A 72089-nucleotide genomic window follows, 5' to 3' on the forward strand; every position below is an offset into this window, starting at 1 on the left:
ACTAGCCAATCTGGGAGATCCAGTTCCCAAGTAAAACAGATGGTGTTGCATCAGCCAGGTGCAGATGGGAGAGGAGTTCCCAGAAATGAAAAGAAAAGAAAAATATGTGTAGGCTTGTACACCAGAAACTAAAGCCCACAATGATAAGGGTGGTCTGAAAGCTGCCCCCTTTCGCCATTTTCCAGGAATCGGAGTAGATAGATCCCCAGCAGCATTCTGCACCATAGAACACAGCAACCATGTAGATCAGTGGTCTACTTCCCAGATTCATGTCAAATGCCTTAAGATAATGTGTGGAGAGAGAAAATTTGAATAATAATAATAATTTTATTATTTATACCCCGCCCATCTGGCTGGGTTTCCCCAGCCACTCTGGGCGGCTCCCAACAGAGGACTAAAAACAGTATAAAACTTCAAACATTAGCAACCTCCCTAAACAGGGCTGCCTTCAGATGTCTTCTAAAAGTCAGATAGTTATTTATTTCCTTGATATCTGACGGGAGGGCGTTCCACAGGGCAGGTGCCACCACTGAGAAAGCCTTCTGCCTGGTCCCCTGTAATCTCACTTCTCAGTGCTGGATCTCAGTGTCCTGGCTGAACGATGGGGTTGGAGACGCTCCTTCAGGTATGCTGGGCTGAGGCTGTTTTAGGGCTTTAAAGGTCGGCACCAACAGTTTGAATTGTGCACTTTGAATTGATATGCCTTACTTTGCAAAACCGCATTGGGAGCTGCCTTATACCATGTTAGACTATTGGTCCATCTAGCTCAGTATTGTCCACCCTTATTGCCAAAGACTCCCCAGAGGCAGTGGTCTTTTTCACTACCTGCTATCCAATTCATTCTTCTCCTTTTAATGGCGATGTCAGGGATTGCATCTGGGGCATTCTGGGTGCAAAGCATGTGTCCTGAGCTACTGAGCTACCTGACTTTGCCATTTGGAGTTAAGTGAAAATACAAATAGATTGCTGTTAGTCTGTTCTACGCCACATTAGATCACATAGGATCTGGAACTGTTGCATATAGAGAGAGAGATGGTGAGGCAGCAGTGCATTTGAGATGTAAGGAAAGCCCGTCTGATGTAATGGACAGGGAACTCGACTAGAACCTGGGAGATCTGGAATCAAATTCCCAGTCAGCCATGAAGCTCAGTGAGTGACCTTGGGCCACTCCCTGTCCTTGCAAGCCTAACCAAACTCACAGGGATGTTTTGAGGATAGACTGGGAAGGGGGAGAACTGTCTGTGGCACTACGGACCCAGCTATACAGCTGCAAATAAAACATTTTAAGTGTGTTTTAAGTGCAATATACAATGTGACACTAGATGGCAATGGTGAAAATTCAATGTATTTTTTTAAAAAAATGCTTAAAAAAAAACATTTTGAGAACGGTTTTTATATGTGTGTAGATTCCACCCTTGGCCTCTTTGGGGGTAAAGTGGGATATAAAAGTAGAGAGAAAGAAAACAAAGTAAAGGCACTGTTATTTGGGTTTGTTATACCAGAAGGACAAAATGATGAAAACAGAATGTGATGCATGCAGAGACATTGAGAGTCCTTTTTGAAAAAATGTCAAAAGAGAAAAGCAGCAACAGCACTACTGGAAAAGGCGGAGCCCCTTTTGGGTTGGGCAATATTGCCAGAGGTCAGCTCAACAGCTGCAGATTCCCCAGAAACAAGATGACACCGTGTGCTTCTGAGCTATGCAGCGGTTCAGTGGGTCAATCCATTTCCTGGGTCACTCAAGGACAACATCCTGCTGAGAGTTCAGACTCTAAACAATTCATGGACATGCAGCCAGCTTCTTCTAGCACTTATGAAGCTACTGCAATATGCCTGTGCCTTTGGGAGAGGAGAGACCCTTTGGGTTGGAGTGGTCTTTTGTCCTGGATAGTCCCAAGCCTTACTACTGTTCTCATATGCTCAAGCCAATCCCACGCATTGCCTGTATCCATCCCGTTTACTAGTGACAGGAGGAACAACGTGGCACTGTGAGACAAGTGGTTTAAAGCAAAAGAAGAAGAAGGAAACCCTGCTGTGTGTCTGGGGTGACCGCATTACTCATGGACGTCTGAACCACAAGTGAGGCCTACAGATTTCCCCATATACGTGGCAATAAAGCCATGCTGTTGTATGCCACACTATCTGTTTATGCCACATCTTTGTTCTATTTTGTCATGGGGCTTCTGTGGGCTTTTCAGCTTCTCTCCTCTTTTGATGTAGAAAGAACATGGCAAGGCTGATGTCACCAAAGACATCAGCAGTTTTATAGCAACCGCAAGTGCATCACTGCATTCAAGCTGTCGTTTCTCTTTGGCTGTTCCAGTTATTTGCTTATACCTAGAAAGTGCTTAGTCTGAGACTGGGGCCGCTAACCTGTGGCCCTCCAGATGTTGATGGGCTCCAACTCCCATCAGCCCTAGCTGTCACGAGGTCAGAGATGATGGGAGTGGTAGTCTAGCAACATCTGGAGGGCCACATGTTCCCCATCCCTACTTTAGGCCAGTAAGGTTCATTAGATAAAGGGTTTGACTTAGATTGTGGAAACTTGAATTCAAATCCTAGGCAAGCATGAAGCTCACTGGATTGTCCTGGACAAGTCACTATCTACATCAATAGGTTTTGAGCAGATAAAATAAGGAGAATATTTATGGCTTTGTACCTTTTATTCCTCCTTACCCTCAGTTCCCCCTGCTTAACTTTTTTTTTTTTTTTTGGAGCCTACCTTGATTAATTTTAAATATTAAGCAAAGAACTGCTTGCTGTTCTCCTTGTACTGCACACATTGCATGGACTCATAATGTTTGTGTAGGGGATAGAATAACTCAATTGCATTTCTTGAGTTTCTAAGTCATTGCATAAGCTTTCCTGCATGATTACTATTTATGGTATACTACATTTTCAGTGATTGTGACAATGGCTGGCATGCCAAAATTGGGATGTCAAGTGAGAAGAAATTTCGAGTATGAACCTATCCCCTCCCCCTATAACATTGTGAGGCCCTTCGGTCTCCTTCTATAAGGCATTTTCTGAAGGTTGAACTTGTTCAGCTCTCCAGTAATTGCTAGGACAATGACATTTTGGAATTCTCCTTCTCCCTAGTAGCCTTTATCCCCAAGCTGTCTAGCTCTTTTCTGCTTATTTGTTTCATCTGCTTCAGTCCAACGCGCACTCTCTCTTTTGACAAAGACAACCAAAGATAAATCTGGTTTGTGGCCAAACTTAGATGATTACAGCAAGGTCTTGTTTACAGAAGATGGGGCTTGGCTGTAGCCTTTGGACTTTTGTTTAAACTTCTCTTTTTTAACCACTTGCTTTTGTGTTTAGCTTTGCTGCTCTTGTAAAATAACTAAGTGGTAAAAAAAAAAAAAAATCACTGATTGCTGCACATAGTGTAGCACAGAAATGACATGTTAATGTATACCTTAAATTAAATATAAGAGCCCAGTCCTATGAGCTGGGGTGCTCATCAAGGAGAGGTTTTTGCATCAAGTAACCCAACGCCAACACAAGGAAACACTGCATATAGACTTTAAGGCTAATCACAAGCTGGTAGCATTTCTGCACTGGGGCTCAAAGACCCTTCTGTTTGGGAAGCAGGCTACAAGAATAGTGATCTCTTTGGCAACATCCTTTATTGGCTGTGTTGCCAGCAACTGTGGCGCAAGTTGTTGGTAAGTGGGCACATAGGAGATCTCTGCAATAAACAATATGCTATTTGAGCAGTTGCGGCATAGAGCCATCTGTTGTTGCCCCCCCAGCAGTTACAGCTGATCCAGAGTTACTAAGCTGCCCTGAACTAACCAACATTTCCAAAAGAAATGGAGACAGCCAGGAGAATATATCTAGTCAGCACACACAAAGGGATGTCTGTTTCACGCATTATGTCAGAGGGAGCTGGAGCTAATCACAGCTTTCTAATGAGCAAGACAGAGATGTTGGCTAACAGGTGTTTATTATATTCACACCTGATGTGCACTTAAAATGTTTTAGCGTGCCCCTTAGAAATGTAATGTATGAAGTGGCCCAGTCATTGCCAAATGCTGAGAAATGATGCGTCGTTACTAAATAATATTTGACTTCTGAATTACTACATTTCTTAAAACACACGGCTAAACAAAGCTGTGTTGTGCTTATTTTAAAATAAAAATAAAAAGAGAGTTGGGGAGAGTGTTATGACAACTGTGTCTGCCATGGTTAATAACTGGAAGGTGGAGAGTTTCAGGTAAGTGTGGCAAAGCTGGCTAGAAATAGCTTAGGCTTGGACTAATTTCAGCTGCATCAATGTGATTGCAGGAGGAACTGTAGGATAGCATCATTAAGTACTGAACTTCTTCCTTTTCTATTGACCTTTTCTGTGTGATCAACTCATTCCTGGCCAGTGACAAAATAACCACAATGGAAGGAAGAAAGTTAAGAGGAAAGTGAAGAGGTGATGCAATATGGGGTGCAATGGATGGGAAACTGCCTCTAAAAGTATTAAACCCAAAAACAGTCAAACAGTTCACACTAAAGGGACAGAATAAAGAAGCAGAAAATGCAGTTTAATGAACATGGCTATGGATCAATATGCCATTGGCAGTAGCCAGGGGTTGTGGGATATTTCTAATACAGTGGTACCTCAGGTTACATACACTTCAGGTTACATACGCTTCAGGTTACAGACTCCGCTAACCCAGAAATAGTGCTTCAGGTTAAGAACTTTGCTTCAGGATGAGAACAGAAATTGTGTTCTGGTGGCACGGCGGCAGCAGGAGGCCCCATTAGCTAATGTGGCGCTTCAGGTTAAGAACAGTTTCAGGTTAAGTACGGACCTCCAGAACGAATTAAATACCTAACCTGAGGTATCACTGTATAGGCTTTTAGCGAACCTTGTTGGGTGGAGAAGCATTAGGAAGAGGATCCCCCCCCCCGACTGGGCTGGGGGAGGGGGGAGGCTGGGGGTGTTTCAGAAGAAATACTTTTTTTATTTTCGAAAGCTGCAGAAACCTGGGTAGTCTCTAATGAAGCTGAATGAAGCTGACAACCCTTTTGAGATTAAGTAAATTGTAGAATTAAGCATCTGGACCCAAAATTGGATAATATGGATTTTGCTTGTTAGGATCTTTGGGCTAAGCCCAAGATAAATGTCTTTCAGTGTAATTAAAGAATGATTACACCACATTCATTAACATAGCTTCATTTACCAAATACTTTTTCTCTGGCCCTTCAAATTTTACAGCAAGCTTAGTTATGTCTGTAAATAGCATAGGGTACGATCTACCTAAAATTAAATAGTTCTAAGTCCCATTAATTTCAGCAGATGAGATGCATTTAGGTGTTCTGTTTAAATAAATGGTGAAACTGCTTACTTTGGGCCTGTTTGTGCACACACACACACATGCTATGAGGCCTCTCGTGTGATAATTCCAAGGTCCATTTACTCTTGCAAATTCCTGACATTTGTTAACTGATAAGAAGATAAATGCTGGCAGGTGCATTGGGATTAGTGCATCAAAATATATCTCTCAGCAGCATTAACAATGCTATTGCAGTTGTATCTAAGTGCTGGATTTACAGCTGGTCAGAAAATTACTCCACTGGTTTGAAGACATATATAGCTTTGCCACTGCAGATGCTGATGACTGATTGACAGTTCATACCAGCTGAGGATGTAACCCTCATTGTTAAAGAAAATGATTTGAAAAATGATAAAGTTACACACTAAACGCATTTGGGGCAGTATACCAGTTTGGTTGATGGCAGATATGCATAAAATGACTGGAAGCAGAAGCAGACATCACAACCCATGATGGTCAATAGTAGCTTGCTTGGCTGAATGCTACCACTGGTGGAAAAGCTTGTGTCTATGAGACTAAATATTCTACTTTGAATACCAAGCTATTGAGTGAATGTGAGAGCTGATATGATACAGTAGACAGTATGCTATGAAATCACAGTTCTCCAGTCTAGAAATGTTCCTTTATGACTCTTCCATAGCCTGGTGGTGATCTCCAGGTCTTTTGAATTTCAACTCCCATCAGCCCCAGGCAGGATGGACTGGCATTGTAGTCCAACACCACCTGTAAGGCACCAACTTGAAGAAAACATTAACAGCCATATCACCAGGTTTTAGGAGTGACCACATCTCATCAAAAGGGGCTATGCTGGAAACAGAACAGTTCACCATCATGGGTTACTTGGCTGGGAGATGGCAATCACAGCTGAATCCCTTACCTGTGTGTTGTACATGAGTGGACAGATTATAAATGATCTTGCTTGGCACAGAGCAGTGTCCTTCTGAGGGGAGCCATAGCAGAGTGGCAGAGCAAGTGCCTTTTATGCTGTGGATTCAACCCTTGGCAGTTAAGGCAGCAGTGCTGGCTGGAGAGTTGTTGCTAGTCTGCCCTGGTCTATCTGTGCAGCAGAATGAGATTCTTGACTCTATGATGGTTAGAGTGGGCTGCGTGCTATTTTGAATATTTCCCAAATGTTCTGACTCAGCACAAGGCAGCCTCATATATCCTGGTAGGATTAAAGGGGCTCTCTGTTTAGTGTGAGTTTGTTACTTCAGCAACCTTGCAACCATTTCTTAACCAACAAAAATACTGGTAGCTTTTCCATCACTGAATGTTGGTGCCTCTGCAGATCTCAGATCAGAACCTCATCAGAAAATGATGTTCTGTTGTGTCCTTGGCCACTGACTGTGTTCCCAGCAGGGGTGCCAACTTGAATAAAATATGGGGGGGGGGCAGGTAAGCCCTGTCCTACATAATCACATGGCACCATTTGAATGGCAATGCCCATCAACTTTGAGAAGGCCTAGCCCCCTCAAATATTTTGTTAGATGGGCTGAGGGGACCTCAGCCCCTAGGAGTTGGTTCCTATGGTCCCCAGCTAATCACTCCCCATAGGTACCATCCCTATAGCCTATACTTGATTCCACCCCCAGCACTGTTCATCACAGCTGCCATCCCTCTACTGCCTCCAGTTTTTGCTTTTACATGCATTTATGTCCAAATGTGTATGTGGAATGGGAGGCCATGGCCTGTGGTAGCAGTGCTGATGATAGCAATGATGAGCCTCAACACTGGCAACAGAGTCAGAGCCGGGCAGCCCAAAGAGGGAGCAAAAAACAGAGGGCACAAAATATATTCCCCCACACATATGTATCAGACCCCAAATGGAACCCAAATAGCAGCCGGATCTGTACTGGGCTGGGCTCCCTAAACGGATGTGTGAACTCATCATAAAATTCTGGGAAGCAGGTTCATTTAAGAAGAATCAATACTTAGAGCATCAACACCAGCTGCTAATGGTTCCTGGGCCCCTCAATAATATACATTTCCTCTTAGGCGAAATGTTGCTTTTGCACTGAAGACTGTGAGTCCAATCCAGAAACCATTAAAATCAATGAGAGTTTTGCCATTAACTTCAAGGGGATGTTTTTATTTAAAAAGGGGACATGGTTATATTTGGGTTATTCTGTGTTTCCATATTTTTTTTATTACTGCTTCCAAAGGTTCAGAAGAAGTAAATGAGAGCAAAGAAAGAAACCTTTGTACCCAGCTGCTAAGACAACTCAGGATATTTTCCCCCCCCTTCCCCCTTTTTTTAAAAAAAAAAAATTAAAGGAGGAGAGACTGAGTGCAGAAGTTCACAGCTAACATATTCCAGCTCCACTTTTCCTCTACCAGACATTCCCAAACACACAAGGACTCCCTTTTCAAAGTCAGTCATCTGGCCCATAAATTTGCAACGTATGTTAATTTAAGAAAACAAATGACCAGCTCCCATCTTTCCTCCATGATATTTTGAAATGGGAAAGAATTAAGCGAGGCAATTAAAAAGAGGGAGGGGGGAATAATAATAACAATCCACCCCTCTCCTTTCTTTTGGCAGGGAAGGGGTGGGACCAATTCCAGACCAGCCCTAAAGCTTCAGCATTCTGGTATGTTAAGTCTCCACCGAAGTCAATTTTGTACCATTACAAAATTTGAAATCATCCCTTAGCAAACAATTCACAGCAGGAGTGGGGACTGGAAATTAAACACATCCTGGAGTTTCTTCATTTTTCACTTGTCCTTGCTAACCATTGCAACCTCTGTATATAGACAGGGAAATTATTGAAGGAAGGAGGTACAAACGTGGTTGTTTTTTTTAAGGTTAAATTGAGATTTATTACTCATCTTTGAACTATGTAGGCTCAGCAAACGCAACAGAAGGCTATTAATACCCTTGCATTAATGGTTATGTTAAGGGAGGGGTGGTGAACCTGTGGCCCTATAAATGTTGTTGGACTGCAGCTCCCATCATCCCTGACCATTGACCATGTTGGCTGTGGTTGATGGGAGCTGGAGTCCATCAACATCTGGAGGACCACAAGCCACCGCATTAAGGGCATGTCAGAAGGTAAAGGTTTTTCTCACCCTGTGGGAATACTGATGACATCTAATCACCCTAGAACAATTTCTTTCCTTGAAAAGCAGTAACTTCATCAAGGGAAGGGTTAGGGTTAATAATAATAATAATAATAATAATAAATTTTATTTATATCCCGCCCTCCCCAGCCGAAGCCGGGCTCAGGGCGGCTAACAACACTAAAATAGTGCAACATTATAAAACATTATAAAAATTAATTAAGATCAAATTGAAAATTGATAGCAACCATAACTAAAGTTTTGTAAAGATTGCCAAAGGAGGGAGTCAGGCTGCACCCTGACCAAAGGCCTGGTGGAACAGCTCTGTCTTGCAGGCCCTTGCAGGGTTAGGCTCTCCTTCAACCTCAGAAGAAAATAATATTATTGGCTGCAGCATTAGTTTTCTGCTATAACAGTATCAGAGGGGTGAATGGGAAAATTTGTCCCACTAGTTAGATTTTTGGAAGAAAAATAATGGCATATCTCCTATTGATGCCCTCATTCTAAATACACCTCTGAAGCTAATCCCAGTGGTTTTGATGGAGCTGGGTTTCTATCAATCCTTTTTAGGACTGCAGCCATTTTTAAAAAATAAATAAATTTCCAATTCATTTATCATTTGTATGTCAGAACAAAGTAACCTCAGTGGTCCAGCAGTAAGGGCATCATGGGTGAGCTACTGGGGGACACTTGCCCTTCCAACCCCACACTCACCTTCTGGCACCACCTGAAATTTTGAGCCCAGCAGCCAGATTCATATTGAGCTAATAGAACTAGAGCATTTGGCTCTTAGCTTTGCAAGCTGTGTTCTGGGGAACCCTGGGATTCCATTGAGCTTACCAAGGGTTTCCCAGTGAGTATATCTAGTATGGCAGATAACAGATCCTCCAAGAGAATTTGCCCATCAAAAACACTTGAGGAAGTTGTGGAGTAGGGCTGGCAAGGGATGTGGCCTGGGGAGAAGGGGGTGGATGAGGAGGGGGTGTGGCCTAGAGGATCACATTTGACCCATGGGCTTGACGTTCCCCACCTCTGAGTTCAGAAAAGGCCACCATCTTTAGAATTGAGTCACTCCCTTTAGACAAGGCTATTTCAGGAGATGGCAGCATTTATAATTTTTCCTCCCTTAACAAACTAATTAAGCACAAGCCCCCGCCTTTCCGATAAGGAAACCGAGAGACAAAACGTTTGTAATATTACATCAGCGAGCAGATGGCATGCAGTGACTGTGCTGGAAAGGAAGGGGGGGAAAGCTGGCCAGTTTGAATGGAAAATGTCCCAACAAAAAGGAATGCACTCGTTTTATTACAGGCCAGTGTTTATAGCATTCCTTTCTATGATCTTACTTTTCACATTATTAAAAATAGAAAAGAGTAGGTCTAAGGAAATGTGCACGTTACATGTGACATTTCCAATGCCTGACAGAAATGGCTCTGATCACCAGGAGGGACCATTGCCTTGCTGAACTTGTTTTTGTAGCATGTTGATTCTGCTGGTTGCTTTACACCTACGGAATATGTTTAGAAAGACCTCCCTCACGACACCTCAAGTAGGGCTGCTCCGTTGCTTCTCTCTAACAATTTGCCTGCATGGCTGTTTGCAGTAGGCTGGTCACCTCAGTTGCCCCACTCATCATGATAACGATGCTGGGGGTGTGAGAGACCTGTACTGGCATCATGGGGGGGGGGGAGTGCACAGATGGGAGAGTGCAACTTTCCCTTGCTTTCATGGGGCAGAGCTGCAGCTCAGAGGTGGAGCATGCACTTTCCCAGCAAAACATCCCAGGTTCAGCTCTGGCATCTCCAGAGAGGGGCCTGGGATCGTCCCCTGCCTAAAACTCCAGAAGGCTGCTGCCTGGTATTGTAGTAGACTATTAAACTTCAAACTCAGGACCCCAGGTGTCATTGGAGTACAGTGCTCATCACCCCCAGACCCCTTAGTCGATGCTTGAGGATGGTGGGTCTTGTAGTCCAACCATTTCTGGGAATCCAAGTTTGAAGAGCAGTGGTGTAAAGGATACAGAGACAGATGGGGAGTCAGTGATCTGACTTGATACAAGGCATGCTCCTATAACAGTTTTGGGTGGTGGAATCCCTACCCATGCTGATTTATATATTGAAAAGAGCTCTACCTCTACATGCCTCCTTGCTGCATGTGGAACAGCTGTCTCTACTAGGATAGTGGTTGTGCTCTTCATGTGCAGGTTAAAGCTTGTCCTCCATAACGCCACTAAGGGAGAGAGAAAGAGAGCGAGATATCAGGGTTGGGGAACCATTTCCAGCCCAGGGCCACATTCCCTTCTGGGGCCACATGCCAGTGATGGAGAAGGTCAGAGGCAAAGACAGGCAGAGCACTGACTGTGATTTTTACCTCTGTACAGGAAGGCAGTTTCTATGCAGGCTCACACAGCCCTCTCTATCCTCCATCCAAACAAGTGCCCATTCCAGCCAGGCAAAAAACACAAGGAGGCTGAAAAACAGGGCCAGTGGGCAACATTACCTGGGGATAGGATGTGGCCAGGGAAGACTCCTAAGGGCCAGACAGAGAGGTCTGTAGGGTGGCATATGGCCCCCAGGCTCGAGATACCCCGTCCTGTGGGACTGGTTTACAGTAACCACAGTGCCTTTGGTGACATGTGCCCAACACTATTGACTTTCTGTTTGTTGCAGAAGGACCACAGCCATTTTGAATGAGTGAAGTCTGCTTGTCTTTATAAGTATTTATGTGTTTTTATTATATACAGTGGTACCTCAGGTTAAGTACTTAATTCGTTCCGGAGGTCTGTTCTTAACCTGAAACTGTTCTTAACCTGAAGCACCACTTTAGCTGATGGGGCCTCCTGCTGCTGCCGCGCCACCGGAGCACGATTTCTGTTCTCATCCTGAAGCAAAGTTCGTAACCTGAGGTACTATTTCTGGGTTAGCGGCGTCTGTAACCTGAAGCGTATGTAACCTGAAGCGTATGTAACTCGAGGTACCACTGTATGTGTGTCTTCATTGCCCCAAGAGCTGCTACAGTAACCTCATGTAGCCTCTCTTCCCCAGAGCTGTCAGTGCTGAAGCCTTCTTAATTTGGCTGGGGAAAGATGCATTGGGAGAGCTGTTATCTTTTGGATAATACTGTACTTGGAAGAGCCTCAGAGCAATGGGAATAAACAGCAATGAATTTCAGCAAATTGCCTTAAGCTCTCCAACTCACTGTGGTTTGGTTCTGTGCCGGGCATACCATGGCTTGCCCTCAAATTAATCTACTGAAGATTTTAACGTGTGTGTTTTTTTTTCATTTTCCCTCTCTGACTTTGTCTGCCCAGGCTCCACTTTATGACCGAGACCTTTCTGCAGAGGTATAACAATAAATAATGAAGAGATAGCAAAATCTGGCAGCAGTGACAGATTCAGGCTCCGCATTGCCCACATCTCTCCTGGGATTGTAGAGATAGGTGAATGTTGTGTCTTACCTTTCAAAGGGCCTGACAGCCAGTATCTTGTCCAGGTATTTCCGGTTTCCTGCCAAGAAATTGTCCTTTTGCAATAACAGAAAGAAATAATGGTGATGATGGTGGGGAATTAGATTTAGATGAAAGAAGGCCGTCAAGATTCCCCCACCCACCCAAAAAACTTTATTACTTCTTTTTTAAAAGAAAAAGAAAAAGTTGCTCTTGAAAAGAATAGTATTGGGGTTCTACTGCTATCCAGTGAAGGAAAATTTAGAAAAAAAGCAATGATCTAATGAGTGAAGGGGTGTCATGATACTGATTGCAGAAACTTTTACAGAAATTGGAAGTTGGGTGAATATATATAAATACGAAAAAATTACCACTGGTTGGTAAACACCAAACTCTTGGATCCATTTGGTTAGGAACCTATGAAGCTGCCTTGTACCAGATCAAGCTATTTCTCCATCCAGCCCAATATTGTCTCCTCAAATGGTCAATGGCTCTTCAGGGCAGAGTCTTTGTTTCTAACCACCTGATCATTTGTATTGAAGATGCCAGGGCCTAAACTCCTATTGCCTCCTAATCTGCATTTCATATATTCAGACACACTCTGTAGCAATGAGATGGTCTTAAGACACTTGCTCTTTAATGTTTTCTTCACCCTCTACCGCGTGGCAAGGCTGGCTCTCCTTCTGCAAGAAACTTGAGCAACTTTCACCACTAAGGTCAAGCAAATTGAAGATATTTGCAAAGCAGCTGAAGGTGAAGGAGAGGACAGAGGGTGAAGAGAGAGCTGTGAGTGGAGGAGGACGTGTTTTCGCATCCTCTGGACCCCCTGGAAAACTCAAAAACCTGCTGCACCTGGAACTGCATGTGGAGAGTGCAGCTGAATGGGACACAGCTGCGGGCAGCCTGAGGAAGTACCATTCACCTTGCGCCTGCCTATAAAAGCAAGTTTAGTGTGAGAAGACTAGGGTGATGGCCACTGTTTCTCGGAGCTCTTCTTGCAGTGATACTTTTGTGGGCAAGCTGAGTTTGTTTGTACTCAGGGTGAGAACTCAGAGGCTGAGAGGGAGGGCGAGTCAGAAGGAAAATGAATTGATCTTGATTGATTTATATTACATTTTTATATGTAACTGTATTCTTGCAATATTGTGTTTAAGTTATCTGTTGTTGCTTTAGTTTTTTGTATACAGCTTGGATATTTGTAATATAGAAAATAAATAATCAAAATAATTAATCATAGCAATAGACTTAATTTTCATTGCACAATAGCAGAAAACTGGACTTCCCTATTTCTGGATCTATACCTGCAGCTGTATGCTCCAGTCTTTTACAAAGGTAAGATTACCTTTTCCCCTGTCCCTCTGCACCTACAATTTTAAACTGTCTCATGAAAAATGTTGCTGGCAGGACTGGTATGAGAACATATGTAAACAAATTTCACAGTTTCTCATATTCCCATATCAAAATAGAAGAAACACACATACACACAGATCCAACAAAGTAGTTTATTAGTGCAAAGATTTCTGGCTGTGCAATGTAGCTTCCCCTCTCCCCATGCAGCCTCTATATCTGGGTTTTCCCGAAATCCTGGAGAGCAGGTTTGGGAAGGCAGTTAAGGATGCTTGGGGAGAGAGGGAGGGGAAATTCCACGGTGTGAACAGAAACCCTCACACTGAGGTAAGACCTTCACTGCATACCACCCTTTATATGATAATATTAGAAAATTAATATTGTATGATATTAGTTTAGAGGAATCAGTTGCCTTGGCCCCTTCTTCTTCCAGTTCTCTCTTAGCCCACTGCTCCTCAATCCATCAATAGGAATTAAAAATTAGTTTTCTTCAGTGTCTCCTGAACCAACATTTATTGGAATAATTTTTTTAAAAAAAGAATGCTAGTCCCTGTCCACATACTGTTGGATAATTCCAACCAACCCACGGAATAATATTCAATGAAGTGGCTCTCCCAGATTTACTGCTTCAAAAACTTGGAGGGGCCATTTTTGCTCAGCCCTCAATATTACTGTTTATTTTGAACAACATACAAGCATTTATAATGCATGTTATAAACAGGAATAACTCCACATAAATTACAGGGGCAACCTAAAGTGCTGGGTCTGTGTTGCCATTTCCTGACAATAAGTTTGAAAGATGCAGCTTGGACACATTCGTGGTCGGTAGGATTATCTGCTCTTGCAGTTCTATTGATTTTAGACAGGTCTTTGGAGCAGTTACAGAGAGAAGATTTAGAATGCCTCCCCACCGATTTCTCTGTATTTACACTAGGAGAAGAATATCAGCTGTTGGAACTGTTTGTTGAGTCCAGAATTCACACTACCATCGCCCAGACGGACCTGCTGTACTTCCTGGTTGTGCTTCTTCAATTAGCACCCCATTAAGCAGCACACCTGCAAGACCCTTCCGTCTCAGCACTTCACACTGCTGGATTTTGCCCCATCTCTCATGGGAAGGCATTTCTAGACGGTTATGTCTGACTCCAGTAGTTACATTTCATTTCCCTCGTGCTTATGTTTCCATTGTGTTTTTGTTGTTGCTGCTGATAATGCTGTTTCTTTTGCTACTTTTGCTAGTTCATAAAATAACTTGGGGTGGGGGGTGGGGGGAGAGAAGCAGACAAAGTGCAGATTCTGGATGAGATCCAGATCTGAACAAGCCCCTTTCAAGAATGTGTGAGAGAGCTGGGCTGTGTCTGCCCTACAGACAGGCCCAGATTATGCAACAGATGGAGTTTTGTATCATATCAAGTATGAAATGCATACTGTGAAACAGGCACGGGCAGCCTACTCAGCACTGAAGGGGCCCGCCAGAAATACATTACAAGCTGGAAGGCCCACAGCTCATTTCTGTGTTGGCTGTATGTGACTAAGAAGTGGAAAGCCACAGCAGAGCCCCACCAATAAGTAGCACACAGCTAGGGACAACTAAAAGCTGGCAATTAATTTGGCAATGCAGTCATACCTTGGATCCCAAACGCCTTGGTACTCAGACATTTTGGCTCCCAAACTCCGCAAACCCAGAAATGAGTGTTCCAGTTTGCAAACGTTCTTTGGAACCCAAACATCCAACGGGGTTCTGTGGCTTCCGATTGGCTGCAGGAGCTTCCTGCACCCAATCAGAAGCCGCACTTTGATTTCTGAATGTTTTGGAAGTTGAACAGACTTATGGAATGGATTCTGCTCGACTTCCAAGGTACCACTGTATGTATTTATCATTTATTATCACTTTTCCTCCAAGTTGCTAGGGTCAGTATACCTTGGTCCTATCCCAGTTTTATCCTTACAATAACCCTGTGAGGTAAGAGGCTCTCACTGTGCAAGTGGAGATTCCTGGATCATTCATCCAGAGCTGATAGGACTTGCAGTTCATGCAAGCAAAGCTGATGCACATATCAGTGTAGACAAATCCCATGCCCATGTGTGCAATTTGAATGAGCATCAGGCCATGATGGCAACAGCAATGAAGCAGTGTTATACAGAAGCACACCCTGACTCCAACACTTAACAGATGATAGGAAAAGCATCTTGTGTGTACTACTATCTAACGCTGGTTCTCACACCAAAGAGCCCTGCCTGAGCATGCATGCTCTGACCTAATGCACATGCACCCCATTACACACCACTGAAGGTTCTTCTCCATTTGAGGGATGTTGCATTCATTTACCCTGCAATAGTCTGCCCTGCTTCTGTGATCAACTTCTAGGATTATTCTTTAAAAGTGAAATAAAACAAAGAGTGTTGAACAAATTGTTCCATTTCATAATGGAGCACATTTTCATTTTTTGGTCCCACTATCATCCCTGGTCAGACAAGTTTTTTCACCTTTTGGAAACACTACAAAAATATATAATTAGAATGTTTGAACAGGGATAATAGTGGGTAGAGACAATAAAAACAAAAATCATATGCATACCATAAACAATGGTGGCTCCATCACATTACTTTTATTTGGATTAAGAAGAACACACAGACACAGACACACACACACACAATCTATTGCAGCACTCACATCCAGCAAGGGAAGTTGTGGATTTGCAACAGGCTGAACATTCACATCTGCATGTCATTATGGGGTTTATCTAATCCATGGTGAACTGGCTAGATACATCTTTAGATACAGATGGAGATGTGTGCATTCCCATATGGAACTCACTAGTTGCTATGTGTGCCTACTTATATGCAATTAGAGATGAATCCAGAGACATTTCTTCTGTCCCTGGTCTAATATTCTCATTTCGGATGTTGTATCAGCATGCTAAACATTACTTTTACAAATATTTAAATATTGTAAATTGCACAAGGCACAGAATGCTATGATAAACATATTTATTCTGTCACAAGCTCCTGTGGACTGGAGCCCACAGATTGAGTTGCACAATGTGCTATTCTCAGTAGGCAGATTATATACAGTACATACACAGTTGGGGATAGAGAGGTGAAATTGTAAACAGCAAGGTGAACAGAGGTGCTGCCTGCAGTCATCTAATCAGAGATTATCAGAAAATGTTGGGTGATAATAACAGGGAAGGGGGAGAAGGAGAAGGCGATATCCAGGACCAAATTTAATAAGGAAGAGAATTTGAAGATGATCTGTGGGTCATTTGACTTTGGGGAAGGGAAGAGAGCAAATCAAGCAGTGAAGCAGATTTGGGAAGGGAAATGGGAGAGAGATGGGAAGGAGATAGGAAGGGAGATGGGAAGGAGATGGAGGGAGATAGGAAGGGAGATGGGAGTTGTAAAAGGCTGAGGAGTGGAGTTTTGCATATTGCCAAGAAAGAGGAAGCATGATCCCAGCTGCCTAACATAACTACCACTAGTTAATAAGGACTTGTCTCAGTTCTTCATGATGAAGTTGCCTACTGAGGTAACTTGTTTTGTCTTGTGTAACTTCATGTGTAGAGCAGACCATTATTTTTGACCTTTACTCCTTTCCCTTTTTGCATAGCCAAAGAAATTTAGAGAGGCTGAAGAGGGCTCAGTAGAACTCCAAATACTTTCCTCTACTGCTACTTTCCCCATAATTTTTATTTCGCATTGTTCCAATGATGAGATGACTTCATTAGACTTGCATCCTAGCCTTCACATGATATATCCAGGTGTTGCTCATATGTTTCCACTAGAGCCCCGGAAAGATCACGTTCTTGCATTCGGAACTGAACTCTCTGTTCTTTTCCATGGCTCTTTATTGGGGTGCCTTAGAACCGGAGACGACCTGCAAAATGTCACATCTTGAGTACTTGGAGTGAGTAGCCAAAATCATATCCAGTTGAAGATTTCCAAACCCTTTTGACAGTTCACAGCAGGAGGAATGAATGCAAAATATGTGTGCATCTGGCAGCAGTGGTCCACTGGGACATTAATCTTCCCTTGAACAACACAGCAGAGTTGTTGTGCCATCATTAGTCCCAGAGTAAAGGGGGAGTAGGGACCTACCAATAAATGGAAAGCTCCCAGAGTCTCAATCCACACCTTTATCTCAGAGTAAGGCTGGAGGGTCCTTGCTTCTTCATCCAGACGTCAGGACCAATCTCATCATACAGACTCTCCTGGCAATATAAAGCTTAATTCTCTCAAGATTATATGTCTCCTGATGTTTTCCCTATGTCCCCTCTAACCACCTCAATCTCCACCTTGACTCTGTCCACTATTGGCTCACCATTGGGTGCTGACAACCTAGATCCTCCTTGTTCCACCCAATATTGCACCCTCCTTACAATTCTTGGTTTTCAGTTGGGGAGCTGTCCACCCTGCTGGTCCCCCTGCTTATGGGCAGCCCCTCTGCCACTCCACTCAGAATTATTGCTTTCTTCTTTTCCTGCAGGCTGACTTAGTAATGGTGAGGAAGATAGACAGCCCTACACTGTCCTGCTTCTGGCCCACTCATGTTTACATCCAGTAGAGCCAGCTGTGGTGCAGCTCAGAGGTCGGTGACAGCCTCATCTGACCACTCACACTTACAATGTACTGGGTTGGTGCTACAACAGAATCATCGTGGGAAATGTGTGGGTCGGAATGTAATTCTCATTCTGAATTCCGTAAGGCAATTCTTGGCTCAAAGAACATACCTAAATGCATTTTTAAAATGCATGTTTTAAGATAATAAATACATTTAGAAATGCACTTTGTGTGAAAAAAAAATGTGCTCAAAATGCATTTTTAAATGTACTTTTCATGTAGATTCTAATGCTTTTAAAAATTTGGATTAATGCAAAATAGAATGGATTTATGAACTTGTTGTTGTTTATATCTTGCCTTTTACTGAGAACTGGGACTCAAGCAGCTTACAAAATTAAAACAACATGAACAAAACACAGAAAGCTAAAAACATATAAAATATAATAGTTAAAAAGTAATTAAACTATAAAATAATGAAAACAATTTAAAAACAAATCTATTAAAATGCAGAAAGTAAGCAAAAACCCCAAAACATTATTAAATGAATTGCTACATGCAAAAGTCACACCAACTGGAAAGAGATCCATCTGCTCGTGCTTACTTGGTCTGATATTGCTAGGATTTCCGTAGCCTAATATTGACCTTAAGAAGAGACAGCGGATAAACCCTCATTGTTTTCAACAAGATGATTGGTACCTAAGGTCTATTCAGCTAAGCTCCAGACATCAGACTCACCGCAGAACTGTACCATGGTTCCAGGAGGAAGTGGAGAGCTTCACACCCTCTCTCAATATTTACTAGCTCTTTGGGGAATTCTTTATTTTTTTTAAAAAAAATTGCATGAACCTCTCCATCTATGATTCATTGCTTACTTTGTTACGGTTGTAGGCAGGTATTCATTAAAGATGAAAGTAAACCAGAAACATCTTTAATTCCACCCCACAATCTCCTTTACTTTCTGAATCATCTATATAAAGTATGTAGTTCGTGACCCTCCTCCAAAACAGCCTAGTTAGTCAAGTATGCGTTTTAAATAATTCTCTAAATAGCTATGTAATAATCATACTATTTTGTGGCCACTTCCAATATTTATCCTTTTTAAACAAATGTTTATTTAAGTTATTAGATTTTCCACGACAAAGAATTATTAAAAGGTTAGAAAATCAAAACCAACAATAATAAAATGTGGGGACTTACACCACAGCAATAGACAAGAAAATATGTAAGTACTCCAGACTTATCATTTATCTTTCTGAAGTTTGCAAACCCAACGGCAGCATTTCATTCCTTCCCCTCAAAAAGGGATTTGAAAAGTTAAACCTACTAAGGCTATGCTTGTATACCCACATACCTGGAAATAAGAACCAGTCCACTTGGTGTAACTTCCTCCTCAGAAGACGTTGTAGTAAAGGGGTTCAAATGTGAGCATTTTAATCATTACATTAATTTAAATTGCGTAAATCAAGTGTATTGCTAAAATGCCCAGTGCTCTGTTTACTCAGGGTGTCAGGACGCCACTGCAGACAGGCTTTCTTGATTTATTGTTTTATAAATAATTTGAAAGCAATACAGAAATATGTGGAATTAATCAGACAGAGGTTTTCTTAGGAAAATCATCTTAATGACTATTTATTTTCTCACAAGCTATTTCCTCCTCTTTTTCCGCCACTGATATGCAGATGCAAAGTATGTTCTGACAATGTGCTGGGGACATATTGCAGCTTGAATCACAAAGGGAGAACTTTATGAAATCCACAAACTGCAAAGCCTGACCCGCCCCCCCACCCTATTTTAGCCAAATTATGGACCTCCATAAGCCTCCAGAAATAGAGGCTAAGAGGTCATCACCAAAGCTAGGAGGGAAGCCCCTCCTAATTCAAGCACCACAACCTGTCCAATATTCCACAGATGAAAATAGGGGCATTTCCCACTCCCCTACAACCAGTGGTGTGGTTTTTTTAGAAAAAGAGGCGCCATTACTCACCATGAAGTTGTTATAGTAAGTGCCACACCTTTTAACAACAACAAAAATAGGTTCCAGTACTGCAAACCCTCGGGTACCCTTGAAAAATGCACTGCCCACAACTGACCATTTGATGCCCCTTTTTGTGTGTGTGTGTGTGTGTGTGTGTGTCCCCCAATCACTTCCTGGGGTGAATGCTACTATCACTACACCCAGGGCCGGATTTAGGTTTGATGAGGCCCTAAGCTGCTGAAGGTAATGCGGCCCTTTATATGTCCAGCTGTCCTTTGTCAACAACAAATTGCCGCTGTTTTTTGTGTTGAATATATGCTATATGGTAATTTATGGACCTAATAGGTATCTAAAGCCATTTGCACATAACGAAATATATATTTTATCAAAGTAATTGTTGAACTGAAATACAATCAAGAAGAAGTATATTAATAGCAAAATATAATTAAGAAGAAGTATATTAATAGTAAAGTAATTATTAAGCTCTAACTTAAAATGATTTTTTATTCATAACCAACTTGATAATGCAAACACATTGGCATTTGGTGATAACAAAAGTTCCTTTAGAAGCACAATTTGCAAAGACTCATAATCTAGTCTCTAGAAACTTGCTATAACATGAAATAATAATTGCAGTTTTTGTTTTATTTGTTTTTTATCTTATATTTTGGAAAGGTACATCCAGTTTTTTCCCCTTTACATTTTTGGGGGGCCTCAAGAGAGTGGGGCCCTAAGCTTGCTTATCTGATACATAAATCTGGCACTGACTACTACACCAGTTGGACACAACACACATAAAACCAGCCTGAGAAAACCCCCTTAATTATGATTGGATTTGATTCTTTATTTTAATCAAAGATCCTTGCGCTCCACTTCACTTTGCCTTTCTTCCTGTCCTGGGTGGCCCTGCCCTCTGCCTGCCCCTCAGAGGCAGGGCACCATGCAGGTCTGGGCCACAGCAGTGGCAGCCTCTCTTTCTCTTCACCCACTCTCTAGCAGCCACTCTGAGCTGCCTGAAGGTGGAAGCTTGTAGCAACAACCATGGAGAGGCAACGGGATGCTCCTTCACTGCTACTCTTGCTGTTCAGGACAATTACCAGCTCATTCTTCTCTGTCCGTTCAGCAGCGGCAGAACTGGTGGGGGAAACAGGGACATTCCAGGATCAAATCAGGAGCTGGGGTGGCATTCATAATTCCAGAACTGTCCCTGGAAAATTGGGACACTTGGAGGGTATGGCACTGCTGACTTCTGCTGGGGAAAGTGCTCACAAGCTGTGAGCAGTGGAAGATGAGAGTTGCACAGACTCCTGAGTGAAAGCAGTTCCCGTTTCTGTGAAACCAAAAACAAATCAGCTTTGACATATCATCGGAACTGATTCTCAGAAAATCATTTCTCCTCGTCATTGTGAGAACAGGAAATGTTTGAGCCAGCCCATAGCTATCATTTTCTAAGCAACCTTGCACAATTTTCTGATGTCCTGGCCTGAACTCTAGAACAGACTACACAAACTAATTGTTACTCAAGCTTGGCCCCATTGTCCTTACTCGCTGAAAACATGGAAGTCTCTTGAACTTTCTTCTGTTTATTTTTGGACTTGTCATTGCATTTGGAAGACTCGATCCCCTGAGTCCCCTCCATCCTCCTGAATGATCCTTATCTGCAGTCCTCAATTTAAATTTGTATGGTGTGCGTGTGTGTCTGTGTCTCTGTGTTAGGGTTGCCATATTTCTAGAAGTAAAATTCAGGACACAAAAATTTTTGAGCTTTTTTTGGTGAAATCAAACTCAAAGTTGTTTTCAGGAAAAACAAAGTTCTTACTTTTACTTCACCAAACCTTTATTAGGCATTACAAAATAAGGCCAGCATGAAACTCCCATATCTAAAAGATTAAAATATATACAAAACAGTCATGTAAAATATGTAATAACAAGGATTATCATTAGACTTTCTTCCTGCTAAAGTGCCATTCACCACTCTAAGAGATACTGTTGTTGTTGACAAACAAAGTTGTTGAGCTTTTATTAGGCAATCAACCTCAAAATCTCAGACATTTTGCCGATTTCCCAAAATTCCCCCCAGATGCTATTTTTGCTGCTTATATCCTGAATGCATGGCAACCCTGATGTGTGTATTTTCAAATAATTTACAGATATCTCTGTGTCCTTGAAGAATCTCTTCTCTGCTCCTGCTCCTCCTTTTGAGCAATTACCCATTTGTGTAAGCATTGTTATTCACTTAAGACATTGGAAACCTATTGGGCAAAAGTATGAAAAAGAAAACTTGGCTGGAAACAAGAACAGCAACAACAAAATCAACAGATGCATTGAAGTTATTATGCAGAGGAAAGTCCGACCAAAGGGAAGCATTTCTAAATGCAATTAGTCCTCCCACTGAAATCAATAAGATTTAACCAGGCTTAAACTCTGTCTGGATCCGGTTTTAAATAAAGAATGGGAAATAACTGCCCAGGCAGCAGAAGTGTTGAGAAAGATCAGGAGCAATTGTTCTCCATATATTGTTGAACTACAACCCCTATTAGCCTCAACAATCAAGACCACAGGTTGCCTACTTTGGAAGCCATTGGCTCCAAATTACAGACAAATTCATTATATTGTCTCAGCTTCAGCAATGAGAAAAATATCCATTCAGTGAGTAGCAGAAGCAACTTATTTGTTCATTCAAGGTATTCAAATTACATACGTCTTGCCCGTTGCCCCAGCTACACTGCACATTTATAACATCATCAAACCATTTTAAACAGTCGTGGTTCCTCCCCCCAAAGAATCCTGAGAACTGTAGTTTGTTAAGAGTTCTGAGAGCTGTTAGGAGACCCTTACTAGCCTTCACAGAATGACAATTCTTTGGCCGCAATAAGAGATTTAACCTTGTCTCTGCAACCATGAAGGCTAGAGACTAAATTGTGAGGTTCTCAAGATTCCAACAAGTTTTCAGTGACTTCCACAGGTTCTACAAAACCCCTTGGGAGGCTGTACGTTATCCGCTCTTGCTATTGTCCTCTTTCTTTGGAAAGAGTGGGAAAGGGTGTGGTTCTCGAGCCCAGGAAATTTCATGGATGAGATATGAACATTTGCGGAGGAGTTCCTGGATATGGATTATCCTACAAAACCCTGGGGAGAGGTTTTCAGCATCTCCAGAATTTATGGAAAGTTGTTGTCATGACTCATTTACAAAACAGAAAGTTTGCTGGGGGCCATGCAACTCCAATTTCAATATGCAACAGTGAAAATTAAGTCAACTACAGGACAAATAGTCCTTATTTTCTTTATCTTTATTCTCATGGCAACAAGAAAGTGGATCTGAGGTGAAACATCTGTTTTGATTTGGGTGAACATTATTTATCTGTCTCTTGCCTCTTTCCCCTTGTCTGTTAACTTGTCGTTTATTTGGAGTAAAGGCCTTCATCAGATTGTGTTGTGTTGTACCGCTTGCTGTTCCACCTACCTTTCTTCATAAAATGGAGACTGGTGTGAGGCTATTCACCTTGTTGAAGATTGTGTCCTCTTAATGCACCAGCTTTCATTCAGGAATGAATATTTTCCTTCTATCGTTTGTGACAGACATGCAGTTAGTATCATAAAATTTTGGAAAACCTATTTGGATTTTGGGGGGAAAGAGGATCCCTGCTTAATCCTGCTTGCAGATATTTTCAACCTGATGCTCTAGATGTTGCTGGACTACAACTCTCATCATCCCTGACCATTGGCCATGCTGGCTGGGGCCAATGGGACTTGGAGTCCAACACCAGGAGCAGGGCTGGTTTTAGATAGGGCAAAGGCCTGGCCATGGTGGTTGTCTGCTTATATACCTGCTGGGATTGACAAGGCATCTGACCCTCACCTGAATCTCATAACTCTCCTGGCAGATGATTTGGTCTGCAGACACAGTGTAGAAATAAAGGATGAGATTGCTCACCAGATACCAGGCACTCTACTATTCAAATTAGGCCCCAGTGTTTTTGTTACAATCCCCTTCTCAATTAAGTAATCAATTTTAATCTAGAATTTAAATTCTCAAAACTTTCTTATTTGTTAATTTGAGCAAGTAGACCTCTGCTCTCACTTCATTACAAAGAGTATTTCTACCTGCAACACACTTGAGCAAACCTGCTTCTCTTCCTTTCACACATATTTTGTTGCCATTTGCAACTGTAGCTGTCTCTGATGAGGTATCATTTAACTCTTTGAGGCAATAATTAGCATCTGCACAGCAGGGGGTGTTCAGTCAACAGTGCAAAGGCTGAGCTGAAGCATTCCCTGCTGGTTACGTGCTTTCAGCAATAGGGGTTACTGTTTGGTATTACCCAGTTGGTTAGCTGTCAGATTCTAGAGCTCCCTATTGGTGGCTCTTAGGTAATTCACAAAATATAGAATCCATTCATAAAACACAGTGTTCATTCATAAAGCAGTAACATAAATCGCTGTTGCTACATATTAGGTGTATATTTCAGCAGTTGAACGTACAGGTTTATGGTCATGCTGTAGTGTAGTGCTTATGCGACTGTGAATAAAAGGTGGCTGGGCTCGATATCTCAGGGTTTGGGGGCGGGAAGAGGTGACAAAACTGATTTCCAATAAGTGCCCCCCCCCCTTATTTCCATAACAAGTCCTTTAATCTGTACTCTGAATAGTGACACGAGGGACCTAGAAGGTGCAGGTCTTGTCAGTCCAACCCCTGCACAGTCTCATCAAGGCTGACCTTAAGGCAATTGTAGCAATTTGGCCAAATTGGGCCTCACATGCTGCTCCTAAGGGCCCTCCCCCAACCAGGGCAATCTAGATGGATTTTATTTATAAGATTTTGCAGACTTTGGCTGTGAACTGGGGCCCTACAAAAAGGAAAATCAAGTTATGCCCACTGCTTCAAATTGGGCTCCACTGGCTAGCCCTGAGTGTCATAATTGCTGGGCCTGAGTTGCCCTGCCCTTGCATGAAGTCTTGGGTTTGCAATTTTGGGAGAGGGGAGACTGCCCACTGGGGAGCAGGTGGGCTGGCAAGGCCCCCTAGATTTAGAGGCCCTAGGCTTCAGCCTACTTAGCCTATAAATAAGACAGGGATGCTTTGCATGAAGAAAGCCCCAAGTTCAATTCTTGGCCCCTCCTGGTAAGGCTAGGCTTCAGCCTACTTATCCTATACATAAAACCAGCACTGACCAGGAGGGCCACAAGTACCCCACCCCTATGTGGACTTTGCATTATCAGAACAGACAACTAGAACTCTTGATCAGCTTCTCGGGAGCACAGAATGCTGCCTCATACGGAGTCAGAGTTTTAGACCCACCTAGCTACTGAGAAGTTGCTTTCCAGGGTTGCAGACAGGAGTCTCTCCCAGCCCTACCAGGAGGGGCCAGGAATTGAACTTGGGGCTTTCTTCATGCAAAGCAGATGCTATGCCGCTGAGCCTCCTTTTATAAGGGCTGCACAGACGGTGGAGCCAACTCCTGACCCAGGGGAAGATTCAGTGTAGCACTAAGGAGACCGTTCCATCAGCTCAAGCATTTCTTCTTGCCCAACATACTTGAAAGAAAACCCAGGCTGATTGTATGGCTCCCTTAGCAGAGAAAAGACGAGTAAGAGGAGACATGATGGAAGTATAAAATTATGCATAGCATGGAGAAAGTATAACGCTCTAACTTGTGGATATCCAATGAAACTGAACATTGGAAGATTTAGGAGAGAGAAAATAAAGTTCTTCTTAAGGAAGCTCCCACAAGAGGCAGTGATGGCCACCAACCGAGATGGCTTTAAAAGAGGATTAGGGAAATTCATGGAAAGGGCTATCAGTGGCTACTTGCTACGATTGCTCTGCCCTGTCTTCACAGCTGGAAGCAGCAATGCTTCTGAATACCAGTTGCTGGAAACCACAGGAGGGAAGAGTATTCTTGTGTTCGAATTGAATTCAACAGGCATCTGGTTGACCACTGTAAGAACAGGATGCTGGACTAGATGGGTCATTGGCTAATAACCTGCTTTAGAATACAGAGATTGCACACTCAAAATGCATACTTAAGTTCCAGACTCTGTCCATTCCCTGTCTTCCCTAGTCTTGCCTCTCCTATTCCCATCTGCTTTCCCACTTACTTGGATATTGCTCCAGCAATGATGGCAACAGCAGAGAGAGCAGGAGCTAGGGGGGTCCTCTCCATTCTACTCCCTTTGCCTCGCTCACTTCTTCTGTCTTTCACTGATGCTTGGGATGATGGAGGGAGGGGGAGGAAGAAAAAAAGATTGAAGGAGGGAAGCCAGAGATCCTTCCCTCCCTCCCTCCCTCCCTCCCTCCCTCCCTCCTGCCTTTGCCACAACAGCTGTAGCCACCACTACTGTAGTTCAGCAGCCATAACCATCAGGGGAGAGAGTTTGGGGGTTCATGGTCTGGTAAAGGTAAAGGGACCCCTGACCATTAGGTCCAGTCGTGACCCACTCTGGGGTTGCGGCGCTCATCTCGCTTTATTGGCCGAGGGAGCCGGCATACAGCTTCCAGGTCATGTGGCCAGCATGACTAAGCCGCTTCTGGCGAACCAGAGCAGCGCACAGAAATGCCGTTTACCTTCCCGCTGGAGCGGTACCTATTTATCTACTTGCACTTTGACGTGCTTTCAAACTGCTAGGTTGGCAGGATCAGGGACCGAGCAATGGGAGCTCACCCCGTCGTGGGGATTTGAACCGCCGACCTTCTGATCGGCAAGTCCTAGGCTCTGTGGTTTAACCCAAAGTGCCACCCACGTCCCTCATGGTCTGGTACCATCTGGCAATTATGAATACATTTATAAATCTCAAGAAAAAGGATGGGGGGCTTTGAGTTGTCTCCACTGTGACTCATAATTGCTGGGCCCAATATGAATTGAGCTTATGGAAAGCAGTTTCCCTCTCCTTTTATCATGTACAGAAAATGGACTGGCAGAGGGGCTTTTTAGTGAGAAAGAATGAACTGAGTAAGGAACTAAATCCCCTAGAGTCGGGCTTACTGAAGTTTTGGTGGAGCTTGAAAGCCAGGAGACTAAGAACCTTTAAGTACATAAGAGCAGTGTTCTGTATGATAATCAGAAGGTTTAAAAGGGGGTGACAGTTTCAAAGTAACAAAGACTAAGCACCCAGAGCACAGCAAGGCTTAACACCTGTCTCTGAACCCACACCATAGTATCTGGATCAGGACCACCATTTCACACTTCACTTTAAAAATATCTTCAGAGAAACATATTTGGTATGATGTTGACATTTAGCTTGATTTGCCCCATGATGACATTTGGCTTTGAGGTGTTGGACGACAAGCTTTCCAGAGCCCTTTGGGAATGAAGGAAGTGTCTCTGAATAAGGATTTGATTAAGATTTAATATAAAAAATTATTGTACATTAACTAAGTACTACATGGTGATTGAAACCACATTTGAGGAGACTTAATGGTTACATAACAACATTGACATGAACCTCTTATGTAGCCACAGGGCCACGGAAAACGTGTTCCTAATCATTAATTGGCATTATCCTATTAAGCTCCTATTAGAGAAGTTGTCAAGTTTATTTAGGATACATATTACATCATCAATCAGAATCAGAAAGCTCAGAACCAGAGTGCACTAGCCCCCACTGCAAGCTGTTAGTGTGGCCCAGCTTTGACATTTGGGGCCAGATGGCTTTCTCAGAACCTGATCTGGCCAGATCTTGGACATCCTTAAGTAATGATATTAAGGAATTTTGGATGTGGAGGTGGGCTGAAATGACCATCTCCCAATTCAAATATAGCAAAGCTTTTAATAATCTAATCCAAATTTTTTCATACCACATCACAACCTAAAAACCTCATTAGGTATACCCAACTGACTCCTTGTCCAGCTCCCAAAGCCTGCATCCCATGTGTGATTTCTACCCCTGTTGGGATACCACAGAGCTACTCCGTGTGCTGCTTTGCATTCAGCCTTATCCCATAGCATATAGGGAAGTACATCCATGTTCTTCTGATATGAGAGGTATAGAGACCCACATTTTGTTGAACTATGACTATATGACATATAAAATCCACCAACTTCTCTTGAGTAAACTTAATAGTCATGTGTTAAGAGGATGGGTCTTTTTTTTTCAAATCCGTAACTGGTAAAACCAAAGAAAGTAGGAGTAAATTGGCTGCCCTGACAGATCCCCATAAGATCTCAATTAGAACTGGTGCTATTTGACATATTGATAAATTATCTGGAATTAAAGAGAAGTAATGAAGTGGCTGTATTTGTAGATGCCATAGTTGACACAGTAAGTTGACTAGGAAGAGTTCCCAAACCAGGTGGCTGGGCTACAATGTGGTTCAGTGTAAGGAATTGGGAGGAAATATTGTTACTCCATACACATATGCACTGATGGAGTCTGAAGTGACAATGGCCAATCAGAATAGTGATATTAAGGTCCTGATGGAGAGTACAGTGAAAACAGCAACTCAGTGTGCAGCAGTCGTGGAAAAAAGTCAATTCCACATTAGGGAAATGGAGTGAAGCTAAAAGTATCTGCCCGCCACCCCCTCGCTCATCACCTCCATCTCGTCAATTTGGTTTTCTTTGGCGTATTCTATTAGTGATGGTGAATTTGATTATTGTGTTTAGCGCTGCACACGTTTGTTATCGGCTGATTTAGAGGTGAGCAATTTATGCTATTTCTTCTTAAAAAAGCTTGACAACTCTGGTCAACCCTCCCCCTAAAAAGCACAACAACTCTGATCATTTTGGTGTGAGGTGAGGATATTTATAGCAAGAGTAATAAAAAGAAATTGTTATTTAGGGGAATTGAATTTAATTCTAAATTATATTCCGGAAACGTGGGAGATTACAAGGGGTAAAAAAAAAAATGGATGTACCGTGCCATATTAGAAGCAAAAAAACTTGATTTGATGAATTGGAATAGCCACAAAAAGATTCCATTGAGCACATGGATTGATAATATGGACAGACTAGCTACATACGAACGAATTGCATGTCGACGCAAATTAAGAATGGATAAATATGAAGAAATCTAGAAGGAATATTTAAGCGATAAGGCGGACAGTGGTGGGACTTAGGGGAAGGAGAGGTGGGGAAATATTGTTAAAAAGGTGTAGTAATAGGTATATCAGTATTCAAATCTGAATTGTCAAATTATGTTATTAGTGTTATTATGTTTTTTGTTGTATGTGTATTTTGCGGTTGTTGTTTGCATTGAAAAAATGATTTATTTATTTTTAAAAAAAACACACAACTTTGTTCAATCCTCAGTGGCAATGGGTAGATCACTGCCAGGTTTTTTTATATATACTGGGAGTAGATCACAGTCTCTTGGGAGTTGGACGGGCCTGGTCTATATCAGTGTCGACTCTAGGGGTCCTTCAAGTACTGTGGCAGTATGCTGAGGAGCAACAGCAGTAGGATGTGGTTGTGGGCTTCTCAAAAGCATCTGGTTGTCTACTGTAGGAAACAGGATGCTGGCCAAGATGGATTTTTGAACTGATCCAACTGGGCTCTCCTTAAGTTCTTATGTATAGTGATATTGTAGGCTATTCATATTGTATTTTCTCCCACTTTAGTCATGTGGAAAATCCACAGGAGAAATTCCATCATCATCACTTCTGTTTAGCCGGTCCCTACCATGGAAAAATCCAGTGGCTGTTCTGTTTCATGTGTGCTTCCATGATGCCCTCCTTTCTCAATTGTTTGATGTATTTTCATTTTTGGATGCTTTTCCACATGTGTTTTCACTTGTGGTCTACTGTTCATCATATATATTAGGGATGCATATGACATTGTCTCTGGATTTTGCTATTTTTTATTACCTGATCTTGTTTCTGAAGCAGTGCTGCTGTATTACCAATCTGCCATTCTTCCTTTTTTACATTTATGAACCTTGCTTAGACCGCTGTACGTGCACACTTCTCTATAGTACTCAGTTCCCTTTTTCAACAGGTTACCAATGCACACCAGAGAACACATGCACTGATTAAATAACAGAGCAAAAAAGGGGGGGGGGGTTGAGATGCAGTTGTGTAATCATGTCAATATTCCCTTTTTGCTTTGATATGATTAACATGCCTATGCACTGATGTCATCGGTAGCCTGTATGAAAAGAGACATAGACTGAAAACTGTGGTAAATGGCACATGCCCCTCTTCTGAAATTCCCCAAGTTAAGCCATAAGAGCAGGCAAAGTGGACTGCAGGCATGGCAAGCCTACAGAAAAACAGCAAAATGGAATGGAGAAATCCACTCAGATTTGCGCAGGGTAAGACTTCAATACAATACTCTGTTGCCTTTGCTTCATAAATTGTTGTCTTCCTAGTCTATAGAGGAAGTGAAAGAAATGAAGCACTTGATAAGATGGCCTGAGTGCAATGGTAGAAAATTTCTCCATATTCTGTTAGTGACCAAATATGACTACAGTGTCCATTCGAAGGCCTATCCCTTCAGCCCTAACAAGCATGACCAATGGCAACATCTGGAGGGCCAAAGTTTCCCCACACCTGCTTTATATGTACAAATTGTTATTTCCAATTGTCTTTCTGGCCTGTATTGAGCAGCTTGAGAATCTCTTCAAAAAGCAACCATGTGCTTGAAGTATCATATTCTCTTTCCTTCATTTCAAAGAAGAGAGGAGCTCATAGCTGCAAGATTCTTCTGCTTATTTCCAAAGCTTGTGAAAAGTTTTGTTGTACCATTTGCTTCTTCAGTTTCATGTCGGGTCCAACTCCTTCCAAGTTCATAGGAATTTGGCTTTTAAAGCAGCAAACATGGTTTTTATTTAAGCTATAGCTTTGTAGAGCAGGACTAAAGGGTAATGCTGGGGAGAACCCATTTGGGACAAGGATTCAAGGACTGGGTTGCTGCAAGAAGATGGCTTAGGAAAGGGCAAGAAGAAGAACAATGCCTGGTATATTCCAAAAATGTGTCAAAAGTTTCCCCAGTCAACAAATTGTTTTTCAAATCACGTGGATGTTTACCATGGTTTCTCTTGTTTTCCAGTTCATAAGGGAATGATGTCAGAGATATATTGCCAAATCTTTTCCCATAGGTATGAGAAATAGAATTCAATTTAAAGGGAAAAGAGCATTGCAACATTTGGAATCCATGATATAAGGGCTTAAAGAAGACTTTTGCCATTACTTGCAAGGAGCAGATTCTAGTACGTGGGTTCTGCTTTCTCCTACGCTCAACAGTTTCTCACAACAGCTGTGTTCTCATGCATAGAAAGGCTTAAAAATCTGTATGGCCTTTGTGCTCCTCTAGTCCCCTTCTTCTCCAGCAATTGAAGGAGACACAAACAAACACTTCTCTGTCTTTCTCTACACTGTAAACCACAGATAGAGTACCTCCAGATGTTGCTCAACTCTAGTTTCCATCAGCCCCAGCCAGTATGGTCAATGGTCAATGATGGCATTGTTGGTCTCCAACTTCCATCAGCCCCAGCCAGCATTCCCAATAGTCAGGGATGATGGGTGACTCCAAGAACTTCAGAGTCTAAGAACTTCCCCATCCCTGCTGTATTTGAAAGATTCATTTGTTTGCAGGGTAGTCCTTTCCAAGGACTGTTTAAAGATAAGAAGGGTGAGCAGCAGGACCCTTGAAGTTGCCCCTCAATAACAGTTAGTACCTGAACAGCTGACCAAGCAGGCAAACAGTTAACCTGGGGCATCATCTCCACTACTATGGTGAGATATGTTGCATTTCAGTACATTTCAGTAATTATTTCTGGACTTGCATCTATAAATCGAGATTAGCAATACTATGCAAGTTTGCACTCACTTTCATTTGCTTTCTTTTTTCTGGTGATGCTTTCCCTTTTTGGGGGGGGCAATGCATAAGTGGCGACACTACATTGATCTGGCAGAGCATAGGACAACATCTTATGGATTTTCAATTCCTCATATCTTTAAGTAATATGTGCTAACTTTTTCTTGCCCGCCAGTCCTTTGAGGTAAAAAAAATTCTTCCTTACCCCACTTAACACCATATGCCACTATTTGAGTTAACCAAGGGAATAGGGTGGGAATGATCAGATTGGTAAAAGATGCATGATTGCAATCAAATGCTGTTTGATCTGTGCGGCAGAGCATAATTCTTATTCCTATAAACTACCAGAGGCAGATGAAGAGGTGGAGGAGAGTGATGGTGGTCACTGTGGTTAGGAATCTCAGCCTCTTAAATGAAACAAAATATCTATCAGCTGAAGGCCAGTTCTCAGTTGGAAACAAAACTTGATTTGAACACTGCAGGAATGTACCACGTCCTAAATGGGAGATAGGAAACTTCAGGGTCATCTGCAGAAAAGAAAAGAAGAATAATTTTGTAAAGAATGTGCAGCTTAGGTTTAAAGACTATTCTGGCTGGTGCCTGCTGGATTTGGGGATATCATAACAAAATAGATTAGAGACACTGAAGAATTTTCTGGCTGGAGCCAAAACCTGTGCTTTTATTTGGCCATGCGATTGCCTGAAATGTTTGAGCTAAAAAAACAGTGCAAAATGGCAGACATGCAAATGCTAATAGTCATTGAAGTACTGTGCAAAAGCAAAAAGAATTGTAAACAACAGCATTCAATAAAATTTCCTGTGGACTTGATAAAAGCAAAACATAACTGTATACCATAAATCAAACTGAGCAGTGCACAAAACCAAAATAAAAATAAAGAGTCAAGTTCTAGGAAAACTAAGGAAGACAGATATATATTTAAAGAGGCATTTAAAAGTCATTATTCTCTCCACCACATGAATTACCCAAAGAAGGACATTCCAGAAGTACTATCACTGAGAAGGCTCACTTGTCACCAAATGACAATCTGCTGGTCTTTCATATGTATATTCTGTACATGTGAACTTCCAACACTTAGTATGTATGTTCAGGGGTTTTGGTGGGCATGGGAATCAAGTGTTACATTGGCCAACCTGTTATATTTGTTTGAGCCTTCCTTCTACCAACTTGCTGCATGTCCATTTTACCTGTTTTGTTCACCCATCATTTTCAGATCTGGTATGCAGCATTTTAAAAATTAGATATGTTAAATCACAATGCTGCACAATGTAGACAGGCAAAATGCTACTGAGGTTTTTGGGGCTTCTGCATCTTTAATTAGAAGCTTCCTGCTCTGGAAAGAATAGCTTTCTTCACCTCTAATTGTTTGCTGTTCACAAGGTCTATGGCGTTGTTGATCAATTGCTGACAAATTGCCACATAATTAATCAGCTCTTATTTCCTTACATTCACTGCTGGTTTAATTTAAACTATTTTCTCCTCATTTTTAAAGTGAAATATGGAACTATTTCCTAATGAAAGAAAGCAAAGAAAAAATAGCCAGAACAACACAAACCCAATTAGAGTTCTCCTTCCCACGACCTGGCAACAGAAACGGACTAATTATGGGGCAGTTTTTCAGCAACGTCAGAGACATGTTGAACAAGAAGCAATTAAGAGGCAGAAACTACAAGGAAGAGGTTTCTAATAAAAGTTTGAAGGGTTCTTTGCTGAGCAGCACTTTCTTCTTAGTAACCATTACAGAAGGACCTAGGCTAAAGGAAGGTAAATGCAATATAATTTCTTCTTCTTCTTCTTCTCTTTTCATTTCTATACCACTTCATATTTTAAAGAAAAATCTCAAAGTGGTTTACAGCACATCAAAACATCAATGAAACATAAATAAAAAAATCTGAAGAAAGTCAAATATATACAGTCAAAGCAACATAATTAACTAAAATAATTTTAGAAAACTAAAATATTATCCCAAAGATTCCAAAATAAAACATTACAAAGGAGGTCAACTACAGAATACACAGTCCACAAACAAAGTTAACAAGCAATTTAAACATTTTTTTTTTAAAAAAATTGCTAAGTGAAGTCAAATATAAAAAGCACATTTAAAACAGCATAACTAACAAGAGAATAAAACATCATCATAAGCATGACATGCTGTTTGGCAGACACCAAAAGATAGGGTAAAAGAATCCAATACAGTGGTACCTCGGGTTACATGCGCTTCAGGTTACAGACTCCGCTAACCCAGAAATAGTACCTTGGATTAAGAACTTTGCTTCAGGATGAGAACAGAAATCGCGTGGCAGCGGCACGGCAGCAGCAGGAGGCTCCATTAGCTAAAGTGGTGCTTCAGGTTAAGAACAGTTTCAGGTTAAGAACGGACCTCTGGAACAAATTAAGTACATAACCAGAGGTACCACTGTAGTTAGGGTTTGTTGTCATGTGATGTCCTTCTGGTCTCATCATATTACTATGTGGTACCATATGGAACCACTATTTTAATTCCACTTCCAACTGAACTAAGCAATTCCTGAGCAGCACTAAAAGAACCAAGTACAGAAGCAAGTGATGCCACCTTTTCCATCGACCAGTCCACAATCAGTGAGTGATTTGTGTGGAACTTCCTTTTACTTGAATTGCTGGTTGATCACTGCTATAGAAGTCCTCAGAATCATAGGAGCTGTTGTGCATGTGTGTGTTTTCATTTGAGGTTATTAACCCCTGGGACAGCTCATGTTATCTCCTTTTCAGAAGTTCTGTATTATGGTTAACTTAGCACATGGCAGGCGGGGACATGAGGGTGAGTTTTAGGGGAGTGGTAGCTCACCGTTTCCATAGTCCTCTTTGACAGTTGTGGGAGACATTTGGTCCACCAGAGGTTCCTGAGCTACAACTCTCATCATCTTTGATCACTGGCCCTGCTTGCTGGAGCTGATGGGAAATGTAGTACAGCAACATTTGGAGCACCAAAGGTTCCCCATATGCACTCTATGGAGAGCAATCTTCTGAAATGTGGGGCCTCCTGTACTTATGGAGATCCTTGCACATTTGAGAACCCTCAATAGAGTTCCAAAATGTGTGGAAGCCATCACAGATACCGGAGTCTCCTTACTCCAGACAACCACCCACCAATGTATGGAGGCCTACTGGAGCAGCCACTGGGGGAGTGAAGTTGATGTGTTCATCCCTAATACAGTGAACCCTAATACAGAATGCCTGAGGAAGGCTCCACCCTTACAACTTTATGAGGCATCTGAAATGCCACCTCGTCCTTGTATACTTCTTTGTTGGGCACCAGCAGATTAGACGTCTTTTGAATGGCAAATTTGGAAGTAGTTTCCCCATTGTCTCTCAGCATCTTTGAGCTATACTAACCCAAATGCTAGCAGAGATTATTTATATTGCAAAACGGGTCCCGGAAGCCAGACAAAAACAGAGACAAAGAAAGAGAGAGTGAAAACCTTGCTGCAAATGATTAACGTTGAGGGGAGTATAGGATGATGACAGGGTTGCTGTGGGAGGAGGAAGGGATAAATATACAGAGAAGCAATGTATAAAGTAATGTATGGGAACTATTAGGTGGGCCTTAAGAAAAGTGGCATTGTGGTCCCCCATTCTGTTTATCTTCAGAGATAAACATCTAGGGGGGAAGCAGGAGAGACTCCATGGATAAAACCTTGGGAAGGGTTTTCTTTTGGGTTGCTTTAATTCCCCTAGTTTTAGTTTTTTTAATAAATAAATAAAAATTTTAAAAAAGGGAAGGTCCTAGACAATGTTTAAGGAAACTGCTAGTCTTTGAAATGTGGAAAAAGCCAAGCCTGTATATAAGATGTGTGAATTTCAGAGAAAGCCCTAGTGTTTTCCTGCACACTTGTCTCATAGTCACCTCTGCCCTCCCTGAAAATAGAGAAGAGTGTGTCCATCCAATTCTCTATGCAGGACTCCTTTAAAATTCCCCAGAGCTCCAGCAAATGGTGCCTATTCACTTATTATGTTACAGAGAAGCCGTGACCCTCTTCCTAATTGTGGGGTTATTTAAACAGCAATAGCCTGATTGAGATGATGAACTGAATTATGAAACTCTATACAGTGTGGCAGATTACCCCGCACCGTCTTTCCTTTCTGTTGATGGTAATCTGTCCTTATTATCACCCACAAACTTTGTAGCTAAAAGGACATAGAAAAAAAGGGCATTTAAGATGGGATACTTATATGTGTGTTTATATGTGTACACACACACACACACATTTATATATGTGTATGTGTGTGAGAATATATATCACACTTCCCAACCTAGCATCCTTTAAATGTTTTGGAGTCATCCCTGATCATTGACCATACTTACTCAGCCGCTCTGAGCCCGGCCTTGGCTGGGGAGGGCGGGGTATAAATAAAAAATTATTATTATTATTATTATTATTATTATTATTATTATTATTATTACTGGAGTTGATAGAAACTGGAGCAGCAATACTGGGGTGGGGGCACCACACAGCTCGGCCACCTCTTAATTATTTTAAATTAAGAAAGAGAAAGATCACATTTTCCACTGCCCTCATAGGAGATTATGACCCCTGGACCTATTTGTTTGCAATTTGGCAAGCTGAGTCCTCTCTGGAGGTGGTCCAATGCCTGCAAATTTCATGTGCTTTGGCCAAAAGTGCAAAGTTGTGACAATCTTTAGGTTCCTGGTTATAGTGAATGGGGATGCACAGAGATTTGTTAAACATAGTGGCTCATGAGCTGAATTACAGACAGAAGTGGGGAGCATACAGAGCAACTTGATTACATAGATCTGGGTTTTTTTTAATAATAAAAAAAAACCACACAGATACAAGACATACTCTTAGTAAATACATATTTGCCAGGTTACAGACTGGCAACTCTATATTGAAGGAGCATTTGATTTTCAACTTTTAGAAAATATTTGTTTGCTTTTGGAGATTATTGTGATAATTTGTCCTTGTTTTGATGTTTTGTGCCTTGGATTGAGTCTTGCATCAAAAAATAAATAATGGGCAGTATATAATGAATAATTGAAATCATTAGCTTAGTGGACCAGGGGAATGCTGTGGGTGTAGTGTATTCTGATTTCAGTAAGGCTTTTGACACAGTTCCCCATGTTATTCTTGTGGAGAAGCAGGTAAAATGTGGCTGGTTGGCTGACAGAGCCCAAATGGTGCTCACTAGTAGTTCCTCATCATCCTGGAAAAAAGTGACAAGCAGGATGCCGCAGATGTTCAGGTCTGTCAGTTTCAGTTTTGGTCTCCACCCCCATCGTTCAGCCCAGACACTGAGATCCAGCACCGAGGGCCTTCTGGCGGTTTCCTCATTGCGAGAAGTGAGGTTACAGAGAACTAGACAAAGGGCCTTCTCAGTAGTGGTGCCCACCCTGTGGAACGCCCTCCCTTCAGATGTGAAGGAAATAAGCAGCTATCTTCTTTTTAAAAGACATCTGAAGGCAGCCCTGTTTAGGAAAGTTCTTAATATTTAATGCTGTATTGTTTTTAACACTTGATTGGAAGCTGCCCAGAGTGGCTGGGGAAACTCAGCCAGATGGGCAAGGTATAAATAATAAATAAATTATTATTATTATTATTATTATTCTCTAATTTTTTGACCTTTATTTCAGTTTGGTTATTTATTATTAATTGCCTCCCACAGATCATCTCAAGGCAATGCACAAAAATAAATAAAAACAATTAAAATCATTTAAAATAACAATGTAAAATTAAAAACCATACAAAGTGTACAAATGTGAATGGAAGAGACCTATTTATCCAGTTGGGAAAGCTTGATGGAACAGCAATGTCTTTTGTTGTCTCCAGAAAGGGCAGATAGTGGTCACTTGTCATATCTCAATAGGAAAGCTGTTCCACAGAACAGGGGCAGCCACACTAAAAGCTCTGTTCTATGTTGCTTTGGAGCAAGCTTCTGATAGGAAGCTCTGCTTTGAAGGAAAAACTCTGTTGCAGACAGCAGTGACCTACTGGATATAGAATGGATAAATCCATCTCTCAAGTAACCTGGTCCTGTGATAGATAGGACCTGATATGCTAAGACCAACATATTGAATTGGGCCCAGTAACAGACTGGAAGTCAGTCCAAATCCCACAAGAAATATGTTTTATGCTGGCAGTAGTTAGCCTATGCAAGCAACTTAGTCAAGGTCTCTGCACCAACCGCAGCCTCTGGACCAGCCTCAAGGGTAGCCCCACAAAGAGTGCACTGCAGTAATCCAACCATGGTTGCAAATGAATGGACACTTCCTCTCCATATCAATTTGACTTTTTTTCTTTAAGACGTTCATACAAAATTTCTTATGAATTTTCATGCATATACGCAGGTTTAATGCAATTTTGCAGAATATACTTTCAATTTCCCCAACATCATGTAGTTTTGTACATGATTTTAGCTAATATATACATTTTTGTGCACATTCTTTTGTTAGAGACCTGCATTTCAAAACGTGGGGAAGTTTGAATTTTGAAGGATAGCTGTGTTTCAGTTTGCTTATTCATTCAGGGAGGGAGACTTAGGTCAGTTCACATTAAAATGTGAACTGAACTAATCTCTCCCTCATCACAGGATGGGGCCTCATGACCTTCCATCTAATATTGTTTTCATCTAGTTCCAGCAGCCTTTGAACGCAGCACTGAAAAACCAAAAGGGTGTCTTAACATCAGATAAGCATTTGAAGAAGAGTCCCAGAGGTTGTGAGGGTGGGGCGGCTAAATCCAGCTTTGGCGAATGGCAAAGCACAGAGAGATTTTAAGTTGAGCTAGAATCCTGAAACAGAGGATTCTAAAAGGAGACGTTATTCTCTTATTTTATGTGTCAGACACTTTGAGTTCCTGTCAGGTAAAAGGGTGGGGTATACGTTAAGAAGAAGAAGAAGAAGAAGAAGAAGAAGAAGAAGAAGAAGAAGAAGAAGAAGAAGAAGAAGAAGAAGAAGAAATATCCAAGCGGAGGAAACCAAGTACAGTGGTACCTCGGGTTAAGAACTTAATTCGTTCTAGAGGTCCATTCTTAACCTGAAACTGTTCTTAACCTGAAGCACCACTTTAGCTAATGGGGCCTCCCGCTGCCGCCACGCCGCTGCTGCGCCATTTCTGTTCAAAGTTCTTAACCTGAGATACTATTTCTGGGTTAGCGGAGTCTGTAACCTGAAGCGTATGTAACCTGAAGCGTATGTAACCTGAAGCGTATGTAACCTGAAGCGTATGTAACCCGAGGTACCACTGTAATGTGATGTTCTAATGCCAGCACACGCCTTGACGGGGCACACTATAATGTTGACTTTCCTTTAGCAGAGGCCAGCACTATGCCAACTATTTATGTTTTAGAAGGGGCGGTTTTTAAAAAACAAAACAAAAACAAAAGTTAAAATAAATTCTGTAGAATGTTGAATTCAGTGACGGCCTTGAACAAATGGTTGAATTTATTTATTTATTATTAGATGATCTACTCCTAAAAATATGACTCAAAGCTATTGACAAACACAACAGAAATATTATTAACCAATTACAATAAATACAATGTAAGGGCTATCTTGTACGGACTGATGGTCAAACTCCCTGCAGCTTACCTTGTTATCAGCTGCCCCTCACCCCACACCTTGAACATTCTCCAGGGAAAAAATGGTTTGGGGAAAATGATGAACCACAAGAGGGCTGGTCAATTTTTGCCCTTTCCTCCCTTATGTTCACTCCAGAAGAGCAAAATGCCATTCAGGAGATGGTCAGCATTTGCCAGTCTTTGAACCAAGTAAGAATAAATAAAACTGAAGGAGGTGCAGTCTTGCTTCTTAATGAATGATCATTTAATAAGTCCCAAATCAAGAATGTGCAATTGCAAATCAAGAACTCCTAAATATAAAATTGATCTAGAGAGAGTGATGAGGGAGATAGTAAGTGGACTGAGAAAGCCTCTTTTATCCTGCATTGTAGCAACTCTTTCAATGATTCCATTCTGGCTGTGAAGTAAAAGGAGTCTTCCCTAGTATTTAGTCATTCTGTAGGCTGTAAACCTTGGAACGCCACTCCATGTTAGATTTTGAGGGATTATACTTTGGGCTGGCCCTTATAACTTTAAGGATATGGTATGTGGTATTTGGGCATTTCTCTATTGCCACTTAGTATTCCAAAGGCTTGCTTTTAGTTGTTATAATGAAGCTGTGTGTGTGTGTGTGTGTGTGTGTGTGTGTGTCCCATCCCCCCATACAATTTCATGACTAACCATGTGTAAAATGGAAGGAATCTGTGTAGCCTATCTTCATCCAACTGGACATGAATGTCAACTGGCTCCTTTTGTTCACTTTCATCTGGCATGAGGCTGCTTTCTGTTTTCTTTTAAATGTCAGAAAATGTTAGAGAGACTAGTCAAATCTGCAATAGATTTCCTGGACCTCTAGGGGCAAATACTTCACAACAGACTTTTATTTTGCTCTGTTAATGAGACAGTGTTTGCATTACTTAAAATAAAATAAGTTTTAAAATACTCCTAATGATGACTAGAGTTTGGAAAGTATTTCCACGTTCTCAGCAATGAAAGAAACTCCCAAATTAAATCTTTGAAAGCTAGGGAACGGGAAGTGAGAAATACACAACTTTCAACTTAGAACTGTAAGCAGAACCATGTGCTTGCCCTCATCCTTGAGGGTGAATGACTATCCTCTGTTATTCACTGGTGTCTCATCCAGCATCCATCCTTCAAATTGTTAGCTGTCTAAGACTGGGCCTCAATCAGCTCCAACACCATCACACCTCTGTGAGGTACCAGCAGCCCCATAGGTGCCAGTTCCAGGGGACCAAGGCACTTTGGGTCTCCTCAATGTTTTTTGTTTTTGTAAGGGGACTGCCCCCCATTGTCAAAGCCGAATGTGGAGCAACATCAAGACATTACGCAACATTGCATCCAACATCGTACCAAGCCCCCTCAGTGTTCTTCAGAAGATGGTGCCTCTGAATAGCCCCATCTTGGGGGTACCATGATGTCAAATAAATCTGGAAAAGCTTCCATGTGGTCTATAGGGGGGAAATGTTTGATTTGCCACTTTCTTGCATTATAGGGGATTGAACTGGATGGTCCTCAGAATCCCTTCCAACTTCATTATTCAATGATTTAGAATCATAGATTTAGAATGATGGTTTAGAATCTATCTGCAGGGAGCTGGAAGAAGGCAGACATGCTTTCAAGCTGCCTGGCAATACCCAGTGCTATTTTTCTAGAAAATGAATTTTGTTGTTGGACTTTAATTCTCATCAACCTCAGCCAGCATGGACAGTGGTCAGGAATGATGGGAGCTGTATTTCAGCAATGTCAGAAAGGCTGAATGTTTACCATCTCTGGACCAGAGACATCATATTCTTGTGGTGGCTCCAGGAAATCATGAGGGGAAAAGAGGGAAAGGTTTGTATGCTATTGATTAAGAAATTAGCCAGAAGATGGTTTCTAACTATGAGAGGAAGGAAGTGTTGGAAGGGACAAGAAATGTTGTTTTCCAAAGAACTGTGTCTTTTTGCTTTTAAATCTATGCTGAAATATGTGGAATGGTGAATTTTAATCTGGTGCTGCAGTAGCAGTTTGTGAGGGTCTGGAAGTGATTGCTACCCCTCCTATGAGAAATCAGAATAGACATAATTGGAGATGGCTGATCTGGGTAAAAGAACATGTGCTCAAGAGCTAAGAACATTCAGCTAACAATATTTAGCTGGAAAATGGTGGTGAAATGAGGTGAGCCAAGTGGCTATTGCTTTCACTTTGCTGATAAGAAGGAATTTTCTTCTGTCTTCATTTACTGCCAATCCTGAGTTTGTTTGTTTTTACCTTCTCTTGTAGTCTATAGCAATGACAACTGATTTGCAACATCTGGTTTTAATTTGACTCATTGTCATGTCACAGGAAATCTGTGGCCCTCCAGATGTTCTTGGACTCCCTCTTACAACATCACAGTCTATCGGCCATGCTGGTTGAGATGGATGGGAATTGGAGTCCAACTGCATCTGGAAAGCTACAGAGTCCCCAGCATTATATTCTAGATGTGTCTGAGAGCCAGAGTGGTGTAGTGGTTAAGAGCGGTAGACTCGTAATCTGGGGAACCGGGTTCGCGTCTCCGCTCCTCCACATGCAGCTGCTGGGTGACCTTGGGCTAGTCACACTTCTTTGAAGTCTCTCAGCCTCACTCACCTCACAGAGTGTTTGTTGTGGGGGAAGAAGGGAAAGGAGAATGTTAGCCGCTTTGAGACTCCTTAGGGTAGTGATAAAGCGGGGTATCAAATCCAAACTCTTCTCTACTTCTCTTCTTTACCCTATGAACCCCTTTTCCCTCCCAATGATACCCTATAATGAGGGCAGTAAAGGCTAATTTATTAATTGTATGGGGCATATGATGTAGGTTCACCATGCATGCAGCTGGTCTACTACCTTTAGTTTCTTTCCAGATCAACAATTATACATTTTCATGCCTTCTATCAAACATGGAAGCTCGGTTGTTCACTGGGGCAAGATATCACCAATATGTTATGTCACTGTTGACAGAATTGCACTGGCTGTCAGTTAGCTACTAAGCTAAGGTCAGGGTCCTGGTTTGGGTGCATAAAGCCCTATACAGCTTTGGACCAAGATAACAAAAAAAAAAAAAAAATTCATCTCATATATACCCAACTGATCATTGGCATCTGCAGGTGAGGGCCTCTTGCAGGTACCATCTTATCAGGAGGTCTGTTCCACATAATGTAGGAATCAGGCCTTTGGCATTGCTGCACCTACCCTCTGACATTTCGTCCCCTTCAAATTCAAATAGGCACTGTCTCTGTTGTCCTTTTGGTGCTGACCAAACACCTTCCTTTTTTGATAAGCCTTTGAAACGGAGATCTTTCCCAGTCTGGTTTTTTGGGGTTTTTTGGAATTGTTTTAAACGCTTTTTAATTGTTTTATCACTTGGTGGGGTCCTTTGGGAAGAAGGGCAGGATAGAAATTTAATAAAATAAATAAATACGATTAATTTCAACTTGGAATCTTCCCTTGTGAAGCAAAAGCAGGGCTGAATTGCTATAGGGATTCTTATATGTGAGATGGCTACCAAATGAGCCCATTCTACAAACTGTTTTTTAATGATCACCGAGCAAGCATAATGTTTTGTGGGTTAGTTGCAACTATGCCAAAACAGCCATTGTAGTTACAATCAGCACATTGCCTATGTGCAGAGTTCATTGGGCACAGCAGAACTGCTATCCACTGCCCTTTAAACGAAGTTCCTTTGGGACTGGGCTGTGCACGTGTTTATGCATATTAGCAGAGAATTAAACGCTGTACTTTAAGAGGATGAAATCAAGGAAGGCTGTGTGCCATGTAAAGTTAAAAGGAAAGAAACTCCTGCAAAGGAGTTGGATGACCAGATTTTGAAACATTGTTTGAGTAAGATGGATGGATTGGTCTTGCAGGTCTTGAGCAGAGGCCAGGAATAATCTGTTCAAAGCAGAGAGGCTCCTTTGATCTTGCCATCCTCCTCATCCTTGTCACTCTGAACCACCAAGGAATATAATCTTCCAGCACAGCACAGGGAAAAAGAAAATGTGCTTCAGAGGGCAGGGAGGAAAAAGGTGGCGGGAGCCAGCGAAACAGAATCTGACAACAAACACTGCTGGGCAGAATGACACTGAGCCTGCTGGTGTGCCAGTGGAAGAGTTTGTGAGTACTTTTTTCTAAGACTCTGTTTGTTCTTTTGTTACTTGTGCATGGTAAGTGGATCCATGACATGTCCAAAGCAAAGTTCCTTGAGCCTTTGGGGGAAAGCTCTGGGCGTTTTCTTTTCTCCAGATCTTTCCTGTGTCTGTGTGCTTTCCATCCACTTGTATGTGTGTGCTGGGTTAGATTCAGTTCCAACATAACAGCAGAAACCTGATTTAATTTTTAACATAAGAAAACCCCTACCACATCACATCAATAGTCCATCTGCAGTTCTCCCATGCTCAGTGCTGGATTTACGTATAAGCTAAACAAGCTATAGTTTAGGGCCCCACTCCCCTTAATTAAAAAAATTAAAGGAAAAAAACTGGATGTACATCTCCAAAATATAAGATAAAAAAACCAAATAAAATAAAACCTACATCCAGCAACAGTATTTTGTGTTGTGTAGGCTCCTATGATGTAAGTAATGGGCCCCGCCTGCTATATAAAGGGCCCCATTACCTTCATTAGCTTAGGGCCTCATTAAACCTAAATCCAGCCCTGCCCATGCCCCATAGTGCCCAACCAGATATCTCTGGCAAGTATACAAAAAGAGAGCATGGAGTTATACTCACAGGGCAACATGTACATCCAAATGTACACATCAACAGTTCCTTGAAGATAAAAGTAATAAGTGACACACCAACAAAGCCAACTGGAGATGTATTTGTATGATCAAACGTTTCCCAAATTTATCCAGAATACAGAATTATAGACCTGGAAGAGGCTCCATGGACCAGGACAGACCCTGTCAGTACCAGGAATCCTACCAAAGAACATTTGTAGTTGTTGTTTAAAAACTGCCTGCCATCATCAGTAGTGAAAGGATCCCATACTGTACATAGAGAACCATCCTTTAGATACCATCCAGTTAGTCCTCCAGGCATAGTATCATAGAGCTGAAAGGTCCTTTTAAACTATCTTTGCCCAGTCTCTCTCTGACCAGCTTCTGCTTGAATACCCTTGACAAAGGAGTGTCTGTTGCACTAGGCAATTAGTTCCATTGTTCAACTACTTGCCATCAAGATGTTTCTCCTAAACTTCATCTTGTACCATGAACTAGTTATACCACCAGTGGCAGCAGAGAACAATATTTTGCCTTCTCTATTGGATGGAGATTCATGTAATTAAAATGTGATATTACAACTCCGTTTAGTCTTCTCTTCGCCAGGCTAAACATACCCATTTCTATCGACTTTCGTCAAAGGACTTGCTTTCCATATCAGTGGCCATCTTGGTTGCCTTCCTCCGCATGCACTATAATTTGCCTGCAATCTTCTTGCAGTGCAACACAACTTGGCACAGGAGGTCTGACTAGCACAGAATCAGGTTGGAATGATTACTTCCTGTGACTTGGAAAATATAGTGCTATGGATGCAACTATAAATAAATGTACCTTTTTTTTTTACTGCTACACTACATTAAGGGCTCATGTTTAACTTGTGATCAATTACAATCTTGACATCTTTTTAAAATATTCTACTGCCAAGCCAGGTATCACCCATTTGATATCTATGCATTCAATATCCACCCCCAACTCCAAATAAAATGCAATTTATTTTTGTTGAGTTTCATTTTGTTTTCCGCCAAGGTCCTTTTGAATTTCATTCCTGTCTTCTGAGGTGCTAGCTAACCCTCCCAATTTTGTGTCATCTGCAAATTAGTTCCCACCACCCTTTTACCTAAATCATTGATAAAAATGTTGAATGCTACTGGGCCTGAAGTACAGTGGTACCTCAGGTTACATACGCTTCAGGTTACATACACTTCAGGTTACAGACTCCGCTAACCCAGAAATAATACCTCGGGTTAAGAACTTTGCTTCAGGATGAGAACAGAAATCGTGTGGTGGTGGCATGGCAGCAGTGGGAGGCCCCATTAGCTAAAGTGGTGCTTCAGGTTAAGAACAGTTTCAGGTTAAGAATGGACCTCCAGAACAGTTTCAGGTTAAGAATGGACCTCCAGAACAAATTAAGTATGTAACCAGAGGTACCACTGTAGAGTCGTACTCAAAATTTATCCAGATGGTTAATTACATTTAGTCACATGAAATTGACTGGGTGGGCCTATGAGGTTATTAATGCCTTCTTGAGAGAGGGAGCAGTCAAGTTTTTGTTGGGGGAGGGGTTACTCCTTAAGAAATCCCATAAGTGTTTATAGGATTACAGCCTTAACTGATCAATGTTTTGTCTGGGTGATATGTTCATTAATTTCAGTGGGGCTAATCTGAGTAAAACTTAGTTCAATACCATCCTCAGTTTTAATCTGCCGCTTTTTTGTTTTATTATGTTAAATTGGTTTTATGTTGTACATCACCATGAAATATATTATAAGGAAGGTTGTTGAGATGTTCAAAGGCCTTGGCCTCTGGATATAACTTAGTCACTTAGCTGGTCCTTTGAGCTTATAGCACACCACAATAACGAACCAAATGCCATTTAGTAAAGAATGAAAAGAATAATTGGTCTAACTGTAACATAAACTAATCTAACTGAGTCTTCTCTGCAACATCTTATCCTAGCCATCGGCCTTTCCCTGTGTCTGATTTGACTTCTTGTCTCAACTGTTCTGACACTGTACGACTCCCTAACTGCCTTTCTCAGAAGATGCTCTCCACCTGTCACTCACTCTGACTCCACCCACCACTCTATCACACTCTCCTGGTGTCAGTTGTCATTCTATTCATTACTTTGTTGTAGACAGTATAAAATGTGACATATGTGTGATAGAAACAGAGTGAGAGAGCACACTGTAACTAGAAGCTGTTTGTTTAAATGCCCTGTGACACAGAGGTAATGACCTTCAATTGCAGCACCTCAACAAGTTATCGTGTTTTATATATTCAGGCAGGCAGGCAAGTCATATCTAGAATACAAATGTATATTGCTTTTAGGGTGGAACTCGATTAGCAATTGAATTATTTATTACTTTTTTATATTTGTTGGAAGCTGTCCAGATGGGCAACCCAGTCAGCTGGGTGGGGTATTATTATTATTGCTATTGTTATTAAAATAACAGGTTCAGAACCCTGATCCAGTTCAAGACGCTGGCATGTAGGTTAGCAGGGATTTAACCCATTGCTTCCCACTGTGGGCCTGAACCAGATCAAAGGAAAAGATTCCATTGGCACAAATAGAAGCTTTTCTTTCTATGCAAATAGCAGGTGTGGGGGAGCATGATGTAGATAGGACTGCAGCCCCACCCAACTCCCAATGCCGGAATTCCATTCTGTTTTGGAAGTCCCACACCTACTATTTACTAAAATATATATATACTATTAATGCAGTTCTTAATTGTATAAATGGCATCCTGTCTAATTTCTTTTCCCTGTTAGCCTTTGATGGCTCCCCCAAGAAATCCTGAGAGTTGTGACTCCCTTAAGTGCTATGGATTCACTGATTCACTAATCCTACGCCCAACTTCTCCTCCCTGAAGTAAGATTCCCATGTTTCCCTGGGAAGAAGGGATGATTGTTGAATCAGTTTAAGTCTGTGCGTCCATAGCTAATGCCGAATCTCTACTGTTATTCAAAATAGCACTAGAGGTTATTTCCCAGAAGAAGAAACAAGTCTGATGCTGAGCGCTGACGCTGGGGAAAGGAATGGATCTGTTCTTTGCATCTGGACCTCCCATGTATCACTTTTTGGCCGATGTTACCTTCTGTATGAAAGTGAGCCTTTAAGCATTTGTTGAGGAAAATAGATTTTTTCCCCTAAGGTAACATTCATGATTCAGGAGATGAGACCACTAGCCTTGGGAATTCTAAACCTTTTCAAGCTGCTCTCTATAGTCACCTGTGGCTCCCTGGTAGGGGTGGGGGAGAAATTAGTTTCAGTTCACATTTAAAGGCAACCTTACTTAATTTCCACTGCCTGAAACAAAATGTGAACATAGCTATCCATAATTAGCACTTCTCTGAATTTTGCAATGCAGTTCTCCAGCCAAGTACAAAAGCACATTTACTCATCTAACCCTTGGTTCAGCACTCAAGGCCAGGTTGGGTGTCTGGGGGGATATTCTTATTAAATGTTAAGTTCTGGCTCGAGCCCCCACCAGGAAACCTGGGACTCCAGTTTGAATGTCTGAGTAGCAGCCTTCCCACAATACATGTCCACTCCTAAGGTATGTGCAAGAAATGATATTTATTCAACTATAGAGATCAACTACATAGGGAGCAGACCACAAATAGATTTTATTTTCTCCCTAGGTCCAGCTATGCCAGTGGAGAGGGACATAACCAGAATTTGAGAGCAGAACCTTAAAGAATTCCAACCAGCAGGTGGCAGCAGAGAGGCTGCAGCAGCAACTGGGGGTGGGTGTTGTAAGAGAGAACACCAGTAGGTGTCAGTGGAGAGGCTTATGTGACTCTGCAGCTCCAAGCCAATAGGATTTGCTGATAGCTCTGAGGTTCCCCTCCTAAATGGATTTCAGCAATAGTGATTTCAGCCCATAGCTATTCAGCCAGTGAAGCTTAGTAATCCCCGAGCTGAATCATTTTGCAGGAAACCCATTCAGCCCTTCAATCTCCTCTCCTTCACAAATGGAAAGTCTTTTTTCTTTCTCCCTGACCAGATTGGTGACTTCTGCTCCAGAGAGGCCATTTATGGATGAAGTGAACCAGCAGCAGCCTCTTAACTGAGGGTAGGGGGAGCTAGCTGACAAGGAGTCACAAGTGACCCAAGCACCCTTTTGTATGTTAACTTATTCCAATGAGACATAGCATGTATCCATATTCAACATGCAACTGATTGTGGCCTGCTGGGTTTGGACACTAGTTTTTCTCTTAACTTTCTGTATCCACCACTTGGTGGAGTGTATTCTTTTCTCTACAGCTTTACACTAGGCAAAAATGTGTACCAAAATGCCTATATTGGATGCAAACATACAAAAACACATTATATTGGGGGGAAATTGCATGCAAAAAAATGGTATATTGGGAGAGATTTGCACAAGAATGCTGATGGATTCTCATAAGGACTTCTCTGAAAATGAAGACTAAAGACAAAATGTGGTGAACTCAACTGAAGACTGGAAAAACAAGAAACTGAGAGAAACCTAAATTGACACCTTTGTTTTTCCCTACTCCTTATTTTAGCAATTTGGAATGCTAATCCCAAGTAAGACCTTCCTTATTCTTGCAGGATGTCATTGGATCTGGCTGAATCCCCCCTGTTCCATTCCTTTGCTGTTCCAAAAGTTCTTTTTGTGTCATGTGACACTCCTCCATTCTCATTTGACAAGTATAGGCGTTCCCAAACCCAGTGGACCACCAATGGTCTGTGAGCTTCATTCAGGTGGCCCATGGTGTGTCGATGGATTTGTGGTTGAAGATGGGAGATGGCACATCCATTGTTTAAAATATTCATATTGATTTTGAAGTGGGCTCAGTAGAGTGGGCTCAGTAGAATACAAGCAGCCATTGCAGTCCCTTCAGAACTGGTGTTACATGTTCAGCACATAGCAGCATTGGGGAGACTCACCTTATATTCATTCATTCATTCATTCAAATTATTTATAACCAGCTGTTCATCATGGTGCTTCAGCTCTGGAGTGCTCTCACCTCAGGGATATGGCTAGTGTTTACTCTTTGGACCAGGAGTGGCCAGTGGGGAGGCAGGGACATGAGAACATAAGAGGAGCCTGCTGGATCAGGCCAATCACCCACCTAGTCTGGCATATGCCTGTTGGGGAGCCTGAAAGCAGGATTTCAGCCCAAGAGCACTCTCCCCTCCTGTGGTTCTCCAGCAACTGGTATTCAGAAGCATTACTAAATTCTGACAAGATGGAAGCACGGATGGAGGGGGTTCCTGGATCCAGGAATTGGGCAGGCAACCTGTACTGAATAGGAGAGCAGATTTGGTGTTTGGCAGTTCAAGGAGACTATTGTTATGCACTCTGTGTGGGGCTGCACTTGAAGAAGACACTCTGGCAACTGCAGCTAGTGCAGAATGCAGCCACCAGAATGCAGCAATGAAGCTACATCTAAAGATGTAGCAAATAAGTAAATAAAATCTTTTAAGGCGATGTCTGGTTCTGAGCAGAGTCTGCACTTTATTAAAATTACACACCTACATACAACACACAAAACCTAGGCCATTGTTTCATTACTGAAGGATCCCTTGGTGGATATGGATGTCTTTTTGTATCAGTTAGTCACTAGCTTCCTGACTGGTGTGTCCTCTGAACCAAATATCAGTACCTGAGCCAAATTAGTACCGTGAGCTGATTGTTGCGCTAATTGTGATGTAATTTCTGTACAGTTATATTTGGCTAAGAAAGGGAGTTCCAATCAGATTTAATCAGAAGCATCCCACTATGAAAGGAAGTTTGCTGCTAATACCGTTGTTACAAACAATTCATGGTGCGTTGCTTGTTTTAGGTAATATTTGTAAGATCCTTTGCCAAACAATAAATGATTGCTTTGCGGAGTTTGGCCAAGAAATGGAATTATCTGTACTGTTATGTGTTCATAATCATGCTAATAGTTTTATAGCACAATTTTCACCCCTTGTAGCCTGGATTTAGAATGCCTCCCTACCCCACCATGCACAAACCAAGCCTTCTTCCCTATCTAAGAGCTAGACTAGGAAACTCTAGTTCCTTTTACAGAGGTGAAGGTACAAATGCTGAATTTCAGTTAAGTGCTACCCAATTTACATAACATTTAAACATTTAATAAACATATTGCATTGTACTCCCCCCCCCTTTCATCATTTGATAGCTCAGATGGTAGAGCATGAGATTCCCTGCATTGTAGGGGGTTGGACTCGATGATCCTAATGGTCCCTTTCAACTCTACAATACTGTGATTCTATGATTTGGGTATTTCTTGTCCCCAACGTCCTCTTCCTTTCCCCTAAAAAATCTTTGCAATGTACAGGGACATAACATTTCAGTGTAGTATTCCAATAATATTTCAACAATGCTGCATTGCAGGCAGAAAATCATCCATTTGTTTCTAATCATCACTCCCCTGTTAATACATCTGTGGGTCATATTACCCCTTTTTGCCAATGCGCCGCAATGGGAGCTCATAACCTCTAATGTAAAAGGACCCCCTTGACCACATCTGGAATAACGGGTCAGTTGCAGACCATGACACTGACTCGGAGGCATTGTATGACAAAGCAATCAGTTGTCTTCTTTTCAGATACCACGTAAATATACATGCTTTGTGCCAAATGCTGCAACTCACAAATTTCTTGGGCTGTGCTGAATATTCACATGTGTGAACATTCAGGGTGAAATCAGAGGAGGGGGAAACGCCCCCCCCCCAAATCTTCTTATTCATATTTTTATGCCTTTTTATTGCCTTTCTTGACAACTATTTGACAACCACCAGGGCCATTTTAAAAACTTATTTCTTGTGTTGATGACATGAACCTTAGCCAGTTAGGGATCATGTGGTCATCATTAAGATGCCAAACCTCTGGATAATCAATCAAGTCTTGCTACATAGCAAATGAAGCCAATCAGAATGAATGGGAACAGGAAGGAATGCATCCCTGTTGCTGGGGCAACAGAGCATACATGTTGTGTATTGATGTACTGCACTTTCGCAGTCTCATTGTCCAAGTGTATTGTAAAGCATTGGCCTTTAAGTTAAACTCCTAAAGTTTGTATCAAATAATAAACAGTAGCAGACAGGGGGTAAGGTGGTGGGGCTCACCTGACCTCCCAACAGCTGAATCACTGCTGCTTACGAGGAAGTAGAGGGGCAAAGTGGCGGGGAGGTTGGCATAGAGGTTGGCACGGTGGAAATGCACTGGTAGGAGTGTCAGGTTGGTTCTAGCAGTGCATTTGCACTGCACCAAACTACCTGCCACCTTACCACTCCCCTGTCCTTCCTAGTAGGCAGCAGTGGCTCAGCTTTTGGGAGGTCAAGTGAGTGCTGCTACCCCACCATGAAAATAACATATACTCTTATTGGCAGTGATCTCATTGACTTTGTGCTGCTGTAGCTAGATGTCCATAGGAACTCCAAAAGGGCACCAGGTGCTCACCCCTTTCTCCAAAACAAGGTTTTAGTCAGGAAAACAGTCTTCAAGCATTTTTTTAAAAAAATAATAATCCAAGAGTGCAGTAGCAGAGTATTGCATCATACCATATAAAAAGCAAATAAGCAATAAATAATAAGGAAAGGAAATGGCAACACACCAATATAATCCAATATATCCATGTTTTCTGAGCTGGTGTGGATGGTGAATATTGATCATCTAGGTCCAAAGCTAATGGTTGGCATCCATCTGTCTCAGGAAACAATGGAGAAGTGCACCTTTGGGGGAGAAGTCAAATTGTTGGAAGGTTACCATGTCTGCTATGGCTGATATGGGAGAGACATGTTTTGTAACAGCTGTGGCAGGTGAAGGCGTCTGCTTGTACTGCTGTAGATACACCATGGCATTTCTTCTCCTAGTGGCCATTCCTCCTCTGGTCACTGCTATGGATGCACGACCTGCCTGTCTCCAGGCACAGCAGTCTTCTGCTAGGGATTCCCACACAGTGGGGTTAATGTTGCCAACCTTCATGTCCTTTTTTGCCCAGTGCAAAAGTTCATTCCACTTGTCAAGTGACACTTTAAGCTCCAAGCAACCATTGAAGCAGGCAGACAGTGGTGGGTCAGCCCTCTATTGACCCAGGGGCTGTCCAGCTTAAGGTGGGCATTACCTGAGCAATGAGACACAGTGATCTCTCCCACCAACAAAGGCAACCCGTAGCTAGTACCTTACGCCAATCAGGTTGAGCTTATAACTAGTAGCTGTCATCTCCTGCATTGTTTTTTGCTGCATTTGCAGCACCAAAGCCTGGGCAATGTGCATGGAGGTCCTGAGCTGCCCAGATGACAAGACCTCCCTCTTGGCCTTCCTGATGTGCCCCAAAGTAAAACAGAGCAATATGTTGGGCACCAGCTTGGCTGCAGGAGTTGCCAGGAGGAGGCATACAAAGTGCCATCCAGCTGCCTTAGGGACTCCACTCTGGATTTGTCTAGGGTTTACTCCTTACTTAGCCCTTTGTTCTCTCGAAGATGTGCACACGAGGCAGTCCTAAGCATCATAAATAAAATCCCACCATATATATATATATATATATATATATATATATATATATATATCACATAAATAAAACCACTGCAAATAGAACATGAACATGGAGTTAGAGGCAAGGCTGATCTCAGTCAAGAGGAGCATCTCAGTTTATTGCATAATGGAAAGCTATGGAAATAAATCACTGCTATAGATATGGATAATGCACAGAACCCTTTCCTCCCTTGGATCTGGCAGCTTTGACCCAGCTGTTTTCAAAAGGTACCACCCACCAGTGAGCCAGCAAGTGGTGGTGGGGTTGATACTAAATTAGAAGTCATTTCCCTTCAAGCTCCCTAATTAACTGCATGATTGTCTTTTGGCAGATATCTCAGAATGTGTTGTTGGAACAAGCTAATCTTTATTTTCATGCATAAAAGAATAGAACATAAATTTGTGACACGGGAGATTAAAGGAATCCCTTTGTTGATATCTGCCTTTTCTGCCTTTCCTTTTCTCTCTTTCTTTCTTCTTCGCCTGCTCTTTTATGAATTTGCTAATGACATTATTTTACATGCATTTCCATCAACACCCCACCCATTTCATGGATACTACAGCCAAGCTTTGCAATTGAAATAAACCAAGTAGATGACTATGCAAAGTAGTAAGTGGTAGTCTGATACAATCCGGATTGAGCGGAGCAGGGGGTAGGATGAAAGGCTGTCAGAATACAGTCCTCTCTTGGGAAGGCTGTCCCATCCCAGCTCAGTTTGAAGATAAAGAACCCTATGAAGAGAGAGCAGGGCCTTGAAGTTGCCCATTAACATTTAGCACCTGGGCAGCAGACTGAGGAAGCCCATAAGTCACTTGGCGACAGTCTTCCTTAGTATGGTTAGGTGTATTGCATTTGAATTCTGGCAGATCTTTCTACACATATGAATCAACCTATGCAGAGCTATTTTTGGTGGCTATTTACTTTTTTGTGATACATAAGTGTCCGTCATATTTTTAGAAGGGGGAGGAGAGTGTTGCTGTGAAGCAAGCAAGCAAGCAAACAAACAAACAAACAAACTTGTAACCTATTCCCAGGGCCCACCCAGAATGACTTTCAGATCATTTTGAAGGCTTAAAGAAGAAGAAAAGCTATTGTTCCCATTAATTGATCCAAGCTGAGTGCATTGTGCAGAAAAAGCTGGACAGCAGCATATGGAAAAATGCTGTTCTATATATTCCTAACCTGCAGAAGTCAAATGTCAGCTGCAAATTAACTGATCAGGAAGCAGGAATTCATGCAGGCCTGTGTCAGTGGTGAGTGTCAGCAAGATGATGAGTGGCATCCAACTGAGATGAGCTTAACACAGGCTTTTGCCAGGCGAGTGCAATGCAGGGATTTCTTCCCAGATCACCTGCTAAAACCATCTTTTATGAAACATGTGTCCTGCTTGGCCCCAGAAACTCTGCTGTGGAAGCACAAAGGTATTTCTAACACTGAAGCATTCTGCAGGTCTTCCCAGCGCTATAGGAGAGCTGAAGTCAAAATTTCTAGGCAGGGGTGGTTAATCTTCAGGGCCTAATGCAGTGGTGGCCAAACTTGGCCCTCCAGCTGCTTTGGGACTACAATTCCCATCATCCCTGACCACTGGTCCTGTTAGCTAGGGATGATGGGAGTTGTAGTCCAAAAATAGCAGCAGGGCCAAGTTGGCCACCACTGGCCTACTGTCATATCACTACTTTCCAGCCTCTCTGGAATAAAAACCATTTCCTTCCCCACTAGAAGATGCTTGATCCAGATGCTCATCATGGTGCTGGTATGCCAATGATTAGGATAGAGGTAATTCCCTCACCCTGCCCACCAGGGTGATGATGACACTGAAGTGGGCAGAGAGGTCATTCCATGGCACCACACCAGACTTTCCTGCCACACTATCCTGCCTGAGATAATAGGCTAAGGAATGTTACTTGGTGGTGGAAGCTTGGTGGTAAAGAAGCATAGATGGAGTTTCTGGAGTCCTGTGGTGGAATCTAGGAATTATTTCCAGGGATCAGGGAATGTAAAATTTGATATGCCCTGTTGTAGGAAACCCCATCTATTCCCCAGTAGCACCCCTCCTTAAGATATTAGGTTTTCATTTAAAAAAACAAAAGACAGACAGTGCCACAGGACTCATGGGATATTTGATACTGTAATCCACTAAATTCTCTAGTTTGTAACCAATGCCAGAGCATGGGCCAGCTGTCCATTAATAAATTCAGGCTCAAAAACAGAAGCCTTCTTAGAGGACTGATCTTCTTGAAGAGATGCTCTAGAACAGCTATAGGAGGGAGGAGCCTCTTTGCTCTTACTACAGAATGGAAATGGAGGCTTGGGGTAGGTTTGAAGCAGTTGCTGTTTCCACTTCCACCCAATTTCAGAGATATTCTGGAAAGCAAACCGACAAAAAAGTTTAATTCAGCTAAAGCTCTGTGTGAACATTCCCTACTCTTGTTAAAAAAGAAGGGGTTAGATTACACACCAGACCAGCTCCAGATTTGACGGGGCCCTAGGCAAAGGGCCATCTGATTGGCCCCCTCCTTCACCGCTTGTCCTGGGGGCAGAGAAACAGTGCTGTGAGCAGCACAGAGCTTCTGGATCTAGTCAGCATTTTCAGTTCCTCATGCTGCTCTAGAGCACTGTGGGGAATTAAAATGGCCACAAGACCATGCTGACCAAAGTACCAGAACAAATATTAATCAGGGGCCCAGGATAGGCATTCATGATAGACCTTGAGTCCCATCAGCGAAAAAGGTTTTTCCTGCTTGGCAGGGGGTTGGACTCGATGGCCCTTGTGGTCTCTTCCAACTCTATGATTCTATGATTCTAGGTGGGGTATAAATATAGAAAACGATGAAGAAGAAATGGAGGCTCTGGCAGCTGTCCAATAATGTCAAGTGCTGATACTGGCCCTATCTATACACATATATAGCTACTCTCCCTCTCCCTCTCCCTCTCCCTCTCCCTCTCCCTCTCCCTCTCCCTCTCCCTCTCTCTGTGTGTATTCCTTCTTTTAAAAAATAGGATCGTCCTTTAGATTTTTCCTAACTTTTATGACAGTTTTAATGCAGGCAATTGTTTATATATTGTAAATCACTTTGAGCAATAAATTTAATAAATAATAAACATTGTTTTATTGATTTTGTGCCACCGCCACTGCTAGAATGGCTGCAGGCTTTAAAAGAGGCATTTTTACAGTGATATGTGGAGTGTTAAATTTTAGAGACTAAGGTCTCACTCTCACTTCTAGTTGTCCCACGATTTCTGCATTCCCCAGGAAAACCCATGCTAAACCCACTGCTAAATTGGAACAAACATCAATAGGGTTTCCTGCAGATTGACATTGGTTCCAAATCAGTTTCCCTGGCTTTGTTTGAGTGAAGCCACTTTGTTGAGGCCTAAAGCTGTAGGAACAGGGTTGCCTCCTCTAAAGCAGCAGTTCAGAAACAGAAAGGAGTTTACAAGGGTTTTGTGCTCAAGATGACTTGGTACAGATTAGATACCCTTAACATTATTTAACTACCAACGTAGCATTCTCCTTGCACGCTGTGGGGGTGAAGACTGCAATTCAAATTTTTGTGATTGCATTTGAATTAGAGTAGAGGCTCTCACATTCTACCCTAGTTGCCCCAATATCACTGGTGGTCTGCAGAACAGTTGATAGTATATCTGCGCTAGGCCCTGCACTGGATTTGTATGTTTGTTTTCTTATTGGTGATGGGAATGGAGGCTGTTTTGACCCAGGCCAGATTATCAAACAGGCTAACAAGACCCTGGTCAAAGGCCCATTACTTTCATAATACGGTACTGGTGCTGTCTACTAATTTCCTCCTAAAATGAAGCAGTTAAAGGGGCCCTTCTCAGCAGTCTAGCCTAGAGCCTGTGATTTTCCTAATACATCACTGGTTTTGATGATGATGCCAGCCCAGAAGAAGGAAAATAGTGATTAAAGCAGGAGTTACACCTGTGCTTTGATTTGCAGAAACAACAAAAAAAAAGTGTTTTAAGTGGTTTGCCGCTGAGCCCCCCAGCAATTTCCAGTGTCTGTAGAAGAAAAGTTATTAGAACTGCCGAACTAGGGGATTGCATTTACTCCATATTAATTAAAGAGCATACGCTCCAAGTGTCTCTGTTTTCTAGGGACAGTCCTGGAATTGCAAAAGCCCTCCCAGCTTCTGATTTGATCCTGGAATGTCTCTATTTCCCTCACAAGCGCCATTGCTGCCAAGCTTGGGGAAGAAGGTGAACCAACGCTTGTTCTGAGCAGCAGCGGTGGCAGCAGCTGCAATGGGGCATCCTATTGCCTCTCCATGGCCTCTCCATGGCTGCCACTGCCAGCCTCCTTCCTTGGGCTCTGAGGGGCAGGCAGAGGATAGAGCAGCCCAGGGTAGGAAGAAAGGGGGAGAGGAGAGGAGTACAAGGAGTCTTGATTTAAAAAAAAAAAAAAAGCTTTGTGCATCCATGTCTAATCTTGCCCATTTCTAAAATTGATTTATTGGTGTGTGTGTTTCTGTGTTTTGTAAATCTACCAAATATCAAAATATAATACAATTGGTATTAAGGGGTTTTCTCAGGACGGTGGAGGATGTGTTTCCTGTGTCCTGTTGGTGTAGTGTTTGTGGAAATGGTCTGCAAGGGGGGGGGGACGGCACAAAAATATAGGGGGTCAAGGAGGTCAGCTGTGAGGGAGTGAGAAACGTCCCTACTTGTACCTGAGGAATGTTGGAGGGTATGAAAGAGGAGCAAACAGGTATGCCACTTTGGGCCTGGAAACAGATCTCAGTGCCAGGAAAACTGTATATGTAAAGTAGACTGAGAGGAGGAGGCTGCCTCAGAGCATGTGCAGAGTGAAGTGAGCAGCCACAACCAACTCTCAAAGACACCTGAGATTAGGAACAAGGGCTTACAGTTGTGGATATGAATGCCAGACAAGCTTTGGTTCCAGCAGCTCTGCTTTTAGAAATTAAGTGCTGTCTGACCATGTCTTACTCCTGACCTCTGAATGAACCACAGCACCAAAAACTCAGACAAACCCCAGCAGCTGCACATTTTCTCTACTGACTCTTTCGTAGCCAATCATTTAATGATCTATCCATCCAATGCAAGTATCAGCCAGGAGTGTGCAAAATACTGTTTCTTTGTTCTGACTTTAAGAGGATTTGGACTTCATTATCATTGGACTTTATTGTTTTGGGGTTTAAAAAATAATAATGAGGGGAGGGGCAGGAGGAATGACCACAGAGTTGGAGACATTTTCTAGTGCAACAGAAAATATATTTGGTGCCCCTGATCTTTCCATTATTTGCAGGGAAGCAAGCATCCATTCTTCTGGATCCCTTAAGTGTTTTGACTGCAAGATGGGAGGTGGCACAATTAAACTGTGATTATGTGACTCACCATAATTATATCTTGCTGAAAGATAATTTATTGAAGCATGAATCATTCTGCCCCATGAAAAACCCACTTGCTCAAGCGTCATCACCAGAAACACCAGCCCTAGTGGCTTTGTGGTGTTCCAGGAGAGGCCAGTACATGGAGCAAAGTGCTTGATGTCCTTTTAAACACTGGAGGAATTTTGCATTCTTCTCATAACTTTATAAAGAGGTGAGATTAAATAAAATGCCATTGTTGGAAAGTCCTTTCTGGTGCCTCAAGGTCTCTGCAGCTGACCCAACAGCAGTGACCAAACACCTGGCCTTTATACTCAGTATTTCCAGTGCTTCTTTTCTGGGGGTACTCAAGACTACACAGTATTGAGCACTGGTTAAAAGTGTGGCAATTACTGTAACAAGTTCATAGTGAGTACTGGCACCTTTTTTTCCTAGAAGAAAAGTATTGGGTGTTTCCAATATTTATAAGCCACTTTTCACCATAGATTGTCACAAAGTTGGTCATACAAGACTCAATAAAACAATCCGCTCAACTGAAGTAATGTATTATGTAAAACAAACAAAAGCCACAGGTAAAAAACTTAAGTTCCATAAATGTGTGGGTACCATGTTGGAGGGGAGTGGGAATAAGCCACACTGAACATAATAGGACTTCTGAGGAGTGTGTGCAAGCCCCCATAAGTGTGGTGGCAGAGGAGGTGGCCACAGCAGTAGCCGGTTCTGCCATCAGAGGCAGCTGCCTCATTTCATCTCATGTGCCTCAGGAGCTTTAAAGGTAACATCTAAAGAATGCATGGTTTAGGCTTGGCTATTGAGACCTCAGTGGCAGTGGAAGACAGGAGTGCCTGGCGTGCTCTGGTCCATGGGGTCACGAAGAGTCAGACACGACTAAACGACTAAACAAACAAAACATTGAGACCTCTGCCATTTGTTCCTCCTCCAGTTGCAACAGAGTTGAAGCTACCACCATGTATACTGGGGGCAGCAATTCATCGGGTTTGCATTTCTTTGCTTCAGTGGGATTTTAGTTGTCTCAGTCACTAATGTACAGTTTATTCCAGGGGTAGGCAACCTAAGGCATGGGGGCCGGATTCGGCCCAATCGCCTTCTCAATCCGGCCCGCGGACGGTCTGGGAATCAGCATATTTTTACATGAGTAGAATGTGTCCTTTTATTTAAAATGCATCTCTGGGTTATTTGTGGGGCATAGGAATTCGTTCATTCCCCCCCCCCCCACACACACACACAAAAATATAGTCCGGCCCCCCACAAGGTCTGAGGGAGGGTGGACTGGCCCACAGCTGAAAAAGGTTGCTGACCCCTGGTTTATTCTCTTCAAACAAATCTGGGCAAATTGCAAAAAGCATTTGTGCTTTTTAAAAGAAACACTTGAGTTTCATCATGCTTGGAACACATACAAAATCCAATGCTTTTGTCACCTTGAGAAGGTGCGTCCATCTGGGAAAGCTGATTTAAATTGCACCATGCAAAGTTTCTTTACATGCAATGTGCACCTAAGTCTCTTCTAGGTCACTGCAAACCACAAAGGAGGAGAGAAAGCACTCTGAGGAAATGTTTCAGTGGAAGGTGAAGAGTGGGGACTAGAAACTCATATCAGTTCTAAAGGAGAACCTTCTCTAACAAATCCATGCCAGGATTTCCACGATGCTGGCAAGACAGAGGTGCAACAATAAGAATTCTGATCAACTAGAGGCAGCCAATAATCTTGTTCCCTATCTATCCCCCCACATGACATTGGAGCTTACTATATTAATTGTAAGCTCTCCACTGCCTGCGGGGACATCACATTCTCTGGTCTGTTTTATGGCTAGATTGACACTTGGCAAGTCACATGAGTTGGCAAAGTCACATGACTATTATGAGTTCATAAATAATATTCAGCAAGCTGCAGCAACAGACAGGGAATGAAGTTTTCGCAGACAGGAGAGGCAGGCTGTAAATTTCAGGCAGAGGCTAAGAAATATCTTCTCTTTGTTCCTTTCTTTTTGCCTAGGCTGGATGTAGCAGAACCAGGCAACTCCCTCAATGGGGAAGAAAATTAAGAAACCACACACAGGCTCTTTCAACAACACACACATGCCACTTGCCCACTGTAGCTGATGCCCTGTTTCAGATATTTTCAGTATTCATGCATGTAGACAACCAAGCTACCCCTCAAGTAAAATTGCTTATTTATATCATGCTGCAGCAGACACAAACAAGTGGTAAAAATCTGTGTTAGAATGAGGAGTAGAATACTAGTCTCTACGGCAGGTGTGGGGAATCTTTGATGAAGGGCAGTATTAAATAAATAAACAAATAAATAAATAAATGACATTCTTTATGTGTAGCCTTTTCAACTTACATGAGGAAGAGCAAGTATTTTCAGAAACTTGGGGGAGGGGGGACAATCCCTATATACCCTCCCCCTGAAGCATTCCATACATATACAATGTCAATGATACAGTCAAATATTAAGCAGGTTTGTATGGTAGTTTTGAGCTGATTATCCCAGTTAACTGTCTTGTACTCTGCATCTTAACAAGCTGTCCCAGAATGAGCTATGGGTAGCTGGTGGCAAGGGGACAAAATGGACCTTTGCAGTGTACTGTATTGAATAAACATGTAGCATATGATTTCATAATCGCCTTCGGTCTTTGTATTCCTTAGTGCCCGAAGATGCTTCACTGGTTTCTTCATAATAGTCCCGTAGTGTGTCTCACCATGCTGCTAGAATTGAGTTAGAAGTTCTTTTCCAATAATACTGTGCTAAATAGCTGCAGTCATAAAAACCCCCCAATATTAGCAGATCTTTGTGGTCATCTATAAACAGATGCCTCCTAGTATAGTGTTGAGACTAATATTGGTACTTATAGAGCTAATTCTACCTGGAGTAGTATTAGGGTTGAAGTAGCAGCCACTCCCCTGCTTTCCAGGGGCTTCCTGGAAATTTGTTTGCTTGAGGGGAAGGCAGAAGAGGAGAAGACCAGGTGAAGGAGTAACAATTAGATTCTGAAAAGGTTGCTAGTGACTTCAGGCAACTCAGTTGTTTTACTGTTTTGTCTTTAATGTAGCCATTAAGGCGTGTTAGTGTTTGAAACTGTAAGCTTTGTTAAATGCTAGAAACGCAGGAAGAATGTGCAGTAAGTATGGATAAAATAACGTAATAAGATAATGTAAACACTAAATGGTAGTAGTGATGGATGCCAATGGAAAATTCAGGGGCCCAAGCGATGATTATGAGATTAGGAGGCATAAGTGCTACATGTACTCATGTTCCACTGATAAGGTGAGAGGGCATTTGTGGGAAGAGGGGGAGGAAGGCAGCAGGTGGCAGGGAGGGCTGAGGGCTCCTTCATGGAAGACTTTTTGATTAATGCAGGAGCCATCTTTGAACTGGTGCCTTTACAACATTACTAGGACGCTTTGGCCAAAGCCCCTGAAAAGTGAGAACCATTCCATTGCAGACACTGTATCCCCCCTCCACCTTCTTTCAGGCAAAGCTTGGGTTGCTCTGTAGATAAACCTTTCCTCAAATGCACAGGTCCTGCCAGTCATAACTCACCAGTTGTTAATCATCTTTAACATCCTCAGCTATAATTCTGACACCTCCTGCTTGGGTTACTTCAGCTTGATTCATGCTCAGAGGAGCTGTCACTTTCAGATGAGCCAGGGATTCCTCTCTTTCAGCTTCATATAACTCTTCCAAACAAGGAGCTTGAGATGTGAGTGGCCAGCTAGACTCATGCCTGCAAGCTTGAAGGTAACTAGAGAGACAGGTCCCCAGACGAATCATTTAATACAGTGGTACCTCAGGTTAAGTACTTCATACGTTCCGGAGGTCTGTACTTAACCTGAAACTGTTCTTAACCTGAAGCACCACTTTAGCTGATCCTGCTGCTGCCGCGCCGCCAGAGCATGATTTCTGTTCTCATCCAGAAGCAAAGTTCTTAACCTGAAGCACTATTTCTGGGTTAGCGGAGTCTGTAACCTGAAGCGTATGTAACCCGAGGTACCACTGTAATGGTTTAGAAGTATAAACATGGATGGGGGGGGGGTTGGCCTTCAGAAGGAGAGCAAGAGTAAAGGCTGTTTACTTTCTGCAAATCTGAATACAAAGAAATTGACTCCTCAGAAAGAAGAAAGGGTTTTTATGCCATACAGTGGTACCTTGGGTTACAGACACTTCAGGTTATGCGATTTCAGGTTGCGCGCCGCTCCGAACCTTCTGGGTTTCAGCACACACACATGTGCAGAAACACTAAATAGCTCTTTGCGCATGCACAGAAGCACTGAGTCATGACCTGTGCGTGCGCAGACGTGGTGCTGCGGGTTGCGAACACTGCAGGTTGTGAACGTGCCTCCCGCACAGATCACGTTCGCAAGCCAAGGTTCCACTGTATGTTGCACTTTTATTTGGCATTCCCAGTTATGAACTTCTGCCTATACAGCTTTTTATTCCTCCTCGCTTTTTCTTGCCAGATGGTGCTAAATTTCGCAAGCAGGAGCACCCAGGGTGGTGAGGTCGTGCTGTGGCACAGTGTTGCCTTGTCTCCTTCTACTTATCAGGACAGTGCAGGTGTGGAGCAGGGTAGAGACAACATTAGGGCTATGTGGGTGCACTGAGTACCAGACTCGCTTTGCCAAAGTGCCAATGCAACCCTCTACATTAACTATAAACTCTCAGCTGCCTGCAGGGACATCACTTTCTCTGTTTGTTTTATGGCTAGAATGACATTTGGCAAGTCACACGAGTTGGCAAAGTCACATGACTATTATGAGCTCATAAATAATATTCAGCAAGCTGCAGCAACAGAATGAAGTTTTCGTAGACAGGAGAGGCAGGCTGTAAATTTCAGGCAGAAGCTAAGAAATATCTTCTGTTTGATCCCTTCTTTTTGCCTAGGCTGGATGTAGCAGAACCAGGTAGTTTCCTTGATGGGAAAGGTTATTAAACCAGACACAGGTTCTTTCAACAACACACATGCATATGCCGCTTGTCATTTGTAACTTGTGGGAGGATGTGCAGCCAAGATCACAAATGTGTGATTGCTAGACAGTTACAGAGACAATGGCACAATGGTTTCAGAACCTATATAGTTGGGACTCTATGATGTCATACCCCTAAACCTGGTCATGGGGAAAAAGGCAAATGGTTAATCGCTACCTCTTACTTCCTGTCACTGACCCTCTTTTTCCCACCTGTGATGGGGGGAAACGTATCTTCACTCTCCTCCAGAGAGCAATCTCTTTATTGAAGTGGAATATGGGCATTTGTAACATTTAATTATTATCGCCTACCTGGTTTGCATCCCTGTATGTGTTGAGCCCTGGCAAAACTCTGATGTGAATAAACCTTGTATTTTTCTTGTTTACTGAACAGTTTGGGAGTGATTACTTTGTTAATAGGGAAACATAAAACAGGGAGAAGATCACCCAAGTTTGCCTAAAGCATCATTGGATATCATAATTGTTCTAGAAGGTTATGCAACCTTGTCCTAATAGCTTCTAGAGATAAAACGCACATAGATGGTGATTTTAACCCTGCTGAAATAGAGATTTGCATTCTCACACAAGTGAGAAAAAGGAAGGCTAATTACAAAATAAAATATCCTCTCCTACTTATCTAAATCCATCCAACAAAGGTTATGGTGCCCAAAAGGGACAATTGCCTGTTATTTTCTTGTGGACGTTGGTGGATTTTTCTCAAGAGAGTTTCTCCCGCCAGGGACATATTTTTCTTGACTACTTCCTGGAAACGTCATGGTTGACTTCTTATTCTTAGAACCACTTATGTTTTGAGTTCTTGGCCACTATATGACACTTTTGTTCAATTGTTATAGAAAAACTCCTGATTCCTTTGGCAGAACAGTGAAATAAATGGCAAAAGGCAATCTATTTTGGAATTACTTTATTTTTGAGGCAAATTAACAAATTTTGTTTTGCTTTTTGGTTATAAGTGTTGCAATATTTCAGAATTTTTGAATTTTTTCTGAATTTTAATTTTTTTGAGGAATTTCCCCCAGTTTTATGAAAATGGTTAGCTAATTACATGCAGTGGAGCAGAAGATGGAGGGCAAAGTTTGATAAGCTTGGAATTATGGACTGCATTAAGAAAGATAAACCCAGTGAAGGTGAAGCTGCACAGTTGTGGGTAGAACAAACCAAGGAAGTCGTATCTAATATTGTGAATAATCTGAGAGATGCCCAGATGATTCACACCAAGGAAGGGCAAACAACTACTCAAGTGCTCAATAGTTTGGAAAAGTCGGTTAAATGCAAGAGTAAACATTCATATCTCACCATCATAAGAGATTAATTTTATTTGAAATTGAATCTAATAAAGATTGCAATGATCATGTGTCAGAATTTCTAACTATTATTGAAAAGTTAGAAGTGTCAGAGTACACAATGAATTAGGATCAGAAAGTCTGTTATCTCCTGGGGTCCCTATGATGTAAGTTTGAACTGTTTATTATATGCATGGATGACCATACAAACATACTACTTGATTATGTGATTGGACATTTAAGACTGGAATGTGTAGAGAGACAAGAACAATCTACAGTCAAGAGTTCAAGACATAATGATGAGGCAGGCTATGTGTCCCAATCAAAAGTGGGAGCCAAGGCTCAACATAGAAAAGTTATTTGCTTTAATTGCAACAAGGAGGAACATGCGGCAAAGTTCCGTAGAGCCCCCAAAACACAGACATCTTCTGAGAACAAACAACCAAACTAGAAAAAAACAGCAAAGAGAGAATTTTTTTTTGCAACAGATGAATCTTACTGCAGCCAGTAGTGCTGAGAAATCAAACACATGGTTGTTTGATTCAGATTGTTTGTTTCAAGTGAGTTTTGATAAAGATTTATTTGGTGGCATTAGTAATATTGAGCCCTCTGTAAATGACAACATTCAAATTGCATATGGCAAAACCATGAGAATATGTGGTGAAGGTTCAGGAACCTTAAAGGGCAAAGTAAGCAATGAACTGAGAGAGAACCATGTAAAGGATGTTTTGTATGTTCCACAACTGATCTACAATATGCTTAGCATGTCCATTTTGGACAGAAGAGTTTTAGGCATACAGTTTAGGAATGGAAAGTGTCAAGTGATCCAAGAGGGGGAAATGTATGCAGAAGCACATCTAACAAATGGTGTATATGAGACTAATCTTTCAGAACCCCAGAGTGCATGTGTGGCCCAATTCTGCCAGAAGGATGACACAGACACAGAAGGCTTGGCCATGGAGACCTCAAAACCATCATGGATCTACAACACAAGGAACTTGCAAGAGGGGTAAATGTAACTCAAGAAGCACCAATCACAGAAATGTGTGTGAATTGAAATACCAAGAAAAGTGTTAAACTTTTTCCCTGCACAGAGCAGGGAAGCATCAGAGGACTTGATGTTGTTCACACTGATATACCGTCCACTGAATGTTCCCTCACTAGGGAAAAATACTTACATTCTATTTTTTTTACATGATTTCTCAAGATATCTTCTTTGAGAGAGAAGTGAAATCTTGTCATTGAGAGTAGTAAGTTCCAGAGGAGACCCAAAATTCTCATGAGTGGCAATGATGGTGTACTCAATGGTAAGAACCCTTACACCCCACAACAGAACTCAGTTGCAAAGAGGATGTTCAGCTCTCTAATGCAAATGACAAGATGCATGCTAAGTGATGCAAATCTTCCCAAACACATGTAGGGAGACACAGTGCACACTGCACTGTACCTCCACAACAGACTGCCTACACACACACCTTTTGAACTTTGGCATGGGAGAACACCAAACTTGTCTCACATACAAGTATTTGGCAGCATTGCCTATGCCTATGTGCCCAAAGAGAAGAGGCACAAACTGGATTCCAGAGTAGAACCAGGAGTTACGGTAGGATATGCTTCTAGAGGCAAAGGATACAGAATTTTAGACCCAAAGATGGGAGCGGTCAGACCAAGACAGGCAGTTCATTTTTATGAACAATGCAAAGTTGGTAAGAGTGGAACTGCAATAGATCTTTCTGAGCAGACAGAGGAAAAATCACTTGGGCTCTTCCGAGAACAGATATATGCCAATCCAGATCTGTTTCCTACCATCACAGCATGATAGTATCCAAACCTGTCTTCAGTGAATACATCCTTCCATGGTTTTGGAGAGGAGGTGGGTTTGCATCCTGCTCTCCTTATCTATCTTCTAGCATTTTACTCTTCTGGTGAAAAGTTCATGGAAACTGGGTCTCTCCAGATATGCTGGCTGAAGGCTCCCAAATGACAGCTTGAAACAATGATAGCCAATGAAATATAAGCCACATTTTATCCATTTAGACAAAAGCCACTGAAGTAAAAGTCCATGGGCATGATGGGAGAGTTTAACAGAAATAACTCCATTCAGCAGTGGAAAACAAACCTTTGGAAGTTTGAATGCCTTGGCATTGGCACTCTGTGGGGAGAGCTGTATCATGTATCGCTCCAAGCTCCACTGTGACATCCTTTCTCTCTCAACACCTGGGGCCTGGTGACCCACTTACAAAGTTCATGCTACCTGCTGGTGGGTCATGACCTACCACTTGGGAATTCCCTGCATGACTGCCTTATAACAATGAAACAGTCTTCGTCCCCTGTTGGCCTGTCACTTCTAATAGCTCCCAGGTGCACCAGCCAGCACTCTTCCAAAGCAGATGGGCCGTGCATTTAAAAGCCAATTTTTGCAAGGTACCTAGCGCCATTGAGGGTAGGGTTTTAACGGAATCCAGCTGTAACCCTCCAGGGTGAAACACACCTGCACAGTGTATCATTACACAGGGCCACATGGTACATTTGCAATGGCCGTCACCATGAGAAAACTAACTTGGTCCCCAGTTCATATGGTTATTGTTGTTTGTGTGTAGAAGGACTGAAACCTGGCTCAAGAGACGCAGGGAGAAATCCAGAAGCAAGGTGCATTTAATTCAGCAGTATAGATGCAAAACGTGGAGGTGGAAAGTGTGTTTGGGTTTATTACATTGCAGCATTCATTTCCTGTGAGAAATAATTAGATTTGCACTTTGCTGGCCTCTCCGATGAACTGTAAAGGGTCCTGTGTCTCTTTATTTGCCATGGGCTAATTGGGGATTTTGCAGCTTTTAAGGCTGTCACCCACTGAAATAAATCTTAGCCCATTAATCACATTGGTTATGACTGATTCATTGGTTCATCAGATTTGTATAAATTTGCATGTACCTTCTAAAGCAATTGTTTTGAAGGCCTGGGGGGGGGAGCATGTTCCCTTAATTTATTTCCACTGGTGCATGCATACGTTGCAGGTTTCAGATGGCATCTTGTATAGGGCGGCATGTGTCTTGCTTTACAGAGGACAGCCCTCTATTTGAAAGTGCCCTCTGTTTGAAAGGTTGTCTGGTCCAAATCTGGTTTAAAGAAACCTGAGAAGCAGGGGACAGGGGTGGCTGCTGAACTTGCCTATCAACTGTTAGCCCCTGGCCAGCAGACTGAGCAGGCAGGCAAACAGTTCACTCGCTCACAATTTCTCCCTGTCTCTGGTGAATTTCTATTCCAATTATAGTAATTATTTCTGAATTTGCATTTATGCATGCAGATTAGCACGTGCAATTTTTATGCAAATGTCCATCACCTTTTGCCATTCCTCTAGTTAAATGAAAGGGTTTCAATCCGGTAACCTGACCTACTGATCAAAGTGATTCAGCTAGGTAAATTTCCGACCTGGACTTAATTGTCTTCTAAGGAACCATGAATATTGTGAAGCACACAATTAGCATTTCTCTTCTCCCTCACTCCCCTGCCGTTCCTTCTACATTCCTTCTACATTCTTGATAAGTTACAGCAGAAAAGCAAACAAAACAGTTTGCCAAATACTCTGAGCACGTGCAATTTCATATTTTAAACTCACTGAGATCACAGAGCATCAGGACTACAGGAATGAAATTTGCTTCTGTTTCCCTGATGCCTATACACATTTACTGAGGGAAAGGCATCATTTTGTTGTAGAAACGTGTGGTATATTTTAAAAGTAAAGGTAAAATAAAATGACCATCAACAACCATATGCATGCTCAGCTAGCTTTCCTGACTATCCCTACCCCCCCCCAAAAGCTAGCTTTCTCAGCTAGCTTTCCTGACTAACCCTACCCCCCCCAAAAAAAAAGGATTCTGCTGTGACCAGTTTAATCTCTGGTGGGCCTAGATATGTTCATGCTTGCTCAGGTTTTGATGTGAGGCCTGTTTGGTGTTGCACCTCTTGCCTGCCACTTTCTTTGGGGTGGGCGTTGAGGTAGGCTGTGGGACTCTGGACTTTGGTCCTAACTGCCATTCTGGTTGATCCACCAGACTCTCTCTTGTCCCCAAACATGTGCTTGAAGGTTTAAGTAAACAGAAGAAACTTCATAGCACAATTGCAGCTGTTTCCGCTCTATGCCCAGAAAGTACACCTTCCACCCTTGTTATAAATTATGTAGCTAAGAGCATCAGAATTCTGTTAGTAGATGAGACCAAAGCTTCATCTTGACTCATGCTCTCTCTCCATTGGTGGACATTGCCCCTGCTAGATTGTGGACTTAATCATCTCGTGGGAAGGGGTGCTCCCACTGCCTTTCCTCCTTCCTGGGAACTGGTTAACAGCTGCCAAACAAACCAGGATAAGGTTCATAAAACAACTTTGAACCTAGACTTTATACTCTGGCTTATTTTGGAAGTCATTAACCATAGCTTTGTTCCTGCTTCATATGTAATGGGAACCTATGGTTAAAGGAAGCTGCCTGGGTTTATACACACACACACACACACACACACACGAAGGAAGGAAAGTGGCTGTGTGCAGAGCTAGTGCCTGTCTTGACTCATGAAAGCACTTTTTGATAATCTGAACATGGCTAATCAGCTCCACCCCATCTACTATAGATCATTTGCATGTCTCCCTCATGCATGTCTCCATCATGAGCACAATATTGTGGGTTTGAGGTTCTCAATTGTATGAGAACAAGAGTCCAGGGGGTGCAGCATTCAAGCCTTGTTCTTCTACCTAAACTGTGAATGCAACATCCACTTTTAGCTTCTAAAAGACAGTCATATCTTCCATTCCTAGCAAGCAAATCCTAGCAATTGATAAATCATGCAACCTATGTTTATGTATGCTGGGTGGGGGGAGGGATCACATGGTTATTTCAGGGCATGTCTGATGCAACTCTGAACCATTACAAACCACTTCCGCAGCATACCTCACAAAGGTAAAATTGCAGTCAGAATAAAAACCCCTCACTTTACATCTCCCAGTATTTGGGCTGGGAAGCAAGGTCATGTAAAGATGTGAAAAGAAGAACCACCTTATAGCATGTATGTTTGGTTTCCATGAAAAAACTGTTTGCTGCTAGAATTCCAAGCATCCTATTTGATATACACCTTGCTTGGGAGCTTGAGTGTCTTGCTTTTCCTCTTCCTCAACCAATCCCCTCTTCTTCACAGGCCCTTTGAGGAAGGCATTGGTAATGAAGAAATGAAAAATAAGGAAGCCTGCGCTAAAATACCTTCTAAGCAATCAAAGCACAGAGTGTAGGGAGGAAGCAGAGAGAGCACTGTAGAAAGCAATGACAACTGTCTGCGAACATTGCATGCTGGAACAGAGTATGGAAAAACATGCCCAGCCTAGCAGGTTGTGAGCCCCCAAGCTTAGGGAAGGTCAGGACTGCTTAATTAAAGGAGAGAAGGAGCTCTCTCTTCAGTGAGAAAGCAAAAAGCACTTAGAGGCAATTGAGGATGCATGGCAACCTCTGACACAAGTCTTAATGTTACCTCTGTTTGTAGACCTGATTAAGACATCACCCATGGCTACTGTGTAGGTGTCAAAAGTCCATATTATGCATAACAGGGCATGCCAGGGCGATGGGGTGTGGATTAAACTTATTCTAAAGGGGTATAACTTACAAAGTCTAGGGAGGCTCATCTGAAAAGCACCCAAGGACTTTCATGTGGATCTCAAGGGAGGTAGATCTCACTCTAATGGGTTTTTCTGAGTTTCCATAGAAATTCTGTAGAAACTTCTCAACTGCTGTGCCCAGGGAGGTCCCTCTCCCCAAAAAATACTCTTTTCAAAATTCATCAACAACTCTGCTCTCAAGGATTTAATGCAAGACAGATGATGAATGTAATTTTTCAGATTAAGGCAAAGATTTAAATCAGGGAATGTGGGATATTTCTTTCTTTTGCTAGAGGGCTGCATTCCTTGGGGTAAGTTATATGAGGCCATGTGTCAAGAGTGGGCAGGGCTCCCCATTTCATTTATTTCAGACATTTATATACAGCTTCAATATTCACATTTCTAAGTGGGGTGCATGAAAACAACACACAGAAAACAGAACTATAACACAATAAAACTTTATTATGATATCAAATACTACCTTACAATTCTCTCTTTCTGACACTATAATAATAATTTATTATTTATACCCCGCCCATCTGGCTGGGCCTCCCCAGCCACTCTGGGCGGCTTCCAAAAGAATATTAAAATACTGTGATACATCAGATATTAAAAGCATACCTAAACAGGGCTGCCTTCAGATGTCTTCTAAAAGTCTGGTAGTTGTTGTTCTCTTTGACATCTAGTGGGAGGGCATTCCACAGGGAGGGCGCCGCTACCGAGAAGGCCCTCTGCCTGGTTCCCTGTAACTTGGCTTCTCGCAGTGGAACCGCCAGAAGGCCCTCGGTGCTGGACCTCAGTGTCCGGGTAGAACAATGGGGGTGGAGACGCCACTTCAGGTATACTGGACCGAGGCTGTTTAGGGCTTTAAAGGTCAGCACCAACACTTTGAATTGTGCTTGGAAACGTACTGGGAGCAAATGTAGGTCTTTCAATATGGTCTCGGCGGCCACTCCCAGTCACCAGTCTGGCTGCTGCGTTCTGGATTAGTTGTAGTTTCCGGGTCACCTTCAAAGGTAGCCCCACGTAGAGTGCACGTAGAGCAGGAGATAACCAGAGCATGCATCACTCTGGCGAGGCAGTCTGCAGGCAGATAGGGTCTCAGCCTGCGTACCAGATGGAGCTCGTACACAGCTGCCCTGGACATGGATTTAACCTGTGCCTCCATGGACAGCTGTGAGTCCAAAATGACTCCCAGGCTGCACACCTGGTCCTTCAGGAGCACAGTTACCCCATTCAGGACCAGGGAATCCTCCACACCTGCCCACCTCCTGTCCCCCAGAAACAGTACTTCTGTCTTGTCAGGATTCAATCTCAATCTGTTAGCCGCCATCCATCCTCCAACCGGCTCCAGACACTCACACAGGACCGTCACCGCCTTCACTGGTTCTGATTTGAAAGAGAGGTAGAGCTGGGTATCATCCACATACTTATGAACACCCAGCCCAAACCCCCTGATGATCTCTCCCAGCGGCTGCATTTAGATGTTGAAAAGCATGGGGGAGAGGACAGAACCCTGAGGCACCCCACAAGTGAGAGCCCAGGGGTCTGAACACTCATCCCCCACCACCAATTTCTGAACACGGCCCAGGAGGAAGGAGTGAAACCACTGTATGACATTGCCCCCAGCTCCCAGCCCCTCTAGATGGTCCAGAAGGATGTTATGGTCGATGGTATCAAACGCCGCCGAGAGATCCAGCAGAACTAGGAAATAGCTCTCACCTTTGTCCCTAGCCCCCCGGAGATCATCAACCAGTGTGACCAAGGCAGTTTCAGTCCCGTGATGAGGCCTGAATCCCAACTGGAAGGGATCCAAATGGTCCGCTTCTTCCAGGCGTGCCTGGAGTTGTTCAGCAACCACTCGCTCAATTACCTTGCCCAAGAATGGAAGATTTGAGACTGGGCAATAGTTGGCCATTGTGGCCGCATCTAAAGATGGTTTTTTAAGAAGCGGTTTAATAACCGCCTCTTTCAGAGGGTCTGGGAAGGCTCCCTCACGGAGGGAAGCATTCACCACCCCACGAAGCCCATCGCCCAGCCCTTCCTGGCTAGCTTTTATAAGCCAGGGTGGGCAAGGATCAAGGAGACAGGTGGTTGGTTTCACTCATCCAAGCAGCCTGTCCACATCCTCGGAGGTAACAGATTGGAATTGATCCCACGCAATTTGACTAGACAGGACTCTAGCACTCTCCCGGCCTGACCCTGCTCCCACGGTGGCGTCTACCTCTTCCCGAATCTGAGCGACTTTATCTGCAAAAAACTTTGCAAAATCATTGCAGGAGATCATGTGGCCCATACTGGGCCCCGATGTAGCAGGTGGTTCCGTTAAATTGCGGACCACCTGAAAAAGTCTCCTGCTGCTGTTTTCTGCAGATGCAATAGAGGCGGTGAACAAAGTCTTCTTCACCGTCGCTACCGCCACTTGGTAGGCTCGACATTGAGCTCTAACCTGTGTCCGGTCAGCTTCAGAATGGGTCATCCGCCACCGGCGCTCTAGCCGT

This window comes from Podarcis tiliguerta, assembly GCF_965153285.1.
Source record: "Podarcis tiliguerta genome assembly, chromosome: 1".
In the NCBI taxonomy this organism is placed as follows: Eukaryota; Metazoa; Chordata; class Lepidosauria; order Squamata; family Lacertidae; genus Podarcis; species Podarcis tiliguerta.